Genomic DNA, 72,089 nt, shown 5'->3' with positions numbered 1-72,089 from the left:
GGAAGGATAAGAGAGGAGGAGGAAAGAAGAAAAAAAGAAGAGGAGGAGAGAAGATATAAAGAAGAAGAAGAAGAGGAAAGAAGATACAAAGAGGAGGAGAGAAGAAACAAAGAAGAGGAGGAGGAGAAGGAAAAGAAGAGAAGAAGAATAAATTTCAGAATCCCAGAGAGCGAAAATTGGGATTCTGAAGCGACATATCCTGCCTCTGCTCTCTCCCCCAAAAAAGTAAAAAGTAACTGGGGGATAAGATGTGTATGTGGCGCCAGGCCTGGAAGGTGCCACCATTAACCAGGTGTCCATGAAGTTCCAAAAAAACAGCCCTTTTCAGGGCAACCCAATACTCTAGAAAAGAAATAACCATCAATTTGCCAATGTGTAGGTAGAGTAGTGTGAATATAAACACTAACTCTTTTTTAAGATAGTGTGAGGGTATGTGTTTGTGTGTTTGTGTTTGTACCCGCTCACGTACGATTGTGTGGATAGTAGATTATTGATTTGTTTATTGTTTCTTAGCGTATGTGTTTGTGTGTTTGTGTTTGTGTGTTTGTGTTTGTACCCGCTCACGTACGATTGTGTGGATAGTAGATTATGGATTTGTTTATTGTTTCTTAGCGTATGTGTTTGTGTGTTTGTGTTTGTGTGTTTGTGTTTGTACCCGCTCACGTACGATTGTGTGGATAGTAGATTATGGATTTGTTTATTGTTTCTTAGCGTATGTGGAGAGTATAGTTTGGGTTTTATTATATGAAATGAAAAAGTAGGGGGATGTTTTCCTTCACGTCCGCGCTTTTCGTATAAGAACCCACAGTATTCGTCGTTCAAACCATTCTACAAAGAATAATCTAGACAAGATGACGCAAATGACTGATTTATTTAATCAATTGAGGCATATCTATTTCTGGATAATAGATGCAGAATATGCTATAGAAAGGATACAAAAGGAATGGGAGTATGAAGATAAAGAACACTTGGTAACCAGTCAAGTCGAACGTATAAAGGCCGCCAGACATATAATAGAAGGAATGATAGAAGATGAAGTCAACAAGTCAAGAGGATTTATTGACCCACCTTATGTAAGAGTGGGGAGTTTGAAGGAAGCACTGGATTATGTCATCCAAGTCCGGTGCTTCCTAGAACATATAGTGTATTGGACGGAGTTGTCATATATGAAGAGGGGACTGAACAGGTTGAAAAAAGGAGAAGAAATAATGAAACAAGTGATGACCCAAGAAGTAGAAAACATAAAGGAAAGGTGGACTAAAGAAAGAAAGGAAGAACAGAATAAGAAGAAGAAATTAGAATTCGACCAACTGAATAACAACTGGATGAAAATACAGGCCAAGTTCCGAGCCATGGGTCACCCGGACTGGATACCAGAAACAGAAAAGAAAAAGAAGAAAGGAATGATGGACAAAATAAGAGGATGGTGGAAAAAGATAAGAAGTTAAAAGAAGAAGAAGAAAAAACCCAAAGGCCCTTTTCAGGGCCAGCCATATTTCTCAAAAAGAGATAGCCTTTCCATTGCCTACCCCTTTTCTAAATTTAAATTTAAATTTAAATTTAAAAAAACTTTTAAAAAAAAAAAAAAAAAATCCCATATTCAATTCCCCTTGTCCCTAGACAGACCCAAACTCTATGTTAAATTCCCATTGTCCCTAAAGTGGCCCAGCGTTTTTCTCCATGTTAAATTTCCATTGTCCCTAAAGTGGCCCAGGGGTGTTTTTAATGCTAAGTCCAATTGTCCCTAATGTGGCCCACTTAACTACTAAGAATACCAAATTTGAAACACGATTTTAAAACTATGTTACATGCAGATGACTGCACAAATATCATCATAGATGGATTATCCTTTAAACATCTACAATATGAATTCTGGCTCTGCAATAAATCACGACAAAACAGAAATTTTACTAAGAGGCAATTGGAGGGATAACCACTCTGGTTTCACCCTGGTTTACCCCCTAATCTGATTAATGATCATGTTAAAGCTTTAGGAATTATATATGGAAAGAACTCTACTCACAACAACTATCGTGAACTAAGAATCAAGACAGAAGCGCAAATGGAAATTTGGGTGCATACAAATATCAACTTAATAGACCGCATACAGGTTGCTAAAACCTACATGAACAGCCAACTGGACTATATAATGAACACAGTGCTATGATCAGCAATAGAGAAAGAAAAATTGTGAGCTTTATTTCGAACAACAAAATTCACCATCTAAAGAAAAACTACCTTTATAGACCTAAGAAAAAAAAAGGGGGGGGGGTAGCCCTACCCAATCTAAGTATTTAAAAAAAAGCTAATATTTTAAATAAATTTAAAAAGTTGAACAACTCTCCCAAACTGCATGGGAAGCTATATATATTTATATTTATGGATATTTATGTCGCTTCAATAATACTATCGGTAAAAATAATACACTAAGTTACTAACTAAACTTTTAGAACCGCCAGGCTACTGTAGGGGAGTCAGGAATTTAATATACTAATATAGAGACAACGTAGAAATCGGGGACGAAAGAACGAACTTATATAACACACTGAATGACAATGCCTCCAACAAGGAAAAATGAAATAGAATTACGCCACCCAAACTTAAACTGGCCAGCCATCTGGAAAAACTGGGCAGGTATAGGATCGGCCTCCATACAAAGTAGGCTCTTACTATACCTACCTGTACAAGTGGCTTAGGGTGAAGCTGCCTTTAAACTACATATGATAAGTTCCATACCGCCGTGTAGACTGTGCGGAGAACACATTGATTCAAAGGAACACTTAATACTTAGATGCCCTAAGAAGGCTACAGATAGACAAGTTCTTAGAAACAGAATTAAAAACAAATATGATATGTCAGATGATAAGCAATTACTGTTTACAAATTAGAAAATCTACAACGAACTAATAAATTATATTAACTCTATAATAAAGACAGCAATGGAAGATATATAAAATACTGGACTGCTTTCAGAGTGAATTTCAACTACCGTTGGAGGCCACTAATAGCTTTCCTTTACAGTAACAAACTATGGTCTTGCTGATTAAGGAGCATATGAAGGTACGATGCCTAAGCTACGTGACTAACCTGTGGTAGTATAGGTCGTACCGGATCTCACCAAAGGCAAGACCAAATAACAAGGGTGGCGCTATACAGTTTCGCATTTTGCATAGGGTTAGGAATTTAAAGAAAAAGAATGTCCCCGGCTTTCCTCACTGGTTATACTGGCTATTTAAAAAAGACCTTGTATATCTTAGGTATAATGCAAAGAACCTTTAATTCCCTTTATTTTGGTGTATGATTGATGGGTGTACTATGGGTTATAGAGTATACAGCTTGGCCTTACTTCAAATGTGCACCTTTCAAAAAAGTGCTAGCTCTACTTGGTCATTTTCACTTCCTGAACTTCAGAGGTCAATTGTATAAAAAAGAGCCGATAACTTTTTTTACATTTTATATATTTGGTAATTCATTCATTGCACTTTCAGAAGCTGGTATTGTCTAGTCTGGCAAAATTCATTTTCCCTATTTTAATAGCTGCTATGTATAGTGTACTTTAGACTAATTCAGACTGATTTTTTAACACAAGGGAGCAGTCATTTTAGTTAGCAGTGTGCTTAAATCATGTAAAATTTCCAAAAGTACAATATCCAAAAGAAATATCATCCACATTACATTAATGTAGCATAGAGGTATGCAAACGTTCTCTCCACTGTGCATGTTTTAAATGCGAACTACTTCACCTTACATACGTCACTCTCTCAAAAGTACATATTATCTGGTGAGCGCCACCAAGAACATTACAAAAACAGAAACACGTGAATATACACAACACAACTACATCCAAACATTTATCTCTATGAATTATATATTATTCCCAACTTCTGTCCTCCCATGCACACACACTAAAATAATACTAGAGCAACTAATAATTAACAAAACTCAACAGAATCTGATCGTTTATAGCCAGCCCGTACAAAAACAAAGATAACATTCAAAATAAATAATACATACATATAGCATACACCGGGCACAACTGATCCCTGGCAAGGTTCACTATTCTTAACTAAAGGCTCCAAGCCCAGCCAGGGTCAAGGAGACTACAATACACTAGAGTAGGGAGGTGTATAAACCCTAGATCAAAATTCATAGAGCAGTCAGCCGTCACGATTCAGACGAACAACAGCGTTCCTGAAGATAACGTCTTTTCGGATGATGAAACTAGCATCGTCTCTCAGGAAAACGATGCCAGTGTCCCAGGTGAGAATTCATCAGTCACATATATACGTATCATATATACGTATATCTTCCTAATATAATAGTAAGCAGTTTTATATTTGTGCATATTTGGAATGATATCTTTTTAATGGAAAATGTAACGTTATCAAGAGGTTAGTTATACAGTAAACTCTGACTATAATATATTATTTCTTCCAGACATGAGATGACAACAGTTGATGGTGACATTACATTCAACATCACACGTACACTTGTGGAAGAAGATGAAGTGTAAGTAATTTCATACTGAGTATTTTATCGGTATACGTACTGTACTTCACCCGTTCGTACATAATTCATTCAAACTGTTTTAAATTACTTTCTGTATGGAATTATACATAAAACTAGCTGTGTTAAAATTATGAATGTTTTTATTCAGTAGGCTATTTATCACTATACATTTGTCATGTGGAGTTCATAAAACGTTTTTCTTTTTATTGAAGGTTACTCGTAGATTCCATTAGATACGGCCAGTAAACTAGAAGCACGGGTGACATTTGAGGTTGTAGACCAGTGTATGGAAAGAAGAAAGAGGAAGTTGATGTCCAGCGATGGGTACAGCTAGCTACACATTTAAGAGGGAATTAAAGGGTGGGGTGATGGAGTGGTGATGAGCCGTCAGCGGAAAAGCCAACACGTGTCCTGTGGGTGTGAAACAAAGAGGGGAACTTTTTACATGCAGCCACTATTCTCATACGCATCTGGTCCGATAAATCAATCCCACAAATCTGTGTTGATACTGGTGGACGATATTGTGGGTATGATGTCACCTGTTCATTGAAATATGCAATTTTGCTGCATGCAAATAATTCCGGAACAAACACGCGTACACTTTAGACACGTACCGGTAATTGGTAATAGCCATATCAAAAGCGAAATTCAAAATGTCAACAGGACAGATGGTTGTACTGTTCCAGGTGGACTTACAAGTCATCAAACATATGATTTGATCAGGAAATATAATCTACATGTCACCAAAAGAACCCTTCAGCCGACGGTAGCTGCATAGCCACAAGAAATACCGGTAAGTGTAAAAAAATATACACCGATGTGTGCAGCCTAATTTGATGCAGATATATATATATATATATATATATATATATATATATATATATATATATATATATATATATATATATATATATATATATATAGGTGATACCAGCCCCTCACCCGAAAATCAATACTATCATGGATCAAGGGCTGGTTTATCGGCCTAATACGCATCCATCGATGTCTGGATCTCTCGTAGCGGTCAAAATGAAGTCGAAGGTATGTTTGTCACATTTAATATACATAATACATGTAAAATTATAATTTAGTGCTTCACCGATAACTATAATTGTTATTTAAAGTTATTTATAAATATACGGTACTTTAAACGATGATAACAACTTGATGCATCCTTTTATATTTACTAAAATACTAATTTCAGTAACTAAATTATTTAGTGTAGCTGAAGACTTTAGCATTTGGTGACATGTTCCGGTTGGCGCCAGCAATGGTAGATGACATTCTACAGGAGTGTGCTGACCCCTGGCACCCAGAACACTCGCGACCAGTATACTCCACGATGGTCAGGATGTGATGTGATTTTGATTTTTAACGTAGCTTTAACAATTTTTCAGTCATATCGCTACGATGTCTGCAATGTGGCAGTTTATAGTGATGTCTAGTACTGGGGCATCATGCCGCAGACATGTAGCATGATGTCCCACCCAGTCACATTATCCTGACACCGGGCCGACCAGTCCTAACACTAACCTCTTAATGCTGAGGGCCAAGCGAGGCAGCTGTTAGTACCATTTTTGTAAGTCTTTGGTATGACTCGGCCGGGGATCGAACCCACGACCTCCCGCATCCGAGGCGGACGCTCCACGATGGTCAGGATATGTAACAGAACACGACAGACAATGCGACCAAGATATCCTCATGACCTATCTTTTATTTTAATTTCAGTATGATTTCGGTATCAGTGCAATAAACAAATTCTATGCAACAAATAAATCGTTAAATTAAGCCAATTTATATGTGCAACGATTAATCAGATTAAGGCTGTGAATAATGACATGATTACCTGAATATCCATAGGTCCATATGTATTCAGGGCTACCATCCAAGGTGTAGAGAGGTGCATTTCTGATGTGAAATCATTGATGACCTGTAACAAGCTGCAGATGAATGATGATAAAACTGAGGCCGTTCTCATCACAACAAAAAAGACCTTCTCATTCACATCCTTTACCTCAGGGGGCCCCGAGTGGCCGAGTGGTCTAAAGCGCTCTCCGTCATGGGTCACTGCCATCTCACCTCTGTCTGCGTGGGTTCGAGTCTAGGGCTCGGCCAATGTGAATATGTGAGAAAGCTTGCCGGTAGCTTCTCGTGGGTCGGTGGTTCTTTCCGGGGTTTTCCCGGGTTCTTCCTCCACCATTAATACTGGCCGCCATGTATAGCCTATCTTGTGCTGAAAAATGGCGTTAAATCCTATAATAACAAATCCTTTACCTCAAACAATAAATATCAGCAACACCAACATTAAATTCACACAATCAGTACGAAACCTAGGTGTTACTCTGGACAGTACTCTCATCTTGCACCACATGTCATGAACATATGTAAGGCTGCATATCTTGAGCTGAGACGCATCAGCTCCATTCGCAAATAGGAAAAATGAAACTAAATTTGGTTCTTGTGCATTTATCTGTACTAGTAAGTTTGACATTTAAAAAAATAATATATATTAAATGTTTTAATTTATCTACGTTCTAAATTCACTTTTACTCAACGACCTTAATCATGCCTTGCTTGCCCATGCTTATATTATGCATTTGTCTGTTTGTATTTATATACTACCTTTTATGTCTTACTAATCATGTTTTCTCTTAATGCATCATTGTTGTACGTAATGTCGGTATAAAGCACATTGTAGCTATAAATCTTATCTTATCTTATCTTAATCGTATCTTATCTTATCTTAATCATATCTTATCTTAATCGTATCTTATCTTATCTTAATCATATCTTATCTTAATCGTATCTTGTCTTATCTTATCTTATCTTATCTTGTCTTATCTTAATCATATCTTATCTTATCTTATCTTAATCATATCTTATCTTATCTTAAGCATATCTTAATCATATCTTATCTTAAGCATATCTTAATCATATCTTAATCATATCTTATCTTATCTTAATCATATCTTAATCATATCTTGTCTTATCTTAATCATATCTTAATCATATCTTATCTTATCTTAATCATATATTATCTTATCTTAATCGTATCTTATCGTGAAGGAAAACATGCGTTGATGAAATACGCACCAGATTATAGTATTAGGTACATGTTAGAATTCAGTGTCTTAAATAAGAAGACCTCATCATTTGGTAATCTTGATTAGTAAATCATTAATCATTATCCAAATGACATCATTTGTTGTCTTTCTATTTGTAATATGGTTCTTGTTTTAGTTTTAATATTAAAGTATCCCGATCGCCTCAGTTAGATAGTTTCAAGACTTGAAGTGCCTTGGCACTTCCGGGCGGACGTGATGAAAAACATGCATCAGTAAAATGCGTGCCAAACTACAGTATTGTATACTTGTTAAGATCCAGTGTTCTAAATAAGATAAATTCATCATTTGGCAATCTCGATCATTAAATCAGTAATCCTTATCCAAATGATACCGTTTTCCTTGGTTAATTTTGTTGTCTATCCATTTGTAATACGGTTCCATATTGAATAAGTTTCCGTGTCTTGTATGAGAAGAATTTGGCAATCTTGATTAGTAAATCGGTAGTCATTGTCCAACTGGTATCGTTTTTCTTCGGTTGATTTTGTTATCTATCCAGCTGTAATCAAGTTCAGAGTTCTTTTTCATTTCATCTGTAGTATTATAGATTAAAACTATTAAATTTCTCAATGAATCATCCGAAATTCTAGATCAAAGTCCATTTTCGTTTCTATGTTCATTCCATTACCAAAACATTTTCCTGGATTAGACTATTCCATATCATAATCCTTATTATTTCGTGGTTTCATGGGTTATACCTAGTTAAAGGTACTGTGAACTTGTTATTTAAAAATTCCATATGAATCATCCTAAATTCCAAATCAATGTCCATTTTCGTTTCTATGTTCATCCCATCACCAAGAAATTTTCTTTCCTAGTTTAGAATAATCCATTTCTTAGTCCTTGTGGTTTCGTGGTTTTATGTTTTATTCCTGGTTAAAGGTACTGGGAACGTATTAAAATCCAGATTCCACCCAGCTGAACTTCGTGTCGGAAACATCTTCTGTGGTAGATCCAAATTCCAATGTGATTCTTTCCACACCATAATTGGCGGGAAAATGCCCCTATATCAATCGGGCGACCGAAGGCCATTATGGAGACGTCCGATATGAATAACGGGCACTTAAAGAATCACGCGCTGTCTACGTATGATTACAATAACGGGCACTTCGTCCACATCTTGTGACGAGAACAGGTGAAGGGAATGCAGTGAACTGTGGTTATTTATAGTGGAAGTAAGGATCGAAACGGATTGAGTTGATTCACCAATCCAAACATCCATTACAAAATTCGGTCACAACACGGAGTCGGTCTTCCAATACGAAGAGAGAGGACTGTGACATCACATTCCCTATATTGATGCGCTAGCGTCTGTACGCAGTAAACTAAGAAGTCGATGAATTGGGGTGCACCGGCCGTGGAGACGAGAAGCGATGGTATAGCAGCGGCTACCAAAATCAATACAGGCCTACTTCCAGAAGAGGTCGATTTTAATTGAGATTTAGTCGATTTTCTATCTTCTTCGCAAGAATTTGTTCCGGTACCAGTACCTTCGCCACCTTCTTCTTCTTTACCACACGTCGAGTATTTTAAACAGAGACAGAAAAAAGAATTTTAGAAATTTTTACACCAGCAGGAAGAAGCAGAACAAGCTTTTCTCCTTCAACAGCAAAAGCGAGAAGAATAAGAGGCAAGAAGGAAACGAGAAGAAGAAGAAGCAGCAGAGAAGAAACAAGGTCTAGGATGGAAGGAGAATATTGAAAGAAAAATGGTAATGGTACTCTTAGACATTTTAGCAGAGTTAAGGAGTCAGACTTCTTTATTACGACCGAAGAGAAAAAGACCTTCTCGTGTCAAACAAACCAGCCCTGTTACTACCCCTTCAGTAGTGATTTCTACTAAATCATCATTGACAGGAGCCTGTCCAGAAGTAGGCATTGGCCGTGGCAAAGGCTTAAGGCAGTTAAAGATGATTACGTCCCGTTCCTTTAAAAAAAACAATGACCCAATGGTCATTTTTAAGGCCACCCACTTCTCTCCAAAAGAGATAGTATTTCAATTGCCAAAATCAATTAAAACTCAAAAGCCATTTTTACCCATCATGTACGTAAGTGAGTGCGTGAGTGTATGTCTATATTCTAAAAAATCAAAACCAAGAGACACGTTTTCTACCTGGTTTATTCTGGTACAAATTTTACAATCTAATTCACAACACAGCATAGCACTTCAAAAAGTTCATAGACTTCTTCTGTGTCTTAGTTCACTGTCTCTATTTTTTTCAATTTTTTCACTTTCACGGGGTTTTCGTCCTCTTCGTCCTCACTTTCTCGTCTTCATTTTTCTTCTCTTTTTTTTTCTTTCTGCACGTGTCTGGGTTCTTCCTTTGGGGAGGGTACCACTCCTTCTTCCTGTTCTGAACCCCTCTCTTCCTCTTGCTCCTGTTGTTGTCTCAACACTGATGTCCTTTTTCTTGACAATGATAACATGTATCTTGACTTGTGACTCTTCTGACACCTGTATTGGTTTTTTGACGGTATGGACACTCTGAAGACCAATGTCTTTTCTTCTTACAGATATAGCAAGTATATTGAACTTTATCTCGATAGGAGGGGGAGAAGTCCGTGGCTTGTTTGAAGAAACGTTTCTTATGACACCTCGCAAAGCTCTGAACAGAAGTTCGATCTGTGTGTGCTCTTCCATCGGTCTGCTCGGTTTGAGAGTGAAATTAATATTGGAAGGGAAGACTCACACCCTTCATATATACGCTGGTTTGACAAGGATATAAAGTAACACACGGCATTTAAAATATAGTCATTTGACTTTTTGCAGTCAAGATGAAACGAGCGCATCATGTCACGGAGAAAAGAGAACAAAGTAAAGCGACATAAACTGATTTATCGCCTCGTACAGTAGCTGAAGTCTTGGCACAAATTCATGCCAGTGATTTTGAAGATGACATGAGTGAGCCAGAATCCAGACCCAGAGTCTACACCCAGCCAAAGTTCACCATTAGTAAACCCTGAAAAGCACTACCACATTCTAGAGACGGAAAAGCGCTCCTCTAGAAAATTTAGAACGACGGCTTACACGTAAACGGTGAAGCTTAAAGATTTCAAGTCCGACGTACCGCTGGAGAAAGCAGAGGGCTTCATCAACGAGGTGTGGGATTCATTATTAATCACACTGAAACCACAAAGTGAAGCCAAAGAAGACGATCACTTGAGACTTTCCATTCAACACGACAGTTTAAAGACCCCCGTTTGGATCGAGTTTAGCAGCCCAGCAGAATTAACACCTTCCAAAGTCATCGACAAGATTCAACACATGTAACATTCCAACAACAAGTTTCAACATCACCGAAGAAAAAGCATCGCGGTTTATGACCCACGGGACCGGACGCAAAAAGGTGTTATTGATGGACGACCTTCATAGCACCAAAACTAGTCTCGTCCGAATTAACAACCCTCAAGACAAAATGTGTTTAGCCAGGGCCATCGTGGTGGGAAGAACGTATGCCAACAAGAACGACGCAGTGGAATGGAAAAGAGCCTAGGTAAATATTCGAAAATCGAACCCAGCCAAACAACAAAGAGAAGCAGAACTCCTGTTACATCAAGCGGGGCTATTCAAAGACACACCCTGTGGTATTCCTGAAATGCAGAAATTGCAAAATGTCCTAGCTCCATGATACTCCTTGAAAGTGCACGCTCAAGAAGTGTGCGGACCTCTATTGTTTCGATGCAAAGATTTCAAAGATGGAAAATAATTACACACATATTTCCACGATGAACATTGCAATGATATCACCAGTATCATCTCATTCTTGGGATACAGTTATGACTGTGAGAAATGTAACAATGGCCATAACAATCGAAAGCTAGACAAACATTGTGGATCGAAATGATCAGGGTGTTTGGCCTATCAACCCTGTCTGGACGAAGGACAAGAACGAGTGCATTGCACAACTTGCCAGCGCACTTTTGTCAGCCCTACCTGTTACCAACAACATTTGAAGACGCAAGGTTCACAGCAGAAAAGGGCTTGTCAGTTCCTGAGATTGTGCCCTACTTGTGGACAAGGCATACGTACCAATAATGTCAAGACACACGTATGTTCAGGAAAGAAACGATGTCACATTTGTCACCAAATCGTCTACTTGGAACACGAATGCTACATTCAGAAATACCATTCCAAACAAGAGGAGGAAGATAACCAGAAGAAAGACAATTTCATCTTTTTCGATTTCGAATGCATGCAAAAGTCTGGCATTCACATTCCTAATGTATGTGTGGCACATCGAGAGTGCGAGAAGTGCATCCAAGAACCTATTTTTAGTCATTGCCTTCACTGCAGCAAGATTCCGCCCAATGGATCTTAGACAACATCGACAAGACGTGGAGCCAAGAGGACATCGAACGTTACGGAGATTGTCATCGCCATGCCACGGTGATGGCTCACAATTTCTCGGGATACGAGGGCAGTTTCGTTTGAGATACCATACGGAACAAGGCACCAAACGTCCTGAAGTGAATTTGAACGGAGCCGAAATCATTTGCATCCAAGTGGGTCAAGTGCAGTTTAAAGATTCGATGAGTTACTGAGAAACTTGGCCATGCCGTTGAATAGAATGCCTAAAACGTTTGGAATGACAGAAATAGCCAAAGGTTATTTCTCCACTCTTTTTCGATACCGAAGCAAATCAACACGCCATTCTACCCCATTTTCCCGAGACTCACGACTACGAATCCGACAACATGCGGACGGAACAACGAGATGCTTTCTACGCTTGGTATCACGCTAAAGCGTCGGACCCCTTCGACTTTCAGAAAGAAATGTTAAAGTATTGTTGTTCCGACGTGGACATTTTACGGCGTTGTTGTGGAAAATTTCGAGAACTGTTCATGGAACACGGAGGGATCGATCCTTTGAAAGAAGCCTGCACCATTTCCAAAGCGTGTTCCTTAGTGTACCGCCAACGATTCATGCCCGAAAACACCATGGCTGTCATCAGTCCTCAAACGGCCAACTTTGTCAAAGGTCAATACTCGGTCAAAGCTCTACGGTGGTTACATTACTTGTGCGACAAAGAAGACAAATGGATCCAACATGTCCGCAACGAAGGAGGCGAAAAGACCATCGGAACGTATTCAGTGGATGGGTGGGACTTAGAAAGCCCCATGATCGTGTACGATTTTAACGGTTGCTTATTTCACGGATGTCTCCTTTGCTATCCTGAACGTGTTTTTACAACGGGCAATAGAAGACTTGTACGAGGCCACTTCTCAGCGGCGCTTGAAGTTAGAACAGCAAGGATACCAGGTGCTGAAATGTAGGAACACGAGTAAGAACACCGTTCGAAAACTGAACCCGAGTTTAAACGCATCGTGGAAATTACACATTGGTAGACCCACTGAACCCGCGAGACAGTTCGGTCACAGGACGGACAAATGCCACTTGTTTGCTATACCAAGCCGACGAGGAAATAAGAGAAGAAATCAAATACTTGGACGCGTGCTCGCTGTATCCTTACGTGTGCAAATATTGTCTCTTTTCCGCAGGACACCCGCGTTTGATGACGAGACACATCAGCCTGGACAACATTCGACAATACGAAGGATTGATCAAGTGCAAAGTCTTGCCTCCCACGGACTTGTATCATCCCGTTTTACCTCACCATTGGCAAGGAAAACGGATGTTTCCCTTGTGCCGTACTTGTGCCGAAACGTGTAACCAAGACCAGCCTTGTCAGCACACCCAGGAAGAACGCGCCTTGACAGGAACGTGGATCAGCGTGGAACTGTTCAAAGCTCTGGACCTGGGATACAAACTGTTACAAGTGTACGAAATTTACCACTCTCCCAAGACACAAAAATACCACAAGAGCGACGAGACTCAGAAAGGCATTTTTGCGGACTACGTGGACGCCTTTATGAGACTGAAACAAGAAGCCAGCAGATATCCTTCCTGGCGCCACACTCCCGAAGACCAATTGAAATTCAAAGAGTAATGCTGGGAGCAGGAAGGCATCACTTTAGACCACGTGGAGAAAAACTAAGGCAGGCGATCGTTCCTAAAGTGATGTTAAATTGCTTGTGGGAAAGAATGAGTCAACGACGTGTTTCCCCAAGACAGAGTATTTGATAAAACCTTCTCGGTACTTTCAGATGATTCACGATAAAACCAAATACATGAAACACCTGGACGTCGTTCGTGAGGACTTGATCCTGGGCAATTGCGAAGAAGAATTGGACTTTGTACAAGCTGACAAATTTGGAAATGTTGTCATTGCGGCTTACGTAACAGCCTATGCTCACTTAAAATTGTACGAAGATTTGAACTGTTAGGTGACCGCGTCCTGTACTTTGACACGGACAGTTGCATCTACAACGATCGCTTGGGTCAACGTCACTCTGACATCAAAGGAGACCGTTTAGGAGCCTGGACAGACGAACACTCTGACAAGATTTTAAGTTTCTCAAGTGGCGGTCCTAAAAATTACGGCTACGAATACAAGGACAAACATGGAGAAGTGCACACAGAGTGTAAAGTGAAAGGATTGACTATTGAAATAAGCATTGCAGTCTGGACAGGATGGAAATTTTAGAACGACCACCTACGAACCGCATAAGATTACACGTATAAAATCGTCAGTCGGCCTACGGAAAAACTATCAAATCGTGTACCAGAAGCGAGCGCGGCTTCAAAACCACTTCACTTTACCGTATGGGCACGTCGATATTGGTCAGCATATAAAAAGGGACAACGTCCAAGACCGATAGTTCATTGGAACTACCAAGACCAAGCGAGAAAGATGATTCCTTATAAACATACATCATTCAAGTTTGGGGATTCTCTAGCGGAGTGCGATGCTGTACCTTGCGATGAGAGCGATGCCGTACGCTGTGAACTGAAAACAGCACTTAGATACAAGAAAACCACCTCCGCAGGGGAAGATAACCTAGGATACGAAATTTATTAGAACATGCCACCCAGTATCGAAGAAATCATACTAGACTTGGTAAATCAATCATGGCAGACAGGACAAATTCCCCATAAATGGAAACAGGCTATAGTCATCCCGATCTCTAAAGCTGGCAAGGACCCCACATAAATATCTTCATACAGACCGATCTCTCTTACTGATACAATATGCAAGGTGACGGAGACGATGATAAACAACATACTTGATAGTAACAATCTTCTCTCACAAAACCACAATTAAAAGATCCACTCTAGATCAACTAATAAAGCTCGAGTCTCGTACCAAACTAGCTTTCAGTGCTAAAAAAAGGTGATAGACACCTCATAGTCATTTTCTTAGACCTTGAAAAAGCCTTCGATCTAGTCTGGACTGATGGTCTTATTACCAAATTGAACCAATATGAAATCAATGGCAACAAGCATAAATGGATTGAAACCTTTTAAAAAGACAGACACATCAGAACCAGAGTAGGAGCGCACTATTCAGAAGAATATATGCTAGAGAACGGCACTCCACAAGGAAGTGTCCTGCATCCGACCCTATTTAACATGATTATAAACGATCTGGAGCTCTCTGTCAATCTCAGCAAAATAGATCTATCGGAGTTTGCTGACGTCATCGGCTTTTGGAAAGCGGGCAACCCACGCAACCAGCAACTACTAACAGAACTGCAAGTCAGCCTAACTAACAATGGCAAATGGGCCGACACATGGGGGTTCAAACTATCAAAAGGAAAAACAAAGGGAATACTATTCTCCCCCATAAAAGATACAATATAGAGCCACCAACCCTCTATATTCAAGGCGAACCAATCAAATTTGAAAGAGTTGCTAAATTCATAGGCCTGTATTACGATCAACATCTCACATGGAACCATCACATCACCGAATTAATACCGAAATGTAGCAGAGACCTAAATCTTCCGAAAAACATCAAAGGCTCACAATGGGGTGCAGACCGATATACATTGGTAACACTCTACAGGGCCTTAATTAGATCCAAAACGGATTATGGATGCCAGATCTATGCATCTGCTAGACCATCAATACTCAAACGCCTTCATATAATCAAAGCAGAACCTTTACGTATATGCACAGGTACACTCCGAAATACCTCTAAAGAAGAACTACAAATCCCAACAGGAGAAAAATCTTTGACGCTAAGAAGAGAAGAATTGATATTAATATATGCAGCCAGAATTTCCATACAAAATCCGAACCACCCAACAAGGAACATCATTAACAAATGCAACATCCCATTTAACCGGAGATTCGTCCCCATCCCGCCATCTGGGAAAATGATCCACACATTATGTAAAGAACTACAACTCGACTGCCTTCGTGCAGAATCATTACGATATCCAGACCCTACCCCATGGTCAAGGAACAAAACAACTATCAACACCCTAGCAACAACCTTCGGATCCAAAAATGAACATCCTTTGGAAATAAGATCAAAGATGCTCACTATATTAGAGGACTCTTACAAAGACTTTGTCAAAATATATAAATACGGGTCCATATAAAATAACCCAGACAGAACTGCTGCAGCACTCACTATACCGGAACTGAACAATGAAATAAGAAGCCGACATAACAGAATTTTGGGCTATATTCGAAGCAATAAAGATATCATACCAACAGAAAACTTCAGAAAATACTAATAGTAAGCGAGTCACTTAGTGTACTTAAAACACTGGAAACAGGTAACTCAAAGGGGCGTTAAAACCTCCTCAAAGAAACCTACTTGCTAATTAACAACATGAAAAACAAGGCCAAATTATAGAATTCATGTGGGTTCCATCACATATAAACATCCCAGGCAACGAGAAGGCCGATCAAGCAGCAAAGAACGCACTAAGCGAACTAGAACCAGCCCACATCGATTACAGTGTTCCAGAATTGTACAGCATGATAACCACATAAATTGTCTCTAAATGGCAAACACAATGGGATACATGCCTCAAAGGACGTATGCTGTACTCGATTCAAAAAACAGTGAGTCGCAATACCAAAGCACCGAAAACAAATATCAAGCATCATCAACGGATCATTAACTGAATCAATACAAGAAAAACCTTACTTGCAAGCAGTATGGGGAAATATGTCCTGGCTAATCGTGGATTTGGAGCAAAGTGCCCCAATGCGTTGATGATGGAGATCTCCGGCATGTTTTCAATATATATCCGAAATATGACGAACAAAGGAAAAATTGGTCAATACACTAAGGACAATTAATTCGTCATATACCTATCCCGAATTTCTTTACCAAACTAACCCAAACCCCAATCAAACAATTGATGCTATGTTGATTTTCCTTAAGGAAATTGACAAAATCAATAAACTATAAGCCACACAAATCCATACTCAGACCAACCGGACACTTAGGGCGATTACATAAGCAATATATACTAAGGTATAATTTTATAAATAAGACAAATCAATAAACAAACATATCTCATTAGACTGTACACTAGCGGACACCCCTCTTTGTGCGGCTGGATGGGAAAGTGGGGGCGGGAGTAGCATACGGTTTACATACAGCCAGACTAGGGGCGAGTACCGCCAGTGGGCGGGCTGATGCTACACTTGTACCTATCACTCACTTCGGCGCCATCAGCTGCCTAAATGTAGCACCTATCAGGCAATGTAACAAGTAATCGGTAATTAGGGAACCATCATACATACTAACATCTATCTTGTATCATTACTTAAAGCATGATGAATCGACATAAAATATACTAATTATGACTGACCAACAAAATTAAAAATTATAACGTGGCTTAAATCTCAACTATCAGGGCCCGCTGAACAATGCGGCAACAAATAGACCATGAACTAACTAGAAAGTTAGAGTAACATCCCAAAACTAGGTATATAATGTGGCTAAAATCACAAAGCCATCAGGACCAGCCACACCAGATGGCACCATATTATATAATTATGAATTATATCCTTAAAATGCTGATCTATAAGGTGACTACAAACCCAATCATCAGGCACACCGCAGAAGGCGGAAACATTATTTTGTTTAGAATAGAAACACCTAATATCATTCGATTGAATAATTGTCTCCTTAAAATAGATTAGGAGATTAATCTTGCTATATATATCTTTATTTTCTCTACAAACAGCAGAAATGATTTTCCAAAATTATAAATACGGCAAACGACAACAATTTACTAATCGGAATTTGGGGCACAAAAATAGATACCGGATGTAGGGCGAATCTCTTCAACTGAGTCTGACCCTCATTTGCCACCTCCAGAATGTACCATCTAGGTGAGTGCGTGTGGACCATTCCCACTCACCACTAGTCTCGTGAGACATTAATGTCTCGAAATCTGACTAACCAAATAGAACTTCCTAAGTGCATTAATACGTTGGAGAAAGTGGCACCATTCCTTCCCCCTCGAAAAATTAAATCATTTCCAAATGGGAAATTAAACAGTCGTACATGCACGCAAGTGCTAATACGACTATAATCAAAACGACCGACCGACCGATATTTCACGCCATTCAACATTGAATAAACGAAGATGACAATATATTTATTCAACAAACTGAAGGACTGTTGGTACTGGACTATGGACGCAACATATGTAGTGGAAAGGCTTGAGAAGGAATAGAAGTATCCAGGCAGCCTTGACTTTGTGATTAGCCTGAAAGTAGCTAGGGATCTTTTATAGGGCATGATAGAAGAGGAAGTAGAAAAGTTACGAGGTTTCATTCAACCTCCATATGTAAGAGTGGGCACCTTGAACGAGGCATTTAATGGTGTCATGAGAGTGAGGTGCTTTCTAGAAGACACGTTGCATTGGAAAGAGTGGTCCTTTGTGAAGTGGGGTCTGGAACAACTAATGAAAGGAGAAGAAATAATGAGAAAAGTGCTGGAAGAAGAAGTGAAGAAGATAAAAGACAGCTGAGCTAAAGAAAACAAAAGGACAAAGAAAACAGAAAGAAAAAAGAGGAGTTTGAAAAGCTGAATGAAAATTGGATGAAGGTGCAGGGAAAATTTAGATTGATGGGACATACTGACTGGATTCCAGAGACGGAAAACAAGAAGAAGAAATGAATCATTAGGAAAATGAGGAGATGGTGGAAGAACTGGAAAAAATAGAAGAAGAAGAAGAAGAACTCAAAAGCCCTTTTCAAGGCCGCTCATATGCCTCGAAAAGATTTGCTTTTGTCCTAAAAAAAAGTTTTAGTCAGTTGTATAGTTTTTTGTATGTTGTCTGTTGTATGTGTTATCTATGTCTCTGTCCAGCCAAAAACGTTCTAGGGTTTTTTCCCGCTCTTTGGTCCCGACTAAGGTCAGCCCCTTGCTACATTGTTACCCATATCCAGTCCTGCGACGTCACCTTACCTGTAATGTATTTTCCCATTGTTCATAGACAGGCCCAATACTTGTTGTCCCTCTATAAACCCACCCATGCTATAATTACCTATGTTAAATTCTCATTGTCCCCAGAGTGCCGGGACCCTGTTTTAATTGTCCCTAGGGTGCCCTACTATTATACTTCATACTAAATTATTGGCATGAAGCACTGATGACTAATACTTTCTCATTTTCTTAAGTTAGTGAAATAGTAAAATTACGAACTTAGAAAGATATTTTCGTTTGTTACGTTAAAGTTATATGTTATTTTTTTTAAAAAATCATAATTGCCCAAAATGTCAATTTCGTAAATCAAAATTGAATTTCAAAAGGTGAATTAGAATCATGACTGTGAAGACGAATATCGGCTTGTACAAAGCCATATACTGTTTTTCTAATGTGGCACACTGTGATGGTTCTTATGGTTGGGGTAGGGTGCTCCCAGTTGTTTTTATAACTATTACAGAAGTCTCATATAGGCTCAATTTTGGTTGGAAGTTAAATTAATGAAAGATAGATGTAAAGCTCTGAGCTCCCAGTCAGCAATGCCGACGGTTAGACGGTTAAATATTCAAAAAGGTTGAAGTTCAATGAATAACAATTTAATAACAATTCAATTATCAGATGATTCAAATTCCCAATTACACTCCTTCCGCTCGACCCTTTAATAGCCTATTGCATCACTCGATTAGCAGTGTGAGATCGCTTTCCACCTGTCCTTGTATTCTACTCATCTGTGGTGTTCTTCTCTCTCTTATTTCTCCCAATTCCTTCTCCTCTTCCTCCCCGACTTTCTCCAAATTCTTTCTCCTCCACTTCGACTTCTCTATACTCCTGCTCCTCCTCCTCCACTTTCTCCGCCCGACTCCTTTTCCTCCTCCTCCACGTCCTCTCCACTAATTAGGCTTCCGTCGACTTCCACTGTTTCAGCTAGTCTCACTTCCGTCTTCAACTCTTGAACACTCGGGACTCAATCGAACCCGAAGTTATGTGTCCCATAAAAAGCTTCCTGTGAAAACACAAGGACGGTACAATATTTTTCCTTAGCCCTCTCATCTCAACTACACACAGCATATCATCAGATAACAGCTATTAAATTTCTTCGGTCACGTATTCATTCACATCGAGATACCCATACGTTCTTGTGTGGCAAAACAATGTCATAATACAGCACGTTATCAATTACTTCTTATACACATATCAATAAATTCTGTCACATCAATACATAATCCTAATTATGTTATACTAAACAGCATCACAATAATCACAAGCATTTCTTTACCTTACATTCATACAAAGTACACAAATGTTTAAATATCCATGCTCTGATATATGCATACATCTATTGTAATTAATCTTACATACTTCACCCATTTCCCAAATTCACAATTCAAGCATGTGTAAATTCTAACATAACATATTAATAAAGGCACTGGTTTACTACGAAGTAACCAAATAGCGAATTACAAAATTAATTCTGACCACAAGCTAACAATCTACATAATTCTGTACGTGACACTCAAGCCCATTTCTCAAATACGCATGTATATGAAACACTACAAAAGTAATTCTACATACTACACGATGTTAGTAATTATATATATATATATATATATATATATATATATATATATATATATATATATATATATATATATATATATATATATACTACAAATAAATATAATTATGATGCCGTAATATTCTGCAAAAATCAAGCAAATAACTTTTTGAAGCTTTTTCTTTCCTAAGAATATACCTCTAAGTTTTACCGCGAAATTGCGAGTGGCTTCCTCGGAGTAACCATATATTGCTCAGCAATCTTCTTAGACGAGACTAATATTTTTGTACCGCTCCGGTGACCTAGTGGTTAGAGCGTCCGCCTCGGATGCGGCAGTTCGTGGGTTCGATCCCCTGTCGAGTCATACCAAAGACTTACAGGAAATGGTGCTAACAGCTTCCTCGCTTGGCGCTCAGCATTAAGAGGTTAGTGTTAGGACTAGTCGGCCTGGTGTCAGGATAATGTGACTGGGTGGGACATCATGCTACATGCCTGCGGCATGATGTCTCAGTGCTAGACATCACTATAAACTGCCACGCTGCAGACATCTTAGCGATATGACTGGAAAATTCTTAAAGCTACGCTAAAAATCTAAATCACCCACCCACCCAATACAATTTTGCTTGCTAGTTAGAAGGTATAATTCGCGTCGAATTGTAATCACGCCCTGTATCTCAAATTTAGATTGGACATCGCTGTATACCGATCTAATCAAACTTAGAGGACTATGTCACTCTCGCTGTCTGTCACCGTGGGTACGGAAAAAAATACGCTTCGTTCACCTCGCGGGCTTCCCTCTGATCTTAGGACTAAGCTGTAACACATAGGTGTGGTAACTACAAGCCTTTGTTAAATGATGCAGGCAGTCGCCATGGTCAACTCAAGTTCCGATTTTCTGGCTGGTCACGGTAACATTTCGTAAGAGTTTAACACTAGCCTGCGGAAATCTTTAGACATCAAATACATGGCCGCAGTAATATTTCCAAGATAGTAGATTATAGCTTATACATGACTTTATAGCTGGGGCTTAGCAAACGTGACACAGACCAGCATTGTTTGGGTCTATAGTTATATAGTGCATTTTCACTTGAAATGTACCATTGTTTTTAAGTTTCCCGATTTTGTTATAACACGACACCGACTGACAGTAGTGTGATAAATTTTGACATACCTGTCAGCTTCTACTGGGTTGGTCATTTCAGGCGTAATTTGAGCATTCTGTTATTAATTTATGAAAGTTGCCGAAGTTTTACCCTACCTCGCCAGCTGAATTACTTGAGTGACCAGTAACGGAACTAATTTTGTTCTCAAAATCAGGTACGAACCTTATTTTCACCAACATGCACTTCGTTTTGATTAAGAAAGTATTATAACATAGAAGTGCGAGTGTTTATGGTGTCCATGTCTCTAATTTCTCATATTCCATTTGTCCCCAAAAATTGCAGTGATCACTTTTTGTCGGTCTTGCATTGGGTGCCCAGCATAGTCTTTCATTTGTTTCCGTCTTGTTTCATGTAAATGATTACATTATCTGGATTATAATTATAGCAAACACAATATTTATATTTATTTATTTTATTAATTTCAAAGGTATACATTCAAAAGGAATTTTGTATGATTCCATTCCGTATGCCGATATTCCATATCGCTCACTTTCTTTAAAGAAAATAAGTGACTAAAAATAGTAAATTATGTTTCACTTTGTTTTTACTTTTTACGTAATGTCTTGATTAAAAGCACATTATTTACTTCCATTATAAACTAAAATAATAACCGTGTTACAATTTGCATTAACGTAATGAATCCAGTCTTCGTGATGCGAATTAGAATTTGGCATAAGAAATGGAATCATGTCTCTAATTAATAATATTATTCTCCTTTACAATGTATATATTTTTTTGTAAGATAATATACTCAAACAGACTTATATTAACTTACTTTCAAACAATAAATGAAAGCATTATTTTTTAATGATTTTATTTCGAAAACCTATACCCATTTTCACCGACATGATTCTACTTCGTATGCTAAAATGCCATTTCGTATTATAATGTTAATTTTTAACAATTAGGAAAACGTTGAAATAAAATAGGTTGAACTTAAATTACGAAATTATTTCTAAAGTTCATGATTTTACTGATTAATTAAGTTAAGAATTAGCAACGGTTAATTTTCGATGTTTAATTTCGCATGTCATTTCTCTTGTTTGCAACACATTAATATACACCAACCTTGACAGTAATGACTGCTTTTTACCAATCAAATAAACTAGTGTTTGTATCAAGAGTGAAGTGAATGCAGCACAGAGTAGTTGGAGAAATGAAGACAAAAGGTATAGTTCACCATTATACCGTTCCCTATTTACATTTCGTGATGAGTCGTTTCGTATAATAAATGTACTTTTCGACAAAAATAAAATAACACTTATTCATATTTCAGACAATATGACTAAAACATGTAAATTATTACAATATCTCGATTATAATTAAAGCAAAGAAAATATTTCGATTTTTAATTTATTTTATTTTTTTGGGAATATATTATCACATTTCTCGTACAGATACGCAATTTCGCTCCATTTCGTTGAAAATTCCACTATTGCACGATATTAACCTACTTCAGGTATTACCCTTTTGTATTTTTGGATAGAAAGTTGGAAATGAACATGTATTAATGGAAATGACAAAATGACGAATTTCCACCAGACTGATATGCAATTTCGTCACATATTCCCGATCCCCGACCCAAATTCTCGTTTGCTAAAAAAACCCACATATGTGGTTACTGTTTTCAAAATGTCAAGTAAAAATTACATTTTCAGATAGCGGGCTTAAAGACGAGTATTCGTCATTTTCTCATGCTATCATTGTTTTAGATTTTGTTTTGTATTTTATTTTCATTTATGAATGTTACGGCTCTATGGTCTTGATCTACGTAACAGGAAAGAGCAAAATCCAAGCACGTTTTATAAAACGCAACAAATAATTTATTTTTCTAGAATGCAAAGTAAAGCATTTTAAGGATCTTACATTATTGTGAATTAAATCCCAAATAGTCCTAAAAGTTATATCAGAAGTCCAAAGTATTCCGAATGAACTCCAGTGGTATTCCGAATGAATTCCAATTTTCAATGTGCGGATGTATCAATACCACGGACGTGTTGATGTGCGAACAGTCTTAATGTATCAAAATGATATAATCCAAAATGTCTCTAAATGAATTCACAATTATCCCCAAAGAGTTTTTAGTCTGAAGGTATTATTAAACACTTTGTAATTCCAGCAAATAGTATAAATAAACAAATCCTCTCAAATTAAAACTGAACACAACTAAAGAAATGATTCCACTTTGGATGTTAATATAGGAATGAGTAATTCTAATATAAACAGCCATAATATAAAACCCTAAGCCATACTAAAAGGACCAGGATGAGGTTCATCTCAATGGACATTTCCATCAAACTGTAAACAAAATTCATTCGTTTCTGAAATCTTGCAGGGTCAGAATTAAGGCTGTATCTAGAACGCAAAACCAAGTAAAGATGTTTACCCACAAATAGTAAAATAATACTAAGTATATAATATGTTGTTTACAAAAATGAAATTAGTCATGTAGGCCCAAATTCCTACCCCCAATTTTGACAAAGTGTCAATCACACAAAACAAAATTATGTATACATTCCACATAATCATGGACAAAATACAGCATACAATACAGCCGCCACCCCAGCCCGCTTTCAAAAATAATAAAATCTCACAAACTCTGTATTTTTCATAGAATTATTTATATTGATTAACCAGTTCATCTAAATGAACTGTTTCGCCCTGGGAGAAACAACAAGATAGAATTCATGTATTCGAAAATCTCTGTATTATATTTTATTCTTTTCTTAATTTTTTCTATTCTCATATGGAATACCATACCTAACAAATTCAAATCCGAAAGCGACTTTTTAATATTTAAAATAGTATGTAACCGTGCTATACAAAAACGTTCCTGATGATCTTTCTGGTGATCGCAAATACTCCCTATCGGGATCAGTAACCAAACTGGCGTCCTCAAAAAAGAGCAGTAGGTCAATCACCTGATAGACAGTCCATTATGTTACTGAGGTAGAAGCACATAGTGCATATCATTATAATTTCATAAACACTCAATACATATTTCAAAGTCAAAATATGATACTTGGTCGTAACGAAATGCCGATCTCTATAAATACACTTTTATTTGGCACACCTGAACTCGCAACTGGGCAAAATTTGACTATTTTTAAGTTGATTCAAATGTGCATTAAGGATACGATTAACATTAATCTTCCGTATACACTAATTACCAATTAATAGTGAGTTAGTTGCATTACATACTAAATTCAATTCCTTCCATAGTTTGGTAACATCATCCTTTACTTGCCTTGGGTGTCTCTTCATTTTTCCTTGCTTCAAAACTGTATCCTTTAAATATCAACACACATAATTTGTTGCTTATATTTCCTTCTTATTCTTCTTGTACTTCTGCCGTTTGTCTTGTTTGATTAATTTGTTCGACTGTACGGGGAAGGGCTTATCTAATGTTTTGAGACCTTCATACCGGATACCCTTGATGCCGGATGGCCTTGATGCGCGGATGCCAGATATCCTTGATGCCGGATAACTTGATGCGAATACTCTTGATGTCGGATACTGCTGGATACTCTTGATGCCGGATACCTTGATGCCAATTCCCTTGTGCATAATCTAGCAACTTAAATTGTATAACAAAGTAAAAACAAAAAGCAAACACATATTCTAAACTTAAGTGGACAGAGGAGGCTTCATCCAAATAAAATACATGGAAATACAAATCCAGAAGGAAGAAATACATGGTATAGATGTTTCAAAGATAATTGCATTATTTATGTGCTTGTTATCGTGATATAATCAAAACTTGGAAATAAAGGACTGGCCAGAATCATTACGAAGAAACGTGCAAGTGTCTTATTATAGAAAAATTAGATCTCTAATAAGAATGTCAAATTTTAAATGAACACCGTTTCATGGAAGATTTGTGTCCCTTGGAAAAACATGTCCTCCACCTCAACTTGGTGTATAAATTATACAATAATATTGCGTCAAACTTAAGCAAATCTGAAAAGGCTTATTTTGTTTTGCACTAAAAATATCGTCATTATAAGGCATTTTCGTTCCAAAATATTGATGAACTGAGCGTAAGTGTGATAACTTAGAAGTGAACGGATGTTACACTTGCACATGAAACTGCATTTCATTTACGCATCATCCCGGTTGTAAATATTTAAATTGTTCGCCTAATATTTCCTCATGAGGTTTTGACGATTTAGGAATTGTAATTCACATTCATCTATATGGAAGAGGCAGGCAGTTACATGTACATTATAGGCAGTGTCATATGTATAAATTTTGTAATTTGTGAACAGAGCTGGGCCATGTATATTCCCCAGGGGAATACTAGTATCATTCTATCGGTATCTGGTCTTTATTTGAGTGTGCCAGTTTTATCGCAGAGAATCAGTGTCTAAGCATTTTTCACATAATCTGTTTTGACCAAGATGTTAACTTCACCTATATTCCCCATCTCCTTTCGTTCTTTCCGGAATACTTCATTTATACGTGTTCACTTTGGATGTAGAATCTCATCAAGATAATTTTCATTGTATTGTTTTAGTTCTTGTTGATCGACATGCTGGAGATTATATTATATAAATCATTTATTCTTTATATTCTGAAAATTTATTACTAGACAGATCAAGATAATGTTTTTGTTTTTTCATCTAATGGTTATAATTAGTCATGTTTTTCTACAAATAGGAAGAATATTTTTACAAGTTGTTTGGAAATGTGAAATTTTTTACCCACCCACCCCAAAACCCCATCTACAACATGTCCCCTCCCAAAAAAGTAGGTCAGTGTTTTTTTTTTTATTTGATGCAGGTATCATTAGAGTTAATCTATGCACGGATCTGAAACCATTTTGTGCTGCTGTCAAAACATGCACAAAGATCTTGATGAATTCAGAAACTTATCTGTTTGCATCTGCATTGCTGAAGGAGAGTCAACTATACAATATATTTGATAATTCTTTATTAAAATTTGAATGAATGTGTAAACCTGGCAGTCATACATTGTTGACATGGTGAAACATTTGTGCAGTGTGTAAAAATCAAACCAATATTAAAATTTCAAATGCTGACCCATTCAGTGGTATAGCAAGAAATTCTGCCCCCTCCCCACCTTGAGTCAGAGACCCAGTACCATTAATAAAAGTTGCTTGATATGAATTATGAGCCTCGACTGAACATAAGGTGCCCCTCCTCCACCCCCAGAGTGAAGGTTACTACACCAATTGTCCCATTATGTCTACCATATATGCTCACTTAACTGGACAGATCCAGAGCTGCCATGATTGTACAGGCAATCAGTGTAGGCTTCAGTAGAACAGTCAACATAGACCCTGATCTGCAGGTGCAATATGTGCAGACAGACCAGGGTCTGCATAGTTTGCAGTCAGACTTATAAGCAAGTACATATGGTCCTTGGGTTATGGTAATTACTCGTGCATAATTTTTAACTAATTTTTTGATCAAACTAATACCAGTCATGTCCTGAACTTCCAACTTCAGATGAATCTTTCTTGTTTTTATTTTTCAGTGTATTGCACAGTATTTAAAAATTCATTTGGTTTTAATCCCAATCATGCCATTTCTGCTATCTACCTGTCTTCGCTTTCTCCTTGTATCTGTTGAACATAGGTGCTGGATGTTTACTGTTGTCAAAATCTGCTTGACCTGAAAACTTGCTGTAGGTAACTAAACATTGTTATACTTTTTGGCTGCTTCACTAACAGATACCTGGTTTTTCTGTACTTCTCACTGCATGGCGTCTCAGTAGTTTGCTTACTACAGTATTTGAAAGAATCATACAACAGCAACCTTAATATTTTGTATTGATGAAAAAATGCAAATATACTTCTGTGCAATATATCCAGTGAAAATGGTTATTTATTATTATTAATACTGTTATTTGTGTTCTGCAGAGTTCCTCTGTCAGTATGTAGCATATGAAGTATCCTTTTATGTATCAAAATATTGTAGAATAATAAGTTTAGATACGAATGAAGCTTATATAACCTGACAATATAAAAACAGCTTTAGAATCCTTTAAAAGTCAGGAAACTTCTTAATGTGTGCAGATACATACATTGTTCCTCAACTGTGCTTTTTGTAAGGATACTTGGCATTCAACTGACTATGTAGTGACTCATTATTACCATAGCAAGGGGCATTTGATATCAACTGAATATTTAGTGACTCATTATTACCATAGCAAGGGGCATTTGATATCAACTGAATATGTAGTGACTCATTATTACCATAGCGAGGGGCATTTGATATCAACTGAATTATATTGTTTGTATTTATCTTAATAAACTAATGTTTGCACGGTAAAATATGTGAAAGATCTAACAGCCTTGTACTTGGACAATATGTGAAATATCTTAACATTAACAGCCTTGTACTTGGACAGTATGTGAAAGATCTAACACCTTGTACTTGGTCAGTATGTGAAAGCTCTAACAGCCTTGTACTTGGACAGTATGTGAAAGCTCTAACAGCCTTGTACTTGGACAATATGTGAAAGATCTAACAGCCTTGTACTTGGACAATATGTGAAAGAGCTAACAGCCTTGTACTTGGACACTATGTGAAATATCTAACAGCCTTGTACTTGGACAATATGTGAAAGTTCTAACAGCCTTGTACTTGGACAGTATATGAAAGTTCTGATAGCCTTGTACTTGGACAGTATGTGAAAGCTCTAACAGCCTTGTACTTGGACAATATGTAAAAGAGCTAGCAGCCATGTACTTGGACAGTATGGGAAAGCTCTAACAGCCTTGTACTTGGACAGTATGGGAAAGCTCTAACAGCCTTGTACTTGGACAGTATGGGAAAGCTCTAACAGCCTTGTACTTGGACATTATGGGAAAGCTCTAACAGCCTTGTTCTTGGACAGTATGTGAAAAAGCTAACAAGCTTGTACTTGGACAGTATGTGAAAGTTCTAACAGCCTTGTACTTGGATAGTATTTGAAAGTTCTAACAGCCTTGGACAGTATGTGAAAGAGCTAACAGGCTTGTACTTCGAATAAAAAAAAAACAAAGAAAGAGGAAAGGGAGAGAAGTAGGTTACAGAGGAGGGTAGGAGTATGTTAAAAAGAGATGGACAGTGTAAACTAAAATATTAGCAGTTTCATTTTCCATTGTCAGTTCATTGCTGGTTTACCTCCCCCACCCCACCCCCAATCTCTCTCTCTCTGTCTCTCTCTTGATACATGCCATATATATCATTTAGCAGGAGAGATATGTGGAAAGGAGCCTTGTTAATCCAGACTCAGTTTATCCAGAAACAACTCTGTCTGGACCTATTTCAGTGGGAACAGAATTCCTAGATGTTAATTTGCTCTGTTACTCCAGAATTCTGTATTCCAGATCTGGAAATCAACCTCTGGGACCCAAGTGTAAAATTACTATAAAATTTGTCATGATAATCCAGAAATGATCTGTCCAAGAATAAGAAAATGTTAAGAATTTTATACATTGGTCCAGATAACAAATTCATCCATACAGATTTTTAGATGTGTAAGTTTATCACTCTCTGATTGTCAAATTCTAGTGGTGTGTTACAGTTATAAATTGATCATGTAAACATGTGTGGAAAAACATAAAGTAGGGTGACCATATTGATTGTATGAACAATATCTGCTGCTGCTTGCCGACAGGTGTGTTGATAATTAAATAAGCACACTGGGATCAAATCAGCCACACTCGGACAAAATATATGGTTAATAAATTATGTTTGTTAAATCTCTTTGTTGTTTACCAATTCCAAGGAACAATCACAGTTTTTCTGTACAATAAAAGTTGATTGATTTAAGCTTTGGACAGTATATGCTTCATTTCAGAAAAATAACCGATGTCAATTTTGGACTCATTTGCAACTATGAGAGCTGCAAAATATGACATAAAAATGACTGAATTTTATTAGTTTACTATAATGCATTTAACTGCAATATATCAGTCTGTATTCGTAGTAATTTTAACATTACATGTATTATAGGGACACCATCAAGCAAGGTTAGATGATTAGAGATACCAGCCAGCATAGAAAAGATTTGCCAGTAATTGTTTAAACTTAGTTTTATGTACAAGTTATAATAAAGTGAAATAAACACAAGTTAGTTGGTGTATTCATTCCTTTAAACCATCATTAAATACACATGTACAGCCAGCAAGTACGTGTACACGTATACAACATGATGACATTGTAAAAAGAAATGTGCATGATTCATTTATGTGGAAAACTCGTTAATCTGGACACTTTCACTGGGAATGAAGATATTCGGATTAACTTGGTTCCACTGTATCTGTAATTTTTATTGCATAAGCCTTTTACAAATTTTATCGCTGCTTTTTTCCTTCTTTTATGTAAACTGTAAAAATATATTTGTTGCAGAGCATCAATAGGATGGATGTGGAGCAAGACTTCATTTCACCGAATCATTCATTTAGAATGCTTGAAGCTTTGTATGAACTGCAAAAGGGAGGACGACTTTGTGATGTCTATGTCACAGCCTTGGGCTCGACAATACCTGCACACCGTATAGTCTTAATGGTTGCAAGTCCAGTTTTGAAACACAAACTAGAAATCATGATGTCTGTAGGTAAAGGTTTTATCAACTTTGTTGGTGTTACACCTGATGTGTTGCAGGCTGTAGTCGATTTTGTCTACTCAGGAAAACTTCATGTTACTAACCAAAATGTTCATAATTTGTTACAATTTTGCTATGATTTGCAATTAAATGAAGCTGTAGAATTGTGCAGTAATTTCATCAGAACATTTAAAAGTGAGGATCAAAGCGAAAAAGAATGTCCAGATACTTTTCGTTTATCTGAATTGCAAGCAGATACAAGAGTGTCCAATGATAACAAACGTGATATGGATACTTCTGTAGATAGTAGTGACACTGAAGATCTAACCTCTTCATGGGAAGCAAGGACAAGTTCCTCGAAGAAATTAAGGAAAAGTTCCTCAATTACATGTCAAAAGACTTTGAAACAATCAGCATCCACAAATTCAGGGGTGACAACACGAAGCAGAAAGAGAACGAAAAGTAAAGAATTGGAACAAGTAAATAAATCCATGACAACTTTTAAATCAGATAAACAAAAGGCTAAAGTCAAACTTGAGAAGAAAAATATGGTTGTTAAAAAAAGAGATAAAGATAAAATTAAACGTCATTCTAATCATCATGAACAGAAAGAGATTTTTAAGGAGGTGGAAAACACATATAAATTAGAAAATAGCATGGAAGCAAATATTGAGAACTCCAAAAAGTATACAACATCAGTGAGATTGAACAGCGACAGTACTGCTAAAGATACATCTGATGTTAAAGATTCAAAACTGGACAAAATAACAAAGGATGAACTAGAAGCTCTCGATAGTGATACTGAAAGTTCTGGTTTACCACACTTTGATGATCGACAGGAAAAAAAGGAAGGAACTCCAAAAACAAAAAAACAATTGAGTTTTTCATGCCAAGCCTGTGAAAAAATTTTGTCCACAGCCAAGAGACTTGCATTCCATGAGTTCAGCAAGCATGGGATACCATATGATACCAAACGATACACAATGTTTGCCTGTGATGTAGAGGTATGTTATTTCATTAATTAAGATGAAACACATGACAGTTGCATGAAGATGAAAAACATGTCAATGCATGAAGATGAAAAACAGGTCTTTTGCATTGAGATGAAAAACATGTCAATTTCATTAATTGGGATGAAAAGCATGTAAATTGCTTTGAGATGAAAAATGTGTAAATTGCATTAATTTAGGTTAAACATATGTCAGTTGCATTAATTAAAATGAAAAACATGTAAATTGCAGTTTTAGGCACTGTTATTAATTACGTGCCTGAATTGTGCAGAGAATGTCATTTCAGTCTTATGTAATCTATGATTTTCTTTGGTATATTAACACATTGTTAAATGTTTCCACGCTGTGTTCAAAACCACTTTGAAAAGCAACATATCTTGTTTTTGTTTGTAGGACGCTGTTAAGATGATGCACAGTTAAGTGTAATAAATGGCAACATCGGGGGGGGGAATCACTTAGGAATAAATCTGGTACTGTAGTGAAATTGATTCCTTATTCAGATGAAGGAAGAGAGCCTTTTGAGGTGATAGACAAGAATTCAGGGTTACTTTAACTTGATTAGGAAACAAATATGTGGATACATGTAATTACATATAACGTATTGTACTTCTTAATGTTTTGTTGCTGCAGTATGGATGTAAAAGACACTCCTTCCTTTTCAAACTGTACCAATGAACCAGCTTGGAAATCACCACAGTTATCGTGATCATCAATATACCATATCTACTTTCTCATAAGACGAGTCCAACTGCAAACTAGACAGACCCAGATATCACTGGACAACAAATTTTTACAAAAGTCATGTTACTGAAATAAAATTAGTCAATTCTTATCAATTTTTATGTGCTGAACACGAATATGACAGTCAAATTGCAAAATTGGCTCTAGTTTTTTTGTAATCTGCAAGAAATTAATGTTTACATAACGAAATGCATTCCAATAGTAAAAGGTCAACTGTAATAGCCTACCTATAAAAAATCAAGTCATTGACTACATCTTATATTTCTTCGCCTGTCTCTTGTACAGCTGTTCGGGAGCATCTCTGAGGAGTGTCCAGCAGTAGTCAGCCAGCATTGTAGTGGACCATTTTCTCTGGTATCTTTGTTCCATTGTTGCGATATCTTGATGAAAACGTTCGCCGTGTTCATCACTAACAATACCACAGTTGCTAGGAAAGAAATCCAAATGGGAATGAAGGAAGTGAATCTTTAGAGACATATTGCAGCCAAGTTTCTTATACTTCATCAACATGTCTTCTACTAGTTCCTTATAGTTTTCTGCCCTAACATTTCCGAGGAAGTTTGTAGAAACTAGGCGAAAAGCATTCCATGCTTGTTTCGCGTCACCTTCCAGCAAGTTGTTGAACCGGTCATCTTTGAAAAGCTCTCGAATCTGAGGACCCACAAAAACTCCCTCTTTAATCTTTGCTTCGCTGAGTCGAGGGAATTTTTCATGCAGGTATCGGAATGCTGGCAAAGTCCGGTCAATGGCTTTCACGAAGTTCTTCATCAAACCTAGTTTGATGTGAAGGGGTGGTAGCAAGATTTTCTGAGCCTCAACCAGAGCTGGGTGTTGGATATTCTTCTCTCCAATGGCTACATTCTGCCTGTGAGTCCATTCCTTCCTCATGTAGCGCATTTCCCTTGCTCGGCTATCCCACTCGCATAAGAAACACATGTATTTTGTATATCCTTGCTGCAGTCCCATTAAAAGGGCAACTACCTTCAAATCACCACAGAGGTGCCAGCTGTACTTGTTATACTCAATGGAATTCAGTAGCTGCCTTAAGTTATCGTATGTCTCTTTCATGTGGACAGCATACGCTACTGGAATAGATGGAAGAATGTTTCCATTGTGCAAAAGCACAGCCTTGAGACTCAGTTTCGAAGAGTCCACAAATAGTCTCCATTCTTGTGGGTCATGAGTGATTTTTAAAGCATTCATGAGGCCCTCAATATCGGAACAGAATATCAGATTACTTTCCTTTCTGAAGAAAGGCTCCAATTGCTGGTGGCGCTTTCGATATGCAGTAATTGTGACATCTTCTAGAAGATTCCATTGTTGGAGTCTTGATCCTAGCAATTCTGCCTTGTTCTTTGATAAGTCCAAATCACGAATCAGGTCATTTATTTCTTCCTGTGTTATTCTGTGTGGGGTTGATGATGCACCGCAGTGAAAATCTGGATCACTGCATGCTGATGGACCAGGAGAAGAACAGGTCGACTCACCTTTGTCTTCGTCAGATGAATCAAGAGAATATTCTGCTGGAGGTTCTGGAATAGGAAGTCCCTCACCATGTGGAACTGGTCTCAATGCAGACGGAATGTTTGGGTAGACTATTCTCGACTTCTTTCGCTTCGTTATTCCGCCGGAAAGAGGAGGAACCAAGCAGAAGTAACAGTCATTTAGGTGGTTGCTTGGCTCCCTCCACACCATTGGGACTGCAAACGGCATTGATGACCTTTTGCAATTCAACCACTGTGAAAGCTGTGTTGTACATGTAGCACAGCATATATGCGGAGCCCAAGGCTTGTCTTGGTCACCAACCTTGCATCAGAAGTAAAGATGATATGCCTTCTTCACTTGAGAATTGATACTTTTCTTCTGGTTGGCAAATGTCACTTCCCCACAAATATAGCAAAAATTGTCCGCGGTATTAACACACTTTCGAGGCATTACTGTTCTTTATTGCACGTAAATGGATAAAATAATAAGTTTTATGTAACAGTAGCTTGAACTGTCTCGCACAACGTCTAAAATATTTTAAATGCTGAACCTATCTGATTGGGCTTTATATAGTACACTGCTTACGTCAGCTTCAGCAGCCGCCTGGCATTAGTATAATAGGCCTACACATGTATAGTACACTGCTGACATCAGCTTACTTCAGCAGCCGCATGGCATTAGTATTGCATTGCATCAGAAAATGATGCAATCAACTGTGGATGATGTGAGCATGATGGTATTATGCAATGTTACATCATTATTCCGGATGTTGCTGCAGTCCTACTGGAGAAATTTACACAGTGAAACATAGAAAATGAGGTATATGAATATCTTCAAAACGAGAGCCAATACAAATTTTTCACGGTTATATTCGTGTTCGGCACACCAAAATACTACAGATTAGGGCCTTTTCAAGTCAGTAATGATTTCACTGTTGACCAGTGTATGCTGTCACATAGAATAAACAGGATAGACCCTGGTCTACAATCACATTATACTGTGGCAGATCAGGCTCTATCTTGTTTGCAGTTTGATTCGGCTTCTACGCAAGTAAATACAGTATATGAATAGAAATGTCCAAGTTAACAATAGCCATTTTTTTTTTAAATTTTGGAGAAATGAGGAAAAGAATAACTGTTGTATCGCTGATTTAATAAATAATGATGGGCAGCTGTTATATTTTGAATCTTGTGAGGAAAAATAGCAAGTAAATACAAATTATCATTGATTTAATAAATAATGATGGGTAGCTGTTATATTTTGAATCTTGTAGGGAAAAATAGCAAGTAAATACAAATTATCGCTGATTTAATAAATAATGATTGGTAGCTGTTATATTTTGAATCTTGTAGGGAAAAATAGCAAATAAATACAAATTATCATTGATTTAATAAATAATGATGGGTAGCTGTTATATTTTGAATCTTGTAGGGAAAAATAGCAAGTAAATACAAATTATCGCTGATTTAATAAATAATGATTGGTAGCTGTTATATTTTGAATCTTGTAGGGAAAAATAGCAAATAAATACAAATTATCGCTGATTTAATAAATAATGATTGGTAGCTGTTATATTTTGAATCTTGTAGGGAAAAATAGCAAGTAAATACAAATGACCATAAAAACACGAATTATCTTGCATACCAAGGAATTATAAATGCAATTGAGAGCTTCCTAGCCCATTAAATATTCCTTTTGGACATCCAGTTTTCTCAGACTGTGCATTCTGTTGATCCTCTTTAATTAGCCCTGGGCTAATACCAGTTTTTGAAAGTGAATTCAGTGGTTGCTCCCCAATATAAGTTATGGTAAAACAAATGTAATTACTTGACCAGAAATAAAGAATTTTCATATGAAAATGTAAGGAAGGAGGTTTATGGCTTTAAAATGTAATTGATTTGCTTGCATATAGTGACTTTATGCCCACTGGTAGACTCCCTCTTTTCTTACATGGACCCTCAGCTGTACTTAAAAGACTATTAATGTGTAGAGACTATGGGCCTGTGATTCTCATCGTCAAAGGCCCAGAGAGTTCTGGCAATTAAAGCAAAAGAAAAAATGTAATGGAATAGATCGTCCATTTTTAGAACTGTTTGTTCCATACAAGTTAAAAACTAAAAATTACAGGTAAGAAAGGATGTCAGAATGTTGATAAGACCACATAAATTGGTAGTTCGTGAAATAATATGGTTCACTAAAAAGGAAATATATATTTATGTTTATGAATGGCACTTTACATCAGAGCATATCAAATTATGAAAACTAAATTGCTTTGGTTTCAGTTTTATATCACTCACAGAAATTCCTTCTTTAATTTGACATAACTGTGTGTGATGACTTTTTTCATGCTATTTCTGAAGAGATCATACTGCATTCTGGGAATGTGAAGTAGGTCAGAATAGTTTGTCAAGAACCAATATATACATTTATACCACATACATTAAAAATAACATGGCATTTAAAGTGTTGGTATAAAGTAAATTGATATTCCAATACTATTGGTATATCAAATTGTGATCCGCCCATGGCCCATCTAATACATCTGTCTAGTTATCTAATTTATTTGTTTATCTGCATGCATGTATACATGTTTTTTCTATTTAACTTTACTGGTTATAGACCAGAAGAGCTTGTGGTATGGTCCATTGTCTGTCCATCTGTTTTCCATTGTCTGTCCATCTGTTGTCCATTGTCTGTCCATCTATTAGCATGAGTTTGTTATCATTACTCCTCCTAGACTACTTGGAGAATTGCCTTAAAATTTTACATTCTCACTCATCCCATTGTCCACTTTGTCCGAAATGAAAGTTATTCTACTTGGATATCCATATGGCCATCATGAAAATCTCGTTATTGCTTCTGAATGGATGGCCTTATCATCATTGGGTTTTGACTATAAACTTACTACGCTGTCTAGTTTGTCCCAAGTGAAAATAGAGCCAATCTTATGGATATGACAGCAATCATTTTGAAAATCTTACAATTGCAACATCCCTTGAATGGATGGTCATATCAACATGGGGTTTTCACCAGAAGGCTGGGAACCATTGATCATTGATGAATAAGTGTACACAACTTATTATAATTCCCAAACATTACTTGTCAGTGTGTTTTATTCTCTCACAATAAGAATATGTTTGATAATGGAGAAGACATTTTTAATCCATAATAGGTTACACTTATTGTAGAAATTAAATTTTAAAATAGTATAATTTTTTAAACTACATGTAATGCAAATACACAGAAAGTCTATCGTTTTCACTCGGCCTCTCTGTTTTCTTTTCTTCTTGTTCTAGCCATTTTGTAATAAGGTATTGATTTAAATAACTTGCTTTTTATTTCAATGTAATTTCACATGCTGTGGAGTGAAATAGATGTTCAATATTGTACATTGATGAACCCAAGACACCTTGGCATCACATTTCGAAAATAATGCAGAAAGAAATGGATATTTACTCTTTTCCAGGGCTGTATTTATGTGGCTGCCAATAAACACAATCTTCTCACCCATCAAAAGAGCCGTCATGGCAACGAAAGACCGCATACTTGTGAATTCTGTGGGAAGAGTTTCAAGCTACCCAACGTACTGGCCACACACCGCAATATTCACACCAATGCCAAGATTTACCAGTGTCCTGACTGCCCAGAAACATTCAACCAACAAGCTGGCTTGGACGTAAGTCAGTCAAATCCTACTAATCAACATTTCATCCATATTGCAAACTGTATATGCAGTAATTTCTGCTTGGTTTAATTTTCTCTTGCTCAAAATCAAAGAAATCTGACTATGTTAAATAATTGTCAATAGTTGTCTATCAAGGTTAACTAGATTTTCACTGTTTTCCCATAAAATTTAACAGAGTTAATGCCCTTGTTTGATTTTACTTTGCATTTCTATTGCATTATAATAATTTCAGCACAGTTACTTTTGAAGGATGCCATGGATTCAAACCAAATTTAATGATTACCATTGTTATATTTCTTTTTCACTATTTTCTGACAGTTTTATGTCCCTGCTTTTTACTGAAATATCCACCCTTGAGTTGCATTAAGTTTTTGGGTGTATTTTTGTCGCATTTTTTTCTAGATTTATTTCCACCCAGTTTGGTTAACTGTCAAGTTACTATTAGCTTACAGATTAAGAAAGACAGCAATTCTTTTTAACCCTACCCAAGTTCATCAATGGTAAAGTGCAGGGCTTAAAATTGGGGTCATTGTTATTGAGCTTACATAAATTCTATGATCCTGAAAATCAGTTTAGTTTCCAATTCAACATCACCTCCAGAGAATAACAAGTTGAATGAATTTCACAAACAAGACTCACTGAAATTTGAAAGTTCATATTCATTTTCTGTATCTGATTCATCGTCGGACCTAGATACATAAGAGTTAGTCTCTGATCTAATGTTCCTTGATCAAGCTTGATGGCAACTCCTTTCTGTCTGGTGGGTTAACAAGCACCCATGATTGCTCGGACTGAATAGCGTTAGTACAGTTACTGCTACTATAGCTTTGCTTTCCTTTATCTTGGGCTCCTAGTCTCCAGTTCAAGCTAATTATTTTTTCCACCAATTGAGGGCCAAATTGAAAGATTATGATCCAAGCCTTTGTTGTTGTTGTTGTTGTAGGTTGTAACACCATTTTTCATCACAAGATAGGCTATACATGGTGGACAGTATAACTGGTGGAAGAAGAACCCTGGAAAACCCGGGAAGAACCACCATCCCATGAAAAGCTACCAGCAAGCTTTCTCATGTACCCATGTAAGCCCAGCCTGAGACTCGAACCCCTGCACACAGAGGTGAGATGGCAGTTATCCAGAACAGTGAGCGCTTTAGACCACTCTGCCACTTGAGGCTTGGTCACAACCAACATATGAAATATCTTCCTCATTTTTTTTCTTCCTTTGGACTCATGTGTAATGCCTGTATTACTTATTGAAATTTGGCTTTGTTGTCATCTTTAACATCTATTTTGCCAATCATTTGTAAAATTCTGGTCTATTGAGTCAGCCCATTTGACCATTACTGGTTGGTCAATACAGCTAGCCTGATACTCAGTATACCTTTTTAATGATCCATATTGAAATCACTGTTTGGGGCCAGTACAAAAGGTTAGTTTCATATTTACAAAACTGTTTTGGCAATAAACACCATTACATACCAGATGTGTGGAATAACACCTCTCCACTTCTCCTGCAGAAATTTATTGTACCTCGTTCATTGCAGAATTTATTGTACCTTGTTCATTGCAGAATGTTATTCAGTTAACACAATAAACAGATCATTTAATCTTGAAAGGAAATGGTATCTTATGTTTTGAATGGATATATCTGACATGACTTGATTCCTACTATCTTATGTTTTGGGTGGATATATCTGACATGACTTGATTCCTACTATCTTATGTTTTGGGTGGATATATCTGACATAACTTGATTCCTACTATCTTATGTTTTGGGTGGATATATCTGACATGACTTGATTCCTACTATGACAGTTGCCTAAATAAAATTGTATTGCTTCAGTGGTATAGTGATGGCTGGGTGTTAAATGAATCTTTTGCGAAATTTATTGACATCTGGTCTGTATATTAGGATTAATATTAGGATTAATATTTAGCCCAGTAAGAGGAAGGTTGTTCGAGTTAAGTTGCAAGAGATACCATCTGTACTTGCTTATAAGACGAATCCAAGTGCAAACTGCACAGACCCTGATCTGCCATCTCATAATGCACCAGCAGATGTGGATCTGTGCATTTTGTTAGGAGTAATCGATAGAACACCCTGATCTGCAGACACATTATGATACAGCAGATCAGGATCCAAATTGTTTGCAGTTGGACTTCACTTAAAAGCAAGCATATACAGTTGTAATTTCTGCATGCATTCACCTCTACCAGCTTAATCATATGAGTAAGCATGTGTGTGTGTGATTTGGATTTTTAACGTAGCTTTAACAATTTTTCAGTCATATAGCTACGATGTCTGCAGCGTGGCAGCTTATAGTGATGTCCAGCACTGAGGCATCATGCTGCAGACATGTGGCACGATGTCCCACCCAGTCACATTATCCTGACACCAGGCCGACCAGTCCTAACACTAACCTCTTAATGCTGAGCGCCAAGCGAGGTAGCTGTTACTACCATTTTTGTAAGTCTTTGGTATGACTTGGCCTGGGATCAAACCCACGACCTCCCGCATCCGAGGCGGATGCTCTAACCACTAGGCCACCGGAGCGGTCATGAGTAAGCATGTATAACACTAGTATCATGGTCATCTTATTGAATGACCACACTGACTAGTGTCCACCTGCTTTTTAAGGATAGAATCGCATGTCATCAATGACTTTGGGTTCAGGAGTATCCTTCTGAGATGCCCCCTGCCACATATACATACACACACACACATGAATAGCATAATAATGTAAAAACTGTCAATTTACTTCTTGCAAGTGGCCACATGGACTTTATAGGTAGAAATCTTATGAATATTTGTTGATTTCTAAATTCAGCAAATTTATATATGTACGAGCATCCTAATAAAATAACTTTAATCCATACAGACACGTACCATCTATACTTGCTTATAAGACCAACCCTACTCTGCATTAATAATTGTTAACTAACTAATTAATAACTTTAATCCATACCAGTTGGGATGAAATGTGATTATCATTACACTGTGAGTTCCTTTGTTGTTACTGGCTTTTATTATCCCGATAATTATCAGGATGGCAAAAGCAAATGACCAGGTGGCACAGTATTGTTCAGTTTATGTCAGCGTGATGTCTGGTACAAGCAAAAATAGTTTGTTAGCGTTTGTGCATTCTCTCATAGATAATGAAATGTACTTAAAAGATTAGTAGCCTAAAACCAACTGACCGCTAAGTAGTTTAGGCATCTACCTGGGACGTGGTAGGTCACAGCTTTGAACCCTGGCTGACCATAACAAAGAGCTATAAAAAATGGAACTGAAGCTGCCTCGCTTGGCACTTAGCATTAAGAGGTTAGTGTTAGGACTGGTCGGCCTGGTGTCAGGATAATGTGACTGGGTGGGACAAGATGCTTCATATCTGTGCATGATGCCCCAGTGCTAGACATCAAAATAAACTGCCACACTGCAGACGTTGTAGCAATATGATTAACATTGTTAAGCTATGTTATAAATTCAAAATCACACACCCAGACTAAAACCATTCACTCACATGGCAAGTTTACTTTTGTAAGCACTCATCATCTTGTGTAATAATTTTTGTAAGCAATGATCATCTTGTGTAATAACTTTTGTAAGCAATGATCATCTTGTGCAATAACTTTTGTAAGCAATGATCATCTTGTGTAATAACTTTTGTAAGCACTGAGCATCTTGTGTAATAACTTTTGTAAGCACTGGATATCTTGTGTAATAACTTTTGTAAGCACTGGGCATCTTGTGTAATAACTTTTGTAAGCACTGAGCATCTTATGTAATAACTTTTGTAAGCACTCAGCATCTTGTGTAATAACTTTTGTAAGCACTGGGCATCTTGTGTAATAACTTTTGTAAGCACTGGGCATCTTGTGTAATAACTGCCAACAAAGGAGTTTAGTTACAGCCAGATTTTACTGACAAGGTGCTTTTGCATCATTATTTATTATTTTAAATAGCTTTGATATAAATTGTATCACATTGATTCCATACCATGCATTTTGATTTTCAAATTAAATATTGAACATTTTAAAAATGATATAGGCCATTCATATGTGATACATAATTATAATTCACATCTGTGTGATTCCCATCTAGAAATTCTACCCGTCTTATATGTCCTCATTCATGTTGCAGAAGGAGTGGTCTTATAAGAGGGGGACCACTGTTCAAGGATTGATTCATGTCTGAAAGACTGTACTCCCTGCCAGTACCAGTTCACTGCCATTATGTAAATTTCCTCATTCACCAATTGTTTTTAGAGGTTCGAGTCTCAGATTCAGCCAATGTAGGTATGTGAGAAAGCATGCCAGTAGCTTCTCGTGGGTCGGTGGTTCTTTCTGGGGTTTTCCCGGGTTCTTCCTCCACCATTAATACTGGCCGCCATATATAGCCTATCGTGTGCTGAAAAATGGCGTTAAACCCCACAACAACAACAACAACAATTGTTTTTAGACAGACATTCCTTGAATAGACTCATTTTTGTTTTGTGCAGTATATACCTTTACTAGAATTAATTGCCTTTTCAAAATATCAAGATCCCAGAGTTGCAAATTCTTTTTGTTAAAACCTTTTGTGATTGATTCAAGCAAATAGGTTCTACTAATTAGTCCGTAATATTAATCAGCCCATTGGGAGATTATTGCAAAAGAAATTAGTAATAATTGTATTTTGGAAGGGATGGGAGGTAGGTTCACAAATCACAAATATGTGTAAGATTTATTTATAGTCGAGAAATATTCCCATCCAATGAAAATGATAACCTATCAATGTTCTGTCATTGATTTTGGCTATTCTACCATAGTTTTGTTGACAATGAACCATTTGCACTGGGTCCAGTATGCTCAATCACATACCTGTATACTGATAACCCATCCCTAACTGGGTCCAATCACATACCTGTATACCACTCCGCTGGCCTAGTGGTTAGAGCGTCTGCTTCGGATGCGGGAGGGCGTGGGTTCGATCCCTGGCCAAGTCATACCAAATACTTACAAAAATGGTACTAACAGATGCCTTGCTTGGCTGAAAAATTGTTAAAGCTACATTAAAAATCCAAATCACACACACACACATACTTGTATACTGATAACCCTTCCCTAACTGGACCCAGTCACATAACTGTATTCTGATAATCCTTTCCTAACTTGACCCAGTCACAGACCTGTATATTGATAACCCTTCCCTAACTAGACCCACATACCTGTATACTGATAATCCTTCCATAACTGGGCTCAGTCACATATCTGTATATTGATAACCCTTCCCTAACTGGACCCAGTCACATACCTGTATACTGATAATCCTTCCCTAACTGGACCCAGTCACATACTTGTATTCTGATAACCCTTTCCTAACTGGACCCAGTCACATACCTGTATAATGATAACCCTTTCCTAACTGGACCCAGTCACATACCTGTATACTGATAACCCTTCCCTAAATGGACCCAGTCAAATATCTGTATTCTGATAACCCTTTCCTAACTGGACCCAGTCACATACCTGTATACTGATAACCCTTCCTTAACTGGACCCAGTCACATACTTGTATTCTGATAACCCTTTCCTAACTGGACCCAGTCACATACCTGTATACTGATAACCCTTTCCTAACTGGACCCAGTCACATACCTGTATACTGATAACCCTTTCCTAACTGGACCCAGTCACATACCTGTATACTGATAACCCTTTCCTAACTGGACCCAGTCACATACCTGTATACTGATGACCCTTCCATAACTGGACCCAGTCACATACCTGTATACTGATAACCCTTCCCTAATGATTTCACTTGTAATTAAACTTCAGATCCATATCAAGAGGAGGCACAAGGGCCAAGAGTGTTGGGGAGAGTTGTGTCATCTTTGTTCTGAGAAATTTCTACAGAAGTCAGAGCTGTGCTGGCACTTGTTTAAAGCTCACCAAGTACCACTGCCAGACAGATATAAAGTGTAGGTAAAGCTTTAAACATGGCATGAATGTCTGAAAACTTGATTAATATTTTAATATATCATGAAATTCCAAACTAAACACACCACAACATGCATAGAAACATGGGCTGGTTACATAAATGTTAATTATTCTAAGAAGAGTAATGAATTGACATAAACTGCTGAACACTGTGTTTTTCTAATACTGATTTATCTTGGGGTTTTTTGTGGGGGGGTTCTTTTGTTTCTTCTCTTTATTACTTCTTTTTTCAATTGCAAATATTGTTTGATAAAAATTGACAAAATTTTGACCTAGAAATCACATGTGAGACCTGTCACCAGGGCAACATATGACACAGCAAGTCAGTATTTCTGTAACGTGCAAAAGCTTGGCCAGCCATATTTTTATTAGGTTTGCAGTATATAGTCACATATTGCATAGGGTTAGATTTTTAAAGAAAAAGAATTTTCCCAGTTTTATTCACTGGTTATACTATTTAAAAAAGACCTTGTATTTCTTAAGTATTGTTCTTAAGAACTTTTATTCTTGTTATTTTGCTGTATGATTGATTGGGTTATAGTATGTGGTATGGAGTATAGAGCTTGGCCTTATTTCAGATGTGCACCTATGAAAAAAAATGCTAGCTCCACATGGTTTTTTTACTTCCAGGACTTAGAGGTAAATTGTAAAACAAAAGCTGATAACTTGTTTTTGACATTTTATATATTTCATAATCCATTCATTGCACTTTCAGAAGCTGGTATTGTCTAGTCTGGCAAAATTAATTTCCCTATTTTAATAATTGCTAAAGACAGTGTTCTTTAGACTAATTCAGGCTGATTTTTCTAGCACGAGTGAAGTGATTTTGATTAGCTGTGTGCTTCAGTCGTGTACATATTACACAAGTACAATAGGAATTTTAAAGTACATCAAAGTTACATAGAGGTATGCCAACATTCTCTCCATTGTGTATGTTGCAAATGCAAACAACTTCACCTTACACCTGTCACTCTTGTAATATCTGTAGCACCCTATTAACCACATTGCAAAGTAAGGGAAGTAACTTGACCATAAAAAATAACAGGTTTAGGTTATGCAGAATTATTCCCCTTTTTAAAGATTCAAAGGAGATACATATTAAGAATTCAACTTGAGAATATAACCTGCACACATTTCAAAAGACGTATAACGTTTAGCAAAATAATTCATCTGAGGGATGCAAATAAATAATTTGTAATTTATAACTGAAGAAGAAGTATAAAATAGAAATAGGGTACAGAATTTTGATGTGACATGTGTTGCATTTATTCCACAAATGTTATACTTACTTCATGTTGCCCATGTTAAATAATTTTGAAACACCATATATGAGGCAAATTATTTCCATTTGAATGGAGATAGGACCACATATGTACTGTGTAAAAATAAACTCGTTTAGTTCATAAAAACATTTAAGACACCACTGTGATCTTTGTCATACAGTATTCTCAATATCATTGAAAATATCTAACTGTTGTTACTATCGTGTGATAACAGAGACATAAAAAAAACTAATTCATCGCTATTGAACATTAAGATCAATATGTCAAAGCTGTATTGATTGGTTGGAGATTAACAGGATGCCATTTTTCCTTTTTCATCAAAGATTTTAAAACACATTAGAGGACTCCCCAAATGAATATACATCAGCATGAAAGATTTAAAATGACAATTGTTTTGCCTCCATAATCTGCAGTTTTAGTGAATGAATATTCATGATTTGGGTACTTTCAATTTTTGTATCCTTTGTTACATCCATAAAGAAAAAAATTCTTTCCCATCCAACTTTCAGGAATCACCCATGGTATCATTAAATACAGTTATTCTTCCAATAAGTTGTTGCCATTCATATTTTTGTGTGTGGAATAAATGGGATGTCAAACCCACCATCCCCCTTGTACTATAGTTTGTGAAGTATATGTTACGATGCAGCATCTAATAACAAGATGGTTGATTGTATGTGACAACTTTCTTCTTTATTTTCCAGAAATAATTAATATTTGATCTGAAATGAAATATGGGCTTGTATGATCACAGTCTTTGATGAAAAACCATGGATATCAATGATTTAATTTGCATCCCATAGTGAGACAAACAACCAAATTTCAATAGGATTTAGCCTACCATAAACTTTCTCACTGCATGTCATGAGAGATGGCTGAGTGGAGGTGACCTGTTTGCTTTTAGCTGCATCCCTTGTCACTGGAGTAGAGGATCCTAGTTCTGTAGTTAGTTGAGAAGCAAATGGTCACAGTGCACTACTTTGGCCTCAGCTTGAGTCAGATGGGTGGTCAGAAGTGCCTAATCTGAACAATCAGCTGGTCATTCCAAGCTTAGGGTGGCCAAATCATTCCAAGCTTCAATGCCAAATTAATGACTTTCAGTTTTTTTGATTTACATAGCTTTCAAGGTCACCATTGTGGTTAAAGCAACATGGTGTTGATCTTCAGACCTTAGAGAGGACATTGTCTCTCAGGATGGTGGAAAGGGTCAATTGAATAAAGTTTCTTCTTTACTTGAGTATATCACCCTGTAAAACCCTGACAGGAGAAACAAATGAGCATGATTCTCTGTCCCCTTGAATGGCTTAGCAGTGGGTGGGTTGCACAAGTGACAATACTAATATTACATTATGGGAAAACCAACCAAATCTTCAACCATTAGTGTAAGACCTGGTCTCAAAAGAAGCAGAATAATTCACTCAGCAACTTGGATGAGGAAGCTCATCCAAGTCACAAAAATTGGTTATGATTTCTCAAAAATGACCCAACCACTCCAGTGTCCTAGTGGTTAGAGCATCCACCTCTGATGCAGGAGGTAGTGGGTTCAATCCCCAGCCGAGTCATACCAAAGACTGACAAAAATGGTACTAACAGCTGCCTCGCTGGGCACTCAGCATTAAGAGGTTAGTGTCAGGACTGGTTAGCCTGGTGTCAGGATAATGTGACTGGGTGGGACATCATGCTATATGTCGGCGGCATGATACCCCAGTGCTAAACATCACTACAAACTGCCACATTGCAAACATCATAGCAATATGACTGAAAAATTGTTAAAGCTACGTTAAAAATCCAAATCACATCACATCAAAAATTAACCAAGCAATCACCTTTTGTGAAAGCTAAAGTACTTAGGGGCTTGGTTGGAGGACCAAAACGTTCTAAAGAAAAGAATTCATTTCAAGCCAGCTACATTAATAGTGTAAAGCTCACTTTCACAATCTACTTAACGCAAAGCAGATTGTGAAAATACACTGTACCATAAAGGTATATTAAAACAAATCTCTCAACTCATCAAGAGATGTTGTTTGATCTAGAGATTTTGATGGCTGCTGTGAGGCTGAGATGCTCAAAATCTCAGCTCTCAGATTATCTTACAATGGAAGTGGATCAACATAGAATTTAACAGCAAGTTGATTCCAATGAACATTTATATCCTGACATTTGAGTCTGCCACTTTTCCTACATTGATCAAAGCTAGGTTTTTGAACTTCCTTGTCAACTCTATCATTTCTAATCCTTTGTGGTGTTTTATAATTGGCAGAAATATGGCTGTTATAATGATTGTTACAAGAGGAAACCATTCTTTGCCTGGCAGAACATTTCTCATACTCTAGACACTGCCCCTGTGTGCCTGGCAGAATATTTCTCATACTCTAGACATTCCCCCGTGTGCCTGGAAGAACATTTCTCATACTCAAGACACTACCCCTATGTGTCTGGCAGAAGATTTCTCATACTCTAGACACTGCCCTTGTGTGCCTGGCAGAACATTTCTCATACTCTTGACACTGCCCCTGTGTGCCTGGCAGAACATTTCTCATACTCTAGACACTGCCCCTCTGTGCCTGGCAGAAGATTTCTCATACTCTAGACACTGCCCTTGTGTACCTGGCAGAACATTTCTCATACTCTAGACACTGCCCCTGTGTGCCTGGCTGAACATATTTCATACTCTAGAGATTGCCCTGTGTGGAAACTAGAGGAGATTCTCTGTGCAAAAACAGGAGAAGGCTTCAGCTTTCATGAGGCCAAGAAATTTATGGAAGCAACAGATTGTTTAATACAGGTGTGAGATCCTGTGCCAGCACAGCTAAAGTAGGAAAGAATCTTTCCACAAATACTGTCGGTACTGTGGCGTAAAGGAATGGTGTTTCTGTTTTTAGTATGGGTGTTATGTTTAATTACTAAGAGCAAAGAAATCTGTGACATTAAAAATGAACCCAGAGAAATTCACAAGTTGATAAAGACTAATCATATGGTAAAATTCAAACCTGCAACCTTCTGGTCACATATTCAGTGCCTTAACCACTGAATCTTTGTAGCTCTCTCTGGTGATGATCTCAGTGATGTCCGATATGATTCCAGGGACAGTGTCCAAGAGGACAAGGACAGACTCAGGAATCCATGCTGACTGCAGTGACTAACTTCCCATGTATTGCCAAGTAAGAGTATATACTTTATGAGGAATCCATGCTGACTGCAGTGACTAACTTCCCATGTATTGCCAAGTAAGAGTATATACTTTATGAGGAATCCATGCTTACTGCAGTGACTAACTTCCCATGTATTGCCAAGTAAGAGTATATACTTCATGGATGGGTTAACGAATTTCTAAGTTTATTAATTATGGCCAAATCTTCAGAGGGCCTAGAGGAGATTTGGTGGGTCAATGCTGGTTGTATAAATGGCCTGTCCTTTGTGTCGCAAAAAAGTGATCCCATTTTTATATATATATATATATATATATATATATAGGAATGAAGATAGATGAGACTGACATCAATAAATACTGTATGCGTTAATATTTTCTTTCCTGACTGGAGTTCAAAATGTGTGAATTTGCACTGACAAACTGACATATGTGAAACTGCCCAGGTGAGTAGCATCAGGCCACATGGACCTCTTGTTTAAATTCACAGTGTGATTTTTGTTAAATTTTATTTACAGGTACACCTGTGAGATGTGCGCCTACCAGACAAAGAGTAACCAGGATCTGGAGAGGCACAAGAATGCACACCAAGGTCTTAGAACAATCACAGTCTAGTATTGCTAAAACAATGCACACCAATGTCTTAGAACAATTACAGTCTAGTATTGCTAAAACAATGCACACCAAGGTCTTAGAACAATTACAGTCTAGTATTGCTAAAACAATGCACACCAAGGTCTTAGAACAATTACAGTCTAGTATTGCTAAAACAATGCACACCAATGTCATAGAACAATTACAGTCTAGTATTGCTAAAACAATGCACACCAAGGTCTTAGAACAATTACAGTCTAGTATTGCTAAAACAATGCACACCAAGGTCTTAGAACAATTACAGTCGAGTATTGATAAAACAAGGCACATCAGATTCTCAGAACAATTACAGTCAACACAGATTAGGGTTGAGAAGTCTTTGCACCATACAAAAGCACTAGCTTTTAAGGCTAATTACAGGTGTTACTAACTAAATGCATTTCAGAAAGACTATGTTTATCTAATGATTATATGTGATCCACTGGATTGCGAAAGCCTGGTCAAAGATGACATCTGGTACAATCAAGAAGTGCTTTTAAGTTGCCAGTTTCCCTGTTAATACACACAATGATAATGTTAGTGAGGATGATGAGGACAATGATAATGTTAGTGAGGATGATGAGGAGGACAATGATAATGTTAGTGAGGATGAGGAGGAGGACAATGATAATGTTAGCGAGCATGATGAGGAAGACAATATTCCTAATTAATACAGACAATGATAATGTTAGTGAGGAAGAGGAGGAGGACAATGATAATGTTTCATGAGGATGAGGAGGAGGACAATGATAATGTTAGTGAGGATGAGGAGGAGGACAATGATAATGTTAGTGAGGAAGAGGAGGAGGACAATGATAATGTTTCATGAGGATGAGGAGGAGGACAATGATAATGTTAGTGAGGATGAGGAGGAGGACAGTGATAATGTTAGTGAGGAAGAGGAGGAGGACAATGATAATGTTTCATGAGGATGAGGAGGAGGACAATGATAATGTTAGTGAGGATGAGGAGGAGGACAGTGATAATGTTAGTGAGGATGAGGAGGAGGACAATGATAATGTTAGTGAGGATGAGGAGGAGGACAATGATAATGTTAGTGAGGATGAGGAGGAGGACAGTGATAATGTTAGTGAGGATGAGGAGGAGGACAGTGATAATGTTAGTGAGGATGAGGAGGAGGACAATGATAATGTTAGCGAGGATGAGGAGGAGGACAATGATAATGTTAGTGAGGAAGATGATATGGACAATATTCCCTTGTCTCATGGATTACAACTGGACATTAACCCTGATTGCCTCCATAATTCTGACAATTACAGTGATGTTCCTGTTGATGATAATTCCGATGACAGGGAGAGTGAACTTGTATCACAGTTTCATGAAAGCAATCAAGCCAATGATGAAAGCAATGAATATGCTTATGAAAATATATGTTCTGAGCCACCTGAAGTGACATGACATTCCCTGAAGTTTTGGATCTTATAAAGAGACTAAAAAGCTTGTGATTGCTGAGGATGACCGTTATCTGGTTTCAGCACAAGAAATGGAGTAATTAACACAAGCCGTATTAGTTAAAGAATGATGTAAAAAACAATAGACAACACTCCATGCCTTCCCCAAGCCAAGCTGTTATGAATTATATGGAGTATTTAAACATTGTGAAGTATCATTCATAATTCCGATGTACTTGTAGTAAAGTTCTGCAAGTACTGTATTTCATTCTCTCAGATGTTTCTTGTGATGAGGATTGTTTTTCTATATGGAACAACTGTATTTTTCATGTGACAGGGATGTAATAGTTAGTAGGAATATATATTGTTCAGCTAATTCATCATTAAACACATGTATTTAAAACAAAATTAACAAGAAAAATTATTAATTTTGTGCACTCTTAGACAGATGCTCTCATAATAGCTCTCTCGCTCTCTCTCTCTCTCTCAAGCACTCAGAAAATGACTTTCTTCACATCTGCAGAATCCTCACTAAATCAAACATTTCTCAAAACTGAACAAAATTGGGTCGCAAGGGGTTTTGGTTTTGAACTGTTTCACTGTGTGTTCTTGGTTAAAATTTTGTGGTTAGCTCAGTTTTTGTTGTACACTGTATAAATGCTTGAGGTTCAGTCTTTGCAGTGTAAACTGCCTAATGCTGGGATCTTTCATCTCTTATGATCCCCAAAAAAATTCTGTGTCTGGTTTACGGTTTTATCTTGCTGTTGAATCATGTACTAGGTGACTTTCCACTCAGCTGTTCAAAAGGAGATTAAGTTATGAACAGATGGATATTACAGTATCCACGGCTGACATATCAGGATAATGAATTCACAATATTTTCCTAGTGCAATACATTTTCTCCATGTTAAGGCAAGTAGTAATACTGCACGTATTAGTTTATCTAAAAAACGGTTTGGCTGCATTTATAAATGATTTTGTTTTTTGGTCTGAACTTGATATTTTCGATTAGATTGATTTTTGCAGTCTTTTCTCATCAAGTTTACAAAGAACCATGATAGAAAAAGTTTTGCAGACCACTTTAAAGTGTTACAAGATGCTTTTGAGAGTTTGGTTTTTAATTTAATTTAATCTTACGTTCAATTCTTTTTAGGGATAAAGCAATTTACCTGTGATGTGTGCCAGAAGAGTTGCAGCACAAAAAGCGAACTGAAAAGACACAAAAAATTTCATGGTGGTAAGAAAGACTGGTTTATTTGTAAAATTATATTAATGGAAATAGTATTTGTAAAAAGAATCTAAATATTGTTTTGCCAGCTTTCTTGAAAAATTTCCCTGCCATTGAAAAATGTATTGATTGCATTTTGTTGATACATCGATTAATTCTTAGGGTATGTTGTCCATAGAATGTTGTTGAGTTTAGACATTTTTAACTGTAGTAGGTTGTGAAAATGGAGATTGTTTGACTTTTTTGTGTAAATTTTTATTTTTACATAGCTAAAGGTTCAAACAATCTAAACTCATATAAAAATGTATGGTGTGCATTTTCTTGAGCCACTCTTTGGTGAATATCTATCCCCAAGTAGCACCAGGGTCCATGCTAGTCATCACCAGGGGCCATGCTAGTGGGTATTTTGGATACAGTAATAATGGTCATCACCAGGGTCCATGCTAATTTGCATTGGAATGAAATAATAGTAGTCATCACCAGGGTCCATGCTAGTGGGCATTTGGAATGAAATAATAAGGGGCATCACCAGGGTCCATGCTAGTGGGCATTTGGATTGAAATAATAAGGGTCATCACCAGGGTCCATGCTAGTGGGCATTTGGAATGAAATAATAAAGGGCATCACCAGGGTCCATACTAGTGGGCATTTGGAATGAAATAATAAGGGGCATCACCAGGGTCCAAACTAGTGGGCATTTTGGATGAAATGATAATGGTCATCACCAGGGTCCATGCTAGAGGGTATTTTGGATACAGTAATAAGGGGCATCACCAGGGTCCATGCTAGTGGGTATTTTGGATACAGTAATAAGGGGCATCACCAGGATCCATGCTAGTGGGTATTTTGGATACAGTAATAAGGGGCATCACCAGGGTCCATGCTAGTGGGTATTTTGGATACAGTAATAAGGGGCATCACCAGGGTCCATGCTAATTTGCATTGGAATGAAATAATAGTAGTCATCACCAGGGTCCATGCTAGTGGGCATTTGGAATGAAATAATAAGGGGCATCACCAGGGTCCATGCTAGTGGGCATTTGGATTGAAATAATAAGGGGCATCACCAGGGTCCATGCTAGTGGGTATTTTGGATACAGTAATAAGGGGCATCACCAGGGTCCATGCTAATTTGCATTGGAATGAAATAATAGTAGTCATCACCAGGGTCCATGCTAGTGGGCATTTGGAATGAAATAATAAGGGGCATCACCAGGGTCCATGCTAGTGGGCATATGGATTGAAATAATAAGGGCATCACCAGGGTCCATACTAGTGGCCATTTGGATTGAAATAATAGTGGTCATCACCAGGATCCATGCTAGTGGGCATTTGGATTGAAATAATAAGGGGCATCACCAGGGTCCATGCTAGTGGGCATTTGGATTGAAATAATAATGATCATCATCAGGGTCCATGCTAGTGGGCATTTTGGATGAAATAATAATGGTCATCACCAGGGTCCATGTTAGTGGGCATTTTGGATGAAATAATAGTGGTCATCACCAGGGTCCATGCTAGTGGGCATTTGGAATGAAATAATAAGGGGCATCACCAGGGTCCATGCTAGTGGGCATTTGGATTTAAATAATAGTAGTCATCACCAGGGTCCATGCTAGTGGGCATTTGGAATGAAATAATAAGGGGCATCACCAGGGTCCATGCTAGTGGGCATTTGGATTGAAATAATAAGGGGCATCACCAGGGTCCATGCTAGTGGGCATTTGGATTGAAATAATAAGGGGCATCACCAGGGTCCATGCTAGTGGGCATTTGGATTGAAATAATAGTGGTCATCACCAGGGTCCATGCTAGTGGGCATTTTGGATGAAATAATAGTGGTCATCACCAGGGTCCATGCTAGTGGGCATTTTGGATGAAATAATAGTGGTCATCACCAGGGTCCATGCTAGTGGGCATTTGGAATAAAATAATAAGGGGCATCACCAGGGTCCATGCTAGTGGGCATTTGGATTTAAATAATAGTAGTCATCACCAGGGTCCATGCTAGTGGGCGTTTGGAATGAAATAATAAGGGGCATCACCAGGGTCCATGCTAGTGGGCATTTGGATTGAAATAATAGTGGTCATCACCAGGATCCATGCTAGTGGGCATTTGGATTGAAATAATAAGGGGCATCACCAGGGTCCATGCTAGTGGGCATTTGGATTGAAATAATAGTGGTCATCACCAGGGTCCATGCTAGTGGGCATTTTGGATGAAATAATAATGGTCATCACCAGGGTCCATGTTAGTGGGCATTTTGGATGAAATAATAGTGGTCATCACCAGGGTCCATGCTAGTGGGCATTTGGAATGAAATAATAAGGGGCATCACCAGGGTCCATGCTAGTGGGCATTTGGATTTAAGTAATAGTGGTCATCACCAGGGTCCATGCTAGTGGGCATTTGGAATGAAATAATAAGGGGCATCACCAGGGTCCATGCTAGTGGGCATTTGGATTGAAATAATAAGGGGCATCACCAGGGTCCATGCTAGTGGGCATTTGGATTGAAATAATAAGGGGCATCACCAGGGTCCATGCTAGTGGGCATTTGGATTGAAATAATAGTGGTCATCACCAGGGTCCATGCTAGTGGGCATTTTGGATGAAATAATAGTGGTCATCACCAGGGTCCATGCTAGTGGGCATTTGGAATAAAATAATAAGGGGCATCACCAGGGTCCATGCTAGTGGGCATTTGGATTTAAATAATAGTAGTCATCACCAGGGTCCATGCTAGTGGGCGTTTGGAATGAAATAATAAGGGGCATCACCAGGGTCCATGCTAGTGGGCATTTGGATTGAAATAATAGTGGTCATCACCAGGGTCCATGCTAGTGGGCATTTGGATTGAAATAATAGTGGTCATCACCAGGGTCCATGCTAGTGGGCATTTTGGATGAAATAATAATGGTCATCACCAGGGTCCATGCTAGTGGGCATTTGGATTGAAATAATAGTGGTCATCACCAGGGTCCATGCTAGTGGGCATTTGGAATGAAATAATATGGGTGATCACTCCATGCTAGTGGGCATTTGGATTGAAATAATAAAGGGCATCACCAGGGTCCATACTAGTGGGCATTTGGATTGAAATAATAAAGGGCATCTCCAGGGTCCATACTAGTGGGCATTTGGAATGAAATAATAATGGTCATCACCAGGGTCCATGCTAGTGGGCATTTGGAATGAAATAATAAAGGGCATCACCAGGGTCCATACTAGTGGGCATTTGGAATGAAATAATAATGGTCATCACCAGGGTCCATGCTAGTGGGCATTTGGAATGAAATAATAAAGGGCATCACCAGGGTCCATACTAGTGGGCATTTTGGATGAAATAATAATGGTCATCACCAGGGTCCATGCTAGTGGGCATTTGGAATGAAATAATAAAGGGAATCACCAGGGTCCATGCTAGTGGGCATTTGGATTGAAATAATAGTGGTCATCACCAGGGTCCATGCTAGTGGGCATTTGGATTGAAATAATAGTGGTCATCACCAGGGTCCATGTAAGTGGGCATTTTGGAATGAAATAATAAGGGGCATCACCAGGGTCCATGTTAGTGGGCATTTTGGATGAAATAATAAGGGGAATCACCAGGGTCCATGCTAGTGGGCATTTGGATTGAAATAATAGTGGTCATCACCAGGGTCCATGCTAGTGGGCATTTGGAATGAAATAATATGGGTCATCACTCCATGCTAGTGGGCATTTGGATTGAAATAATAAAGGGCATCACCAGGGTCCATACTAGTGGGCATTTGGATTGAAATAATAAAGGGCATCACCAGGGTCCATACTAGTGGGTATTTGGAATGAAATAATAATGGTCATCACCAGGGTCCATGCTAGTGGGCATTTGGAATGAAATAATAAAGGGCATCACCAGGGTCCATACTAGTGGCCATTTGGAATGAAATAATAATGGTCATCACCAGGGTCCATGCTAGTGGGCATTTGGAATGAAATAATAAGGGGAATCACCAGGGTCCATGCTAGTGGGCATTTGGATTGAAATAATAGTGGTCATCACCAGGGTCCATGCTAGTGGGCATTTGGAATGAAATAATAATGGTCATCACCAGGGTCCATGCTAGTGGGCATTTGGAATGAAATAATATGGGCCATCACTCCATGCTAGTGGGTATTTTGGATACAGTAATAAGGGGCATCACCAGGGTCCATGCTAATTTGCATTGGAATGAAATAATAGTAGTCATCACCAGGGTCCATGCTAGTGGGTATTTTGGATACAGTAATAAGGGGCATCACCAGGGTCCATGCTAATTTGCATTGGAATGAAATAATAGTAGTCATCACCAGGGTCCATGCTAGTGGGCATTTGGATTGAAATAATAGTGGTCATCAGCAGGGTCCATGGTAGTGGGCATTTGGATAAAATAATAAGGGGCATCACCAGGGTCCATGTATGTGGACATTTTGGATGGGTCCATGCTAGTGGGCATTTTGAATGAAATAATAAGGGGCATCACCAGAGTCCATGCTAGTGGGTATTTTGAATGAAATAATATGGGTCATCGCCAGGGTCCATGCTAGTGGGTATTGGATGTAATAATAAGGGTTATCACCATTGTCTGTGCTAGTGGGCATTTTGGATGAAATAATATGGGTCGTCATCAGGGCCCATACTAGGGCATACATGCCAACCATTACGCTTTTGGCATTATCATTACGTTTTGTTTCTTCAAATAACATTTTACACTTGCCTGTAATTTATGCTTTTGGTACAATGAAATACAAAATAATAATAAAGTAGTACCAAGTTGTTTTTGTCATTTTTGTTATCTTCTCTTTAATTCCACTCGTATAAATTTGAGAATATTCATAAAAATATGACTGCTACATAACAATAGCTAAGGGTACCTTCCTTATTTGCTATTTATATCAACAGTATATGACCCATTTGCAAGGAAGCAGACTGGTTTCTTCAAATTTTGGAGGCTAGGTAGCTAGCAGACCAGTCTATACTTTTAAAGAAAATGGCACCACATTTTAAGTGAAATTCTGTAAGTTGCTAGTTGTAGATGTTATAACAAAATGTTAGAGCAGATGGATCTTTTCAAACTTCAGATCGTGTCAGATCAGAAAGAAGGACAGACCAACACTGCTTGACAAACTTTAAAGGAAAAATGTGATAGCAATGTAATACTACAACATGCTGAGCACATGATCATGCTTAGTCATTGCAGAATTCCAGTTCATGATCGTTCAATGTAACGTTAGGCTAGTGAAAGTGAGTGCTGGTTATTAATAATTGCTCTGCATATTTTATGTTTGTATTCTGGTTCTAATCCATATGGATTTTGCCTTAGTGGCAAGAATTTTGACCATCTGCAGAACCAGGTTAGTAGCAAAATTAGATATATCTTTTTCATACCTGCTGTAATTCTGACATGTAATATATATAGATTAGCCTTTTTACCACCCAATAATTATGCTTATACCTCAAAGGGGCTTGGCATGTATGTAGGGGGCAGTTAGGATGAACAAATCGATTTCAGGTCTTTTCTTTTGCATGAACATGCCCAGAATGTGAAGTTCATGTTCCTTGATTTTATGGCATTCACCCACCCCCTTTTGTTTTTAATTCAGTACATGAATTATCAATATGTAATATCAGTTTTGTGTCATTTTTCCTTTCAGAATAAAAGGTGAAAAGTTAGGAAAAGAAGTTTTATGCTTTGTATTCAGTTTTAAATGCAAAAATTTCAGATATGAATCTTGATAAAAACAATTGTAAAATTGATTTTTGTTTGCCAAATTGGAGGCATATTGTGATTTATCCAGGTCCATTTTTAATAATATTAACCATTTTGTAAAATATTATTCAAATTAATGCATGAAAAGTGAATTTGCCACCATGGGAACAGTTGCCAATTTTTAATGGTAGCGTATTTTCGAGTTTGATTGTATACAAGAACTGTGTTAGACAAAGATTATAGTAAAGCAAACTGAGAAAAGTTGAAACATTTTAATAGTATCAAGCATTTTAATCTGGGAGGCCCTGGATTTGTGAGGTACTAGTAGTTCTCATCTCATAAGGCATTATGATTGGGTAAGTTTTATTGAAGAAATATATTTTACTAGAAAACAATTGGTTTCCCAGGTTCTTTCAACCTCAAATATACTTGCTGATATGTATAGCCTATCATGTGCCGAAATATGGTGTTAAACTCGTACAACCAACTGACTTGACAAAAAAAACACTGTGCTATTCACATCACCTGGTCTATTATGTAAAGGACATTTGTCGATGGGTTTTCAGTATTGACTGCCAAAAATGCATGCAGTGAACAGGTGTCTGCTGTATGGAGTTGTCCACTTGAGAAGGTTACTCTGTATTTATGGCCTGTGTATTAAGAGCAGTACACTTTGCCTGTATGTTATGTTCTAATGAAACTAGAGGGCTAATAAGTTTTTCTTTCTGTTTCAGAGAAGACGTGTAAGTGTACATATGAAAATTGTACATATGCTTGTGTGGACATGATTGGTCTCAGGAAGCACATACGGTTGATGCATACTCATAAGGTCAGTTAGGGGCCAACCATTTAATCTCCAAGGGGAGGGAGGGGGAGGGAGCTGGGATTTTCTTTCCAACCAGCTGATTTTATCTTCTACCTCAAGGCAGTTTTTTCAGCTAATGTGATGGATAAATTAGTTATTTTTATGTACAGATCAGAGCAAGAGTACATGTTTATTTGGGGATCAGAAATTTTGTGTAAAAATATCCCTTGTCTTCCCCAATGTAATGGTCAGTCCCTTATCTTCCACAAATTCACAAACACCTTGTGTGATCCTTCATGCGCACTTGAATACAGTATTACACATAGATTGTCTTGAAACTACTTTTAGTGTGCTCTAGATTAAATAGTGGGTTAAATAGTTGGTCTTATAAACCTGGTCTTTGTCAGGAATGGTACTAATGGTCATTGTCAGGAATGGTACTAACAAGTAGCAATTGGTAACAGGCATACAGATAAAAATGCAGAAAATTTCTCATGTTTAAGTATTGAGGATATTGTGATATGCTCTGTTTATCTGTTATCCCTATGCCTGAGTGTTGAGGATACTTTGATAAGCATTGTGTGTTATCCCAGTGCCTGAGTGTTGAGGATACTGTGATAAGCATTGTGTGCTATCCCAGTGCCTGAGTGTTGAGGATACTGTGATAAGCATTGTCTGCTATCCCTGTGCCTGAGTGTTGAGGATACTGTGATAAGCATTGTGTGTTATCCCTTTGCCTGAATGTTGAGGATACTGTGATAAGCATTGTGTGCTATCCCTGTGCCTGAGTGTTGATGATACTGTGATAAGCATTGTGTGTTATCCCTTTGCCTGAGTGTTGAGGATACTGTGATAAGCATTGTGTGTTATCCCTGTGCCTGAGTGTTGAGGATACTGTGTGCTTTGTTTGACTGTTATCCCCATGCATGAGGATTGAGGATGCTTTGCAAAGAATAATTAAACTTGAAGGCATGTGTGTGTGTGTGTTTTGCTTGTGTGCATGTGTGTGTTTTTTTTAAGTGATGGTATGAAGCAATTTCTCATACCAGTACTGTTGATATATCAAATTGTGATTTGTCCATGGCGCAAAAATATGCATAATTAAATATTGTTGCAACAATAGGTTCTGTTTCAGCGGTAGGCAATCTCTTCTACACTCTCTCAATCAGCTATGAATTCCACTGATTAATCATTAGTGACATATAGAAATAATGAGAAAAAATAATGATCACTGTTTCTAAATGAATTGAGCATTCATCCAAATCATTTCTTCTTTCCATATGTGTACCTGGTCAATGGGATTGCAATACAGTGTTTACAATACCAGTAATACAGAGTTGCAGTGGTCTAAAAAGACTGTAATGTACATTTCTTGGTTGGGAGGAGCACACATACATATGGTCTTTGAAGGTCTTTGAGAGTTTGGGAAAGATTGAGGTAGCATTTTCAGGACCTTGAAAGTTTGGGAAAATCGAGCAGATTACCCTGAGGTCTTTAAAAGTCTTTGAAAATTGAAAAATCACTCCAAAATGTTAATTTCTTTCCATAATCACAACTAAAATTGTCCAAGGTTGTTAGATTCGGATGTAGTCGAGTTTTCCTGGTTTCTTTCTTTTGATGACCACCTGTTCAGTTTCATTGCCGCCGCAATGACAAACAAGCATTTGTTTGGCCATCCAAAGTTGGCCTTGGCAACACACTTCATCAAAGCAAGCTGGCTATTCCCTTCATCAAAGGAAGACAGCACCATAACTATTTTCATCATGTTTTTTTTATTTTCTAATTTCATCGTGTTTGTTTTTCATAATATTTGTTTTTAAGTGTTATTTAATGTTGTAAAGCACTTAGAGCTTCTAAAGATTAGGCGCTATACAATGTCTTCATTATTATTATTATTATTATAAATAAAATTGCTTTAGGTCATTCGATTTGGATGTAGTCAGTTTTCATGGCTTCTTTCTTTTGATGAATCATTCAGTTTGATTGGACGAGTTCATCAGCTTTGGCCAATCAGAGTGTTCATTACACTAATTCATGATTATTATTTTTTAACAAGACTGTTCAGCCAATTGAATTTTGGTTACATTGAACAAGCGCTCACTCTTTGTAGAAGGTGCGTAACAGTAACACACACTCGAGGATTCAAAATTTGTTCAGTCGATTTACGTCTTCAGTTTATTTCACCTCATGCTTAAAAATGCCAGATCTTTGCTCTCTCAATGATATCTGGCTTAAACAAGAGAAATACAAGGAAATGTTGAAAAAGGATAAAACATGTAAACGAAAGGCGTTTTATACATTGTGTCAAAAGATGATCAGCTTGGCTTACAAGTCATGCCAAAGGTAAGATGCAAATTACTACACAGTAACTATACACTGTTATGATTTATGTGTGAGGCAGGAAAAGAAGTAGAGTCCCAATATGATTTAATATTGACACAATATGGAAAATTAGTGGTTGAAGTTATCTAATGGGACAATCACCCCTTGAAATGCTTCAATAGAACATATGATAGTCTTGATGAAGTGTTTTATTCCATCCTTTCCAAAAGAAAGGGATATGTTGAACTTTGGAATGTTCTCCAGAAAATGTTGTTGTTGTCACATGGGCAGGTAACAGTGGAGAGAGGATTTTCTGTCAACAAACAGGTATCTGTTGAGAACCTCAGCAGAGAAAGCCTCAGAGCCCAAAGGCTAATCATGGACAATGAGAAAAGCAGGTGGACCTTTGGAAATTATCATTAGCAATAAAATGATGACACATGCCTCTGCAAGACATAAGTACCATGTCTATCTGAATAAGAAGAAAGCAGAGAAGGACCATGAGGTGAAAATCAGAAAAGGAAAGAAACAGGAGTTAGTCATGGTTGGAGTGGAAGGACTTAAAGACAAAAGGTTGTGTCTTGAAGTTGACATTGCCGGCCTGCATGAAGAAGAAGCAGAGTTAAAAGGACTCATTGTTCTTGTCACAGATTCAGTGAATTAGGAGAAGAGCAGAGGAAAAGATGACAGCGGTGGCTTCTCTTTCCAAAATGACAGAATAGAAAAAAAACAGCAACTATAATAATGCATTTAAAGCAGTGCTGATGTTTGTTAAGAAAACAATTTATTTTGTATTCTTGGTAAAAATGAATGTTAACGTATCTTCCATATCATTATAAAGCAATTTTAGGAAGTTAACTATAGTTTGAATTTCATCGTTAAACAATATTGTAGTATTTTGCATTCATTGTTTTCTCATATAACTTGTATCCAAAATGTTAGCAAAAATAGGTCTTGGAAACCTATGTTTGTGGTCTTTGAAAATTTGGGAAAAGTCTTTGAATTTATTATTCAGAGTTGAGTATGAACCCTGTTTAATCTATTTAATGCTTTGTTATTTTTCCTTCCAGTTTTATGAAACCTTTATTATTATTTAATATTAAAATGTCTGAAGGTACCCCCACCCACCTATTTCTCTAACTCAAAGACTATCATAAAACAAAGAAACATAGGAATGACCAAAAAACATGTGTTTATGGTAAGTCTCCCCAGCACCAGCATTACCCCACACCCCACCTTCTTCTCTCTCTCTCTCTCTCTCTCTCTGCCATTGTAGGAAGATACTGGCAAAAAATCAGTGAAAAAGTGAACATGGCAGATTATCAGCTGTCATGCATTGATGTCTCTTCACCTATGAATGATGGTAAAATTTACAGTCACACAGACCAACGGAAAGGGGAAATATAGAAATGGAGGATAGAAACAATTGTATGATTGGTAGCATAAAAATGACTTAGAGCACTGGAAATACATATAAATGAATAGAAATTCAGAATTAAAAGAAGCAATTTCTCAATTCACAAAGAAGATTGTAATTAGCTGCTAAAGGTGAAAATCTATATTTTGTAGCAGAGACATTGTTTTGGATGTATGTGTATTTGATATCAATAGTATGTATAGTCTGTATACTACTTGTTTGGTATTTTTAGTATACCACTTATTTGGTATTTTTGGTATACCACTTGTTTGGTATTTTTGGTATACCACTTGTTTGGTATTTTTGATACACAAATTGTTTGGTATTTTTAGTATACCACTTGTTTGGTATTTTTGGTATACCACTTGTTTGGTATTTTTGTTATACCATTTATTTGGTATTTTTGGTATACCACTTGTTTGGTATTTTTGTTATATCATTTGTTTGGTGTTTTTAGTATACCACTTATTTGGTATTTTTAGTATACCACTTGTTTGGTATTTTTGGTATACCAATTGTTTGGTATTTTTGGTATACCGCTTATGCAAATTTTTTGGTATACCACTTGTGCACATTTTTCATGATTAACAGGTTTATGGATATAGTAAGAAAATATTAACGAAAGAAAATTGACTAGTTATAAATTACTGATCACAGTGACCTAGATTTGGTATATATTTTAAGAAGATAAGAATTCTTTATTTCAGACTACAAAGTCCATACCTCTAAATTAAAATATAATTATAAAGTAAAAACATTGTAAACATAAAAGAACATATATATCATACATACAAGTATACAGATACATCTACAACAATTAATTGTGCCATGCATTGTTAAGAATGAAATTAAATGGTACATTTAAAGAGTAATTTGTTCCATCTACTAATAATATGAGAATTTAAATGAATGTCATAATTGTGAAGAGATTTCAATATACAGTTCTTACTATTAGATATTCTTGTCATCATTGAGAATACATACTTTCTCATTATTTCATCAAAACTGAATACATTATCATTTACAAACATGTTGGAGGCACTGTTCCACCTAGGAAGACCTGATAGAAAACGAAGACTATTATTATAACCAATAACTAGTTTTCTTTTCATTCATTCACTAAAGTTTGTCCACAGAGGAGCATAATACATAGTGCAGCAATAAGATTTGAATAATCTAATTTTGATATTCAATGAACAATTCTTAAATTTGCGTTGAAGCATGTTTGTTCGAGTACACAAAAATCAGTAATGTCTCATCATATCTTCATTATCCGACCGATTGGATTTCAAAATATGACATATGTAAGAGCATTGCCGTTAAGATGTACAGGGGGAGGAGATGTTATGTATGTTTCAGTGTACAAGCTGTATATATTCATTCCCAGTATAGATTTTTGAGTTGCTTTCATATTTTTTTCCTAACTTGTCCTCAGGATTACAAGCCATATGCCTGCAGTATTTGTGCATACAAGACAGGGGTTAAAGGAAACCTGGATAAGCACATCAGAACTGTCCACAACCTGGAGGTTGTCACCAAACACACAGTGCATCTAAAGGTACTTGATATATATAGAGTGTGCAGTAACTTAATTTGCAGTAGTATGAAAATGTTTCACTCATCATATGATGGATAGCATACAAGACAGAAATTACCTGTAGCACACATACATACACAGAAATTACCTGTAGCACACATACATACACAGAAATTACCTGTAGCACACATACATACACAGAAATTACCTGTAGCACACATACATACACAGAAATTACCTGTAGCACACATACATAAACAGAAATTACCTGTAGCACACATACATACATATACATAACACGTATAACTTGTATCCAACTTAAAATAGTATTCACTAGGAACTGCCATCCCATAATATGCAGATAGACTGGGATTTAAACTGTTCACAGTTGGCTTTGATATATTCGGGTAGTTGTAGCATCCACGTTATTGTAAGACAACCATGCATTGAAGCTTGTTATGTTATATTGTGTGCACATCTGTTTGTCTATTGCATGATTCATTTCCACAAAATAATTTTATTTGTCCACATTTAATGGTTGCCAAACTTTATGGATGGCTCGCACTTGTGGTAAGGAAGAAAACTCTCTGTTATGGGATCTAAAGTTTAAAGGTCAAGGTCACAATGACTGAAAGAAGAAGAATGATTTCTTCACAATAATACATTTACCAGATTTTGTGGATAGCTTGAACATTAAGTAAGGAAGAAACCAAATGATGTTGGAGTAGAACAATAAACTCAAAGGACTGACAGAAGAAAAATGGTGTTGTAACAATAATTCAGTTATCTACCATTTGTAGATACCAGACCTTATGGGCAACTTTCAGTTTATATTAGCAAGAGCCTAGTTGATTTGGAAGGTCAAAGGTCGATGTCATTAACTAAAAAAAATGCTTTCCTCATACTAACCATCTAGAGTTACCAAACTTTGTGGCTATCTTGCACATAAGAAAAGTAACAACCCTGTTGATTTCAAGGTCAAAAGATCAATGGTCAAGTTCACTCTGACAGCAAGAAGAAAGATGTTTTCTGCAGTTTCCTAAGTTCTTCATCATCTGTAGTTACCAAACTCTCGGATAGTTTGCATTTGGAGTATGCAAGAACCCTATCAATTTTTGGAGTCAACAGGTTTATAGCCAGGCTTACTATGACAGAAAAAAGACCAAAAAATTTCTGTATAAGATTAGTTCTGCTTGACATACATTAACCAGTCTTTGTGGATGGATTACATTTAGGTCAAGTAAGAAACCTATCAGTTTTGGGTTAAAAAAGTGAAAGGTCAAGGTCACTGTTGCTGAAAAAAAATTGATTTTGCACACAAATTTAATTTATCTAAGGCATATAATGTGTGATTGGACCTATGTGTATTCTTTTGCAAGGTTTCATGTGATAATTGCCACTTGAGCCTCTTGACATCGGCCTTGTAGCACCTGTTTTGAAACAGTGTCACAATAACAGTCCAAATACATGGCATGGAGGGGCAAGAAGAAAGTAAACCTTGTTATATATATATATATATATATATATATATATATATATATATAATGCCTTTCCTCTGGAGGAATTACAGTTAGCATAACCCTTGAGCTCTCTAGTATCCAAGACACAAGACATCACAATGTGTTTAAATACTGTTTTAATTCGTAGGTGAGAACTCTCTTCAGATTAGGGTAAAAAGCTGTAATAAACGGAAATACAACCATTACAAAATATGAAATTACTACATCAACATTAAATTAAATCTGTAGTACTGAAACAATCAACATATGTCAAAAGTAAAAGGTTCCTTGTGTCTTTCCATCCTTTTAAATTTACTAATGAAATAATGTCCATTATGTGCTTCCATACTTTGAAATTCACTATAAGGTACGTCCCTGTTAACATCTCTACTGTGGCTTAACGAAGATTCTTAATAAGAGGGTTTAAATGGTGACACAGAAAGAATGTTTATTATGAATCTGACCCAAATAAAGGGTATCATATGCACTTGCAAGACACATAGCATTGCGTATTGTTATCCATCCCTATGTCGGAACTGATTGTCATTTTCAATTAACATCCATATCGGAAATTAAATATATGAGTCATTAACGATAATTCACAAATTTACTCACACTGTGGTGGGCTTCAGATTCAACGAAAAGAGCTGTAAAGGCACGTTCACATTCCTGCCTGAATGTATTACAAACGAAAATAGGAAACTGATATTTATGAAGAAGAATTAAAAAGGGGAGACAAAATCTAATGGGCTACTGTGACTGTTCCAATGGTAGCAGCACATTGAGTGTAAAGTTAATTTGAAAATCTTCAGAGAAGCATAAAAATTTTGTTATACAGTCCATTACATCATCTCTGTGACATGTTCTAAAATTTCTTCAGAACCATTAAATCTAGACTCTCAAAACTTGGATTATTGGGTGTAGATTGTGCTAACGCTTTAGAAACCTTTTCTTTTCGCAGGAGGTGGAGCTAGAGGGAGTGGAGTTTCTATATAAATTTCAAATGATTCCTGAGTTATTAATCTGAGATGACTTTCAGCTGCATACAAGTTAAATAACCCAAGCATCAACACATTAGGCAAGGTCACCTGAGTTATGCCTTGCAGTGTTAACGTGCCCTTCAGGGACTTGGTCTCAAGGTCATAACATAAACTATTGAGATCCGACCCTTTTTGCATACACCTCACTTTAATGAGCATTATAAGACAGTGTCCCCTGGACCCATTCCCCCATTTGCCTGTTTCCTTGTTTGATCTTTGCTAGTTTTTGGCATTCGCACAATGTGGAGTTCAAATGGTTGGTAAATTCCTTAGGGATCTACCATTTAATTTGTAGAAGATATCCTGGGATTATCTTTCTGACTAAAAAGTTTTGTTTCTTTTACCTCAAGATGATTAATTTTTTAAACTAATGTAATGAATTAGAACCACAAACGAGAGCCAAGAATTTTTTTAAAATTAAATTTAGATTGGAAATATTTTTTACAAAAACACCCCAGGCATCTGCTCACCCAATCACCCCTGCCCAAAAATGAAATGGGCTGTCCATTAACTGTTTACCTGTTACCTTTAATATTTTAACTGAACTACAGCCAATTAACAACAGTTAGAAAAACCAGACATATAAAGTGTGACATATAGAACGTGAACTTGCAAGAATTACAGAATTACGAAACATTCCTGTTTCAGAATTATAGTAAAACTTGTGTTACACAAGAATCTAAGCACAGTTGGCACTTAATTATGTTTACACAGAAACACTTACAGACATGGCTGCGATGGTAGATTGTTTATGACGAAACCAAATTAACATATAGCACTAACTTGAATTTCACATGACAAAATTTTATTTAATTAGACAAATTTATTTATTTACTGTATTATTTTTTTTAAGTGCTGCCACCAGTAGGCATTACTGACATTTTCATAAATCAGCATCTTATTAAATATAGTTATTTACAGTGTACTAAGAATTATTTCTTTTGTGTGTTAAATTTAACAAAATATATGACTTCTTATTAAAATATGTGAATTGCATGATGTTGATTCAAATTTCCAGGCACTAATTGACATTTTTGACAATAAAACAAGCAATGTATCAAAGTTTCTTTTACCAGTTTTGATCATGGTTCATTTCACATTCATTAAATAGTGGCCAATTGTTTTGGTATTTTGTAGGATGACATATAAATTTAATCTGCATCTGAACCTGAGTTCAAAGCTGGTTTGTGAGGAAAAGGTGTACACGTTTTTATAAAGTTTGTTTAAAGATGGTATTGATATTATTCTGTATCATATTATAATAGCAGATCACAGTACATGTATAACATTTGGCTGTATTATGTCTTAGAATAGCAGATCATGGTACATGTATAACATTTGGCTGTATTATGTCTTAGAAAAGCAGATCACAGTACATTTATAACATTTGGCTGTATTGTGTCTTGGAATAGCAGATCATGGTACATGCATAGCATTTGGCTGTATTATGTCTTAAAATAGCAGATCATGGTACATGCATAACATTTGGCTGTATTATGTCTTAGAATAGCAGATCATGGTACATGTATAGCATTTGGCTGTATTATGTCTTAGAATAGCAGATCATGGTACATGTATAACATTTGGCTGTATTATGTCTTAAAATAGCAGATCATGGTACATGTATAACATTTGGCTGTATTATGTCTTGGAATAGCAGATCATGGTACATGCATAGCATTTGGCTGTATAATGTCTTAGGAAAGCAGATCACAGTACATATATAACATTTGGCTGTATTATGTCTTAAAATAGCAGATCATGGTACATCCATAGCATTTGGCTGTATTATGTCTTAGAATAGCAGATCATGGTACATGTATAGCATTTGACTGCAATGGCGGCAGTGTTTATAATTAAGTAGCTGTATTGTATCTTGGAATTGTAGTTTATGGAACATGTATAGCATTTGACTGCAATGGGAGAAAATGTATTACAGTGTTTCAATTCATATTTTAAACTTGTTTTTGTAGAAAATGTTGGGAGGAAGATATTGTATTCACATTTTCAACATTAGTTTGTTCAGCTTACTAAATATGTTTGGTTGTTAAAGGTAGGAATTGGGGTTGGTGGGAAGGTGAGGCAGTTACCTATTTACCACAATTACTTATACGGTCAGTGATTATATTGTTACAGGCCTATTTTAAAACTGTTGTCTCTATTATGAATATAACATTTTCATCACTTTGTTTTGACCCATATTAGTATAAATTTTGCATTGGTGAGCAATTAATAAAAATGAAGTTACCCAGTTACCTTAAAGCTTGTTTTGAAGACAAGGCAGGGATTTAGACAGTTTTTTTACATTTTTAAATCTGTTTACATATTTGCCTGATGTTATGAAGAAAGGTTTGTGCCAGTTAACCAGTTATCAGTTTTTGTATCCAGTTACAGACAGTACTCAAACCATGACCAGTTATCTACAAAGTCTTTACATACCTCATACAATCCAATGTGATTCTTTCTCTCTTTCATAGTTAAATTATAGGAAATAATGAATGATATTCATTAGTCAAGTTTGCATCCTAAGATATTGTCATTTTTGTTACATGGCAGTTAACCCATTAATTTTTGTGCATCTTTTTCCAAAGATGAAGTACAAGAATAACAGTCCAGGAGACATCATAACAAAAGATGGACGTTTAGTTTACTTGGCTTCAGGCAAATCACAAGATTCTGAGCAACCTGTGGAACTCATCATCAGCAAACCAGATGATCAAAATCATCATCAACAAAATTTCACACCAAAGCTCTCTGATCCAGCCATGATCCCATCTTCATCTGTTCTTCAGTCACCTACAACACTTACACCAGTTACTAGCCTGCCACCAGCATCGGGACTCCTGGAGAGAGATTTTGTGCAGAATGTATATAGCTATGCACTTTCAGAGAATGTGGCTCATCCCCAGACTCCACTGAGCCTCGTGGCCAGTGACATGCGGATGTCCATTACAAACCAAATAACACAGGCGGATCAGATGTTTATTGTGGATCCCAACATGCATTTTGTAGCCGGAAAGTATCATGAATATAATGGTACTCCTTTGTAGTTTATGAGTTTAAAATTTAGTAAACATAGAATAATTGTCAATTAGTTCTGCTTCCGGTGTCAACAGTAATTTAAAAACTTTCATATAGTGTTTTAGAAATTTGACCAATTACATCTGTTAATGTGGAATTGCAGCTCATATACAGACTTTTGAGAGGTAATCCAAATGCAACCACAGGTGTTATTAATTTGTTCCCTGCCCATGTTGTCTGGTCAATACAGAACAGTTAGAACAGTGCTGGTTATCACTAAATGCCTTCCTGTCCAGCCATGTTTTTTTATTTTCTTTGTGGAACAGCCATCATCTTTTTTAGCACAGGTTGAGTTAGAATTTCCTCTGACCCCTTATCATCCTTGTAATCAACACTTTTTGCTGCCTTCAGCATACTCATGTGGATAATGCTACAGTAGTTGAAATATTTTTTATATTGTTGGAATTCCTGTATTGCTTGTATCACCTGCACGTTTCAGGTAACTTGCTCTCAGGTGAATAAATAATCAACAGTTTAAAAAAGTACATGCTAGGTTAAAGTTTCTCTGTAGACAGTCACTGGTCATCACAGAAAACTGGAAGAACATGATGTTCTGTTCTAATACAGTGTAATTGTGATTATTCCATTTCTAAATACTCTGCCAGAATTGGTAAAAATCTCAAAAACAAAACATCATTTGTAAAAATCTCAAAAACAAAACATCAGTCGTAAAAATGTCAAAAACAAAGCATGTGTCGTAAAAATCTCAAAAGCAAAACATCAGTGGTAAAAATTCAGAAACAAAACATCTGATAGCTTAAAATAAAACTAAGATTTATATGTGACCTTGATCCCAGATTAAGAATCAGACAGTATGAACATGAAATGGCAGGAATGCTAAAAATGAGCGGAACTGTGTGGCTAAGTGGTCTAGGATGTTCACCTTTACGGATCAATAACACATCTCTCCTCAACCAATGTGGGTATGCTATGTGAGAAATAATGCTAGTAACTTTTCTGAGGTCAGTGGTTCTTCTCAGGTTCTTCACCCACAATATATACTTATAACACTGTAATAGATTGGAACCTATTATAGTGTTAAGTAGAAATAGTTATGATATAGAGCATTTACTTAAAGTTATACCTTTTCAGACAAGGCAGATCATAAGAACTGAGTTCATGGGTGTCTCAACTTGACTATTACAACTTACAATGGGCCTGCCTATGTGCCTGTGTATGAGGGGAGTAAGCAACAATTGCACACAACTACATGATATTGAAACTATCATTTACTCTGTATCAAATCATATACAAATTCACAATTTACATTATTAACACTTCATTCAGTAAACAAGTATTACATCAGTCTACCAATAAATTCAAGCTAAATTAAAACAGAAACATGTCAAAAGTCCTATGCTTATAAAACTTTATCTCAAATTCTAGTCTTCACACAGACAGGGAATATGTCTACACTAGAGGGTCTCATAATAATTGTCAACAAAAGATGGATGTATGTTCTCAAACAGAACAATACTGGTCCTCAGAGGATGAAATTATGCAAGCCAACACAAGGTTAAATATGAGCACCCACACAGGAAATAAAATACATGTCCACACAGGACTGGAATATGTCTGTCCACAGGATAGACTTTTTCATCCACACATGTAACAAATGCATGTCCACACACAACTGAATAATACCTCTTACTTGCTTGTCCGGTTCAGCATGGTGCAGTACAACAGGTAGACTGTCTGGGTTTACACAAATGACATCCTGATAACCAAGCTTGCAAGCCACATTTAGCTCTTTGTCTATCTCTACATGATTCAAAACGGCAAATGCCTATACTGCTTCTACTTCAAGCAATTCTGCAGCAAAAGAGTCTAGTTGTACAAGTCAGCTCTTCAGGACGAGTTCCTAGTTGTACAAGTCAGCTCTTCAGGATGAGTTCCTAGTTGTACAAGTCAGCTCTTCGGGAAGAGTTCCTAGTTGTACAAGTCAGCCATTCAGGAAGAGTTCCTAGTTGTACAAGTCAGCTCTTCAAGAAGAGTTCCTATTTGTACAAGTCAGCTCTTCAGGATGAGTTCCTAGTTGTTCAAGTCAGCTCTTCAGGAAGAGTTCCTAGTTGTACAAGTCAGCTCTTCAGGAAGAGTTCCTAGTTGTACAAGTCAGCTCTTCAAGAAGACTTCCTAGTTGTACAAGTCAGCTCTTCAGGAAGAGTTCCTAGTTGTACAAGTCAGCTCTTCAGGAAGAGTTCCTAGTTGTACAAGTCAGCCCTTCAGGAAGAGTTCCTAGTTGTACAAGTCAGCTCTTCAGGAAGAGTTCCTAGTTGTACAAGTCAACTCTTCAGGAAGAGTTCCTAGTTGTACAAGTCAGCTCTTCAGGAAGAGTTCCTAGTTGTACAAGTCAGCTCTTCAGGAAGAGTTTCTAGTTGTACAAGTCAGCTCTTCAGGAAGAGTTCCTAGTTGTACAAGTCAGCTCTTCAAGAAGAGTTCCTAGTTGTACAAGTCAGGCCTTCAGGAAGAGTCCCTAGTTGTACAAGTCAGCTCTTCAGGAAGAGTCCCTAGTTGTACAAGTCAGCTCTTCAGGAAGTTTCTAGTTGTACAAGTCAGCTCTTCAGGAAGAGTTCCTAGTTGTACAAGTCAGCTCTTCAGGAAGAGTTCCTAGTTGTACAAGTCAGCTCTTCAGGAAGAGTTCCTAGTTGTACAAGTCAGCTCTTAGGAAGAGTTCCTGGTTGTACAAGACAGCTCTTCATATGCAAAGCTCGTGCTGACCTTCACTCATGCAACTCATGCAGCACAACATACCATATATTGTGCACCTAGAGTAACTTAACTAGTTGCAAGGTGTTATCTGTACTGTATAAATTAAGCAAGGTATTTACAGAAATGTGCATTCATCTGTTAGCTACACCGTTTGATAAACATTTAGACAGATAAAGGACTTAAAGGTATTAACACTACTAACTTGTGACAGGGTATTTTACATGTGTTGAATTGGTTTTGGGGGATATATGTAATTCTGAAATTAGTTTTAAGTTTTAGTACTGAACAGCAATTTTGTTGCATATTGAATTTTATTTGCAAAAATGTACCCTTCTTCAAAATGTGAATCCCACAAGCCCGACTGGAAGTAAGGTTTAATGAACTTTTATGGGGTATCCTTGGTGGATGATGTTTTTATTATATCTTATGTGAAAGATTTTATGTAGATTCTTTGTCAGTGTTGTTAATTGTTAAGATACTGTATATGTATTTTTACTTATATGTTAATCCTACTTAAAAAATTAGAACTATTTATTATTGTTGTAAACAATGGTAATGTTTTGTTTTTTAAAGTCATATGTTCAACATCAGTTACTACATGCAGTTGAAATTTATGATAATATTACAATAAGTGTAACATTTATACACTGATATGTGAGGAGTTAATGTCTTGGCTGTCTCACCAACATAAGCATTAGGTTCAATAATTTTCAATAATGTTAAAGGTTTTGTGTGTTAGTAATCATAAAGGTTTTGTGTGTTAATAATGTTAAAGTTTTTGTGTGTTAGTAATGTTAAAGTTTTTGTGTGTTAATAATGTTAAAGTTCTTGTGTGTTAGTAATGTTAAAGTTTTTTGTGTGTTAGTAATCTTAAAGTTCTTGTGTGTTAGTAATGTTAAAGTTTTTGTGTGTTAATAATGTTAAAGTTCTTATGTGTTAGTAATGTTAAAGTTCTTGTGTGTTAGTAATGTTAAAGTTTTTTGTGTGTTAGTAATCTTAAAGTTCTTGTGTGTTAGTAATGTTAAAGTTTTTTGTGTGTTAGTAATCTTAAAGTTCTTGTGTGTTAGTAATGTTAAAGTTTTTGTGTGTTAGTAATGTTAAAGTTTTTTGTGTGTTAATAATGTTAAAGTT

At 37.0% G+C, this 72,089-nt stretch overlaps 1 protein-coding gene across 1 annotated transcript; it reads left to right on the top strand.

The window, feature by feature from the left end:
- Positions 1–25,550: 25,550 nt before the first annotated feature.
- Positions 25,551–69,529, top strand: LOC149775117 (uncharacterized). The gene is made up of 9 exons (XM_089944294.1): positions 25,551–25,694; positions 30,018–31,217; positions 36,916–37,125; positions 42,951–43,093; positions 48,062–48,135; positions 50,742–50,825; positions 57,283–57,377; positions 62,528–62,650; positions 67,760–69,529. The coding sequence occupies exons 2-9, from the start codon at positions 30,030–30,032 to the stop codon at positions 68,216–68,218; spliced, it is 2,376 nt and encodes a 791-aa protein (XP_089800420.1). The 5' UTR covers positions 25,551–25,694; positions 30,018–30,029; the 3' UTR covers positions 68,219–69,529.
- Positions 69,530–72,089: the final 2,560 nt, after the last annotated feature.

This window comes from Sinohyriopsis cumingii, chromosome 19 (assembly GCF_028554795.1).
Source record: "Sinohyriopsis cumingii isolate HCF-2022 chromosome 19, ASM2855479v2, whole genome shotgun sequence".
Taxonomy (NCBI): domain Eukaryota; kingdom Metazoa; phylum Mollusca; class Bivalvia; order Unionida; family Unionidae; genus Sinohyriopsis; species Sinohyriopsis cumingii.
Note: the sequence above shows the minus strand (reverse complement) of the source record. Positions and strands in the feature narration are given on the sequence as shown.

What these genes read in the sequence shown, in the direction of transcription:
- LOC149775117 (XM_089944294.1), top strand. Translation starts at nt 30,030, where the DNA reads ATGGATGTGGAGCAAGACTTCATTTCACCGAATCATTCATTTAGAATG. An exon ending in ACACAAAAAATTTCATGGTG is followed by an intron (nt 50,826 to 57,282) that starts GTAAGAAAGACT and finishes TTTCTGTTTCAG; the next exon opens with AGAAGACGTGTAAGTGTACA. An exon ending in AACACACAGTGCATCTAAAG is followed by an intron (nt 62,651 to 67,759) that starts GTACTTGATATA and finishes CTTTTTCCAAAG; the next exon opens with ATGAAGTACAAGAATAACAG.